The 72,089-nt window shown below is 32.7% G+C and overlaps 1 protein-coding gene and 1 long non-coding RNA gene across 2 annotated transcripts; both read right to left on the bottom strand.

The window, feature by feature from the left end:
- Nucleotides 1-48,548: 48,548 nt before the first annotated feature.
- On the bottom strand, nucleotides 48,549-49,001 carry LOC149539806 (uncharacterized). Its single transcript, XR_016356305.1, has 2 exons — nucleotides 48,868-49,001; nucleotides 48,549-48,747 (listed from the first exon to the last, which is right to left on the bottom strand). It is a non-coding gene; the product is annotated as an uncharacterized LOC149539806 (long non-coding RNA).
- Nucleotides 49,002-49,074: 73 nt separating this feature from the next.
- On the bottom strand, nucleotides 49,075-55,229 carry LOC149539805 (vesicle-associated protein 4-1-like). The gene is made up of 7 exons (XM_089801002.1): nucleotides 54,713-55,229; nucleotides 54,563-54,633; nucleotides 51,579-51,660; nucleotides 50,296-50,405; nucleotides 50,069-50,146; nucleotides 49,668-49,790; nucleotides 49,075-49,562 (listed from the first exon to the last, which is right to left on the bottom strand). The coding sequence occupies exons 1-7, from the start codon at nucleotides 54,996-54,998 to the stop codon at nucleotides 49,503-49,505; spliced, it is 810 nt and encodes a 269-aa protein (XP_089657128.1). The 5' UTR covers nucleotides 54,999-55,229; the 3' UTR covers nucleotides 49,075-49,502.
- Nucleotides 55,230-72,089: the final 16,860 nt, after the last annotated feature.

The raw sequence follows: 72,089 nt of genomic DNA, 5'->3' as shown, positions 1-72,089 counted from the left end.
ACTATATGTTCAAGGAACCAAAAGATGACTGCAATGAGGCTATTACAAGCGAAAAAACTTCAAGCTCGTTAAAGAGAATTGGGATTTGTGTTTGAAGACTTAAAAAATTTGAGCTTCACTTGGTTTCAAGAATACTATAATATTCTCTACTTAACAAGGCCAACCACGTGAAGGTGGAAGCTCATCTGGCCTAACCCCCCTCCCCCTAACACCAATCTAAAGTACCCATTATCATTTAATTACATACTTCATTCATTCATTCATCCATTTATGAACTATAACATTCAATCAATACAATCACATAACATTCATTAATATGATATAAAATTCATTAATACACAATACTAATCAAAAATTCATTAACACATAACAATATTCATTAACATAAACTAAAAATCGCTATTAATATGCATCATTCATACAAAATTACTTAAAACAAAGTTCTTTCATTATCCAACAAGGTTTATTAAAGAAGATTTTTAAAACATCATTTATTTTTTTGTTTTTTTGAGCTCTCTTAAGAAAAACGCTCACAGGAGCATCCATATCTGCTTCATTCTCCTCCTCTTCTGGCACGTGTAATGTCAAATTACGATAGCTCCGTCTTTTTGGAGGAGCAGGAGGTTGCTGCACTAAAGGGGGCTCTATTGCAAGAACAAGTGAATGCGATAAATTGGCATACTCTTTTTCTTTTTCTAACTGTTACAAGTTTGTAATTAAGTATGAGTACAACATAAAATGCATTTTTCTTACCTGACAATGCCACATCATCTACATTAACATTTTGATCTGCCACCGGGTCAACATGTTGAACACTTGGAACATGGTCCACTGCTTCAGCATGATGTTCAACATGTTCTAAAATATTCAAAAAAAGGATACACATCAAATTCCAATTGAAGATGTTAAATTGTATTCATAATTGCATAATTAATTTCCAATAGCAAATTAATACCTCCACCACTATAATGCACATCATGGCCTTCGTCAGGAGCAGGTTCTGCGGTAGGATATGAAGGTTGCAGTAAAATGTTATGCACATTGTTATGTAGTCAATTTACATTTAAAACTAATACCAAAAAAGAATCTTCTCAACTATTTAATTTCATTTACTTTTCATCTGACCAATTTACCTGTGAGATATCATTTGGTGCACTAGATTTTTGGGCAAGGCTTACAGATTCTTCACGTACGTGTGCAACCACAACTTTATAGCCTTCCTTCAAGGCAATTTTTCTATCTTCATTTGTGACCTTCACATTGAAATCTGTGCCTTGTGTTTTTTGCTTGATAACATCAATTTTCCATGTATGGTTTCATTAAACAAAATTGTTTGCAACATTATATTAAAAAAAAAATACAAAATTCATTGCTCTACTTACAACTCGAGACTGGAGATTCATATAGCCACCAGAGCCAAGTTTGTGTTGGCCAACCTTTTCTATTCTCACTTTTGTAGCCACGGATGTGTCCTACAATCTATGAACAATTTCAAACATCTTAGATTATATATTTACAAATATCAATAATTAGTGCATGATTACAATGTACTTAATACTATAATGACATACCTCTTTTTGCCCTGTGCTGCTTCATTATCTCTATCTTCACATAGCCTTTTCTCCTTTACATCTTCTATTATTTCATTCCACTCCATCAGTGGAATCATAAGAGGATGATATTACTTTATGTTATCCTTAAGAGCCCTTCTATATTGATCTCTCATAGTCTTTATATGCTTTGCTACTCTTTTCAGAAGTAGGCCAGTGTCAAAAATGTTTTTCTCAAATTTCTCCTCAATGGATGCAATCAACTGATTTTTTAATTCCACATCTTGCAAATTCCACCTTTTTAAAAACAAATAGATTGTTAGATTAATAACTTTAATATATTACAATAAATAGAAGAAAACAAAAATTATGTAGCAATGATATGAAGCTACATACCTTTTACGTATGGTGGGTCCAAATAGTCTCAATGTCATATGAAAAAGATGTTCAAAGAAAGCATTATTACCTACAAAAACATAAAGGATTTATCAATCCAAAATGAGTAATGTAAAAGTAAACTAAATTTACACTTTAAATAATATCAATTTTAAAGCACCTGGAAGCTTTCATTCTCTTAATTGAAACATAGTTTTCTTATTCAGCAAAAATGTCCCTCCATACGAACCAGTACTAATCACATGAACTGCTCCAGGAAATGGATCAACTTTAGTAGTACTGCTCTTCGTTGCTCTATCAACTGAAACATCATACAATTAAATGACAATTTTAGTACTGCTCTTTGTTGGTCTACCTCCCTTCCTATTTCCATGTCTCTCTATGTGTGGCTATATATATGTATGTATGTATGTATGTATGTGTGGTGTGTGTATATATGTGTTTGTGTGTATGCAAGCTTCTGTAGACATCATTTAAGCACTAATATGCTACTTCATTGTTCATCAACTTGTAGAAAGACATTAAAAAATATAACACATTACAAAATATAGCAAAACAAGATTTTACCAGTTCTACTAGGCATAAACGATGATGTTTGTATGGTCCTTGTTGCCGACAATGTAGCAGACAATAGTGGACTGCCAACTGAAGGAGGAGTTTCCACTTCATCATGAGCTGAAGAATAGAATATTGTTAGCAAAGACATTTTCAATGGATAAATATCAAATGGGATACTAGCGAGAAACATCCACAAAAAAAAGGTAAGTGTTATAATGTTGATAAAAAAAAACAAAGTGTTACTTACACAAAGGTACTGCACAACAATCCTGACCATGTTCACCATGTGACCTTGCAAATGGCACATATGTCTATACAAGAAAAATCATGATCCATAAGATACTATAAAAGATTAATATCTATTGAACTTCTATTACTGCTTACTTTCAAAGATTGGATTCTACGGTCCAATTCTATTCTCAGTGCCTCTTTCTCCTCACTTCTATCACCCTTGATGATAATTCTAACAAGCTCATCAGTGTATCTTTGTGTAATTTGTTGGGTGATGAATACAAGGTTAGTACTAAGGCCAATGTCATGTAGATATGATGCCCATATTTCAGATTGCATTTGATCAGCGATCATTGTAGCTTTTTCCTATCATTTGTGACATCAAATATTCGTATACTTTCATCAAAATAAATCCAAAGCCATAAAGAAAAGAACATAATAATAGGACATTTGTTTCTATATTAACATTAAAATTTACAATAATTAATGTTTACCTCTATTGAAGGTGTCTGAGATGGTGCATCCATATCGCCCTGTGAAAAAAATTAGTAAGTCTTAGAAATCAGCAGCAAAATTAAAGTAATAGACTTATCAAAAAAAATATTAATAATAAAGTAGATTGTATATGTAAATCATTTATCTTAAGTTAAAAATTTAGCGTAACTAATGTTTATATCTAAAAAAATATTTGACATGTTCTACTTAATGTTTATATGTGCACATATGGTTTGGAAAGAAATATTTTGTCATAAAAGACCCTATCATAGTTGGCATTGATCGTATCTAAAGATTTCATTGATCATCATGATCTTCATCCATGTCATCATCATCATCATCATCATTATCAAACTTGTCACTTTGATCGTCATCGTCACCACTACCATCTTCATCACCATCATCATCCTCTTGATCACTATCATCATCATGACCATCATCGCCATGATCATCACCATCTTCATCACCATGATCATGATCGTCATCAACATCATCATCATCATTATTACCATTATCATTAGCATGACCAAAATCATCACCATCTTCTTCTTCTTCATCACTGGGTAACTGCCGTTCCTAATAATCATTTACTTCCTCTTGTGCTTCTTCAATATCTTCTTCTTCGATCACATTATACTTTATTGGCCTTCCTCTTGGGTCATGTCTAACAACAAATGACCAACCTGGTTTGTTTGGAACACCAAAGTAAAACACTTTCTTGCATTGACTTGGAAGAACATAGGGCTCATCTCCAACTAGCTCAAATGACCTTGTATTAATCATAGTAAATCCACTGTCGTGTTCAATAATAGTCCTATTGGGATCATTTCGATTCAGTCATAACCTAAACCATTTGATGACGAATAGAACTATTTTGAATGACTCAAAGTCGCACTCAAGTATATCATCCAAAATTCCATAGTATCAATTTTTAGATTGTCAAGGATGTATGTTAGTTCTAGATGAAATATTGGTAACTGCGAAGACAACACTTATCCAAGAATCACACATTTTCTTCGTTTCATCTAACTTTTTTGTGCAAAATTTATAGCCATGGTAGTACATAGCTTTGTGGTGTTTGACCTGAAATTATTCAAACATGTCAAGAATCTTCTCATTGATCTGCGATTTGATATTAAACTTATGTCTCATGATTAGTAATCGTATGCATACCTTTGTATCTCTTAAGCCATATATTAGATCAAGTACCATTGGTGTAACATTGGGATCTCCATTACGATGAGCTTCTTTAACCAACGATGCAACACCATCCCATCTTAATGAGAGACCATTTTCTTGAGACTGTTCAATCCACACTGTCATCCAATCAAGATTGTTTGGAATGTACAAGTGTAGTGCATCCCACTCACGACCAACTATAAAAAAGACAATTAAACTAGTTAAAAATAACTTATATATATTGATGATGGATATGAACTGTTAAATTACAAAAAAAAACTTATAATTACTTGTCATCCTCATCAATCTACCTTTCCCCATTCAGTACTCCCCTTTGAATTTGTCATTACAGTTGGGATCTCAAATGCGATCTACATTGATACCTGCTGCAAACTTTGGAAGATATGCACTGATATACACCATGGTCTGGTATAGCATATATCCCTCTATCATAGAACCCTCAGGACATGCTCTTTTTTGAACCAAGCCCTTCATAAATTTCAAGTACCTCTTAACCATCCACATTGATCTAGCTTGTACAGGTCCACACAACTCAATCTTCTCAACTTGATGTATGAGGTAGTGTTCTTGAGCATTGAAAAATGTTGGAGGTAAACACTTTTGCATTTCACACATAAGCTGTGGAATTTTTTTCTTCTAATATTTTATATCTTTTTTATCAATTTTTTTAGATGATAACCACCTAAAAGAGATTCAACACACAAAAAAACATAGAGGAGATTTCAAATAAAATTATACAATAGATTTCAAATAAAAAGCTACAAATCTAAGAAAAAATACTCTTCTAACATCATGTATTTTCCAAGATCATATATAACTTGTTTAATACTGTTGTCAAATTGTTGTGGAAGGGATAGAGGTAGGACAAACTGCAATCATTAAAAAATGATCATTTCAATATATTATTAAATAATGCAACTAGTACTACATTCAATCTTACAAATATACTATAAATAGAAAACATGACTTACCTTGAGGAAGGTATGCCAATCATGTGTCTTCAACCCTGGCCCAAAATCACCTTTCTTTGATAGAAGAGTGCTTATATTTGTAGCAAATCTTGTTGGAAATTTTGTTTTTTTTATGACTTCTTTTAATGCATCACTTTGTTGCTCCATTAATAACCAAGGAAGGGCACTTGTATTTATGCGGTCTTCATTCCTATTTGATTTAATGAAAAATTTTAGTGCATGATTAGATTCATGAATGTCAATAAAAATTTTTGCAATTTGTTCTCTATCACGCCTTCCATCCAACATTTTCCATAGTGTCTCTGTTACATTCTTTCCAATATGCATAGCATCAAACAAATGCGCAATTGGGAGATCCTTGTAGTATGGTAACCTACTAAATTGAGTAGGATAACTTTTCATTCCTCTAGGAAGTTGGTCATTGATGCCTTGATGACCTTCATGAGCATCAGTTACAACATTAGTAAATATAAGACAATATCGAAATACAAATTGTAAACTTTGGATGACCAATTGGACATTACCTCGATGATTTAGTCGATCGTATTCCAACTTCCATAAATGAGGTGTCATTCTTCATGGCCTTGATGATGTCTCTTCTTTACCATTGAAAAGATGTTTTTTGACAATTTGATACTTATGATTATGGTGGAGAAAGTGTCTAAACTCATCAAACACCTGCTTTCCTAAACTTCTCGAATGATGACATTTCATCTTCGGACCACAAACTGGACATGCAAATTTTCTTTTTTTCTAAAGACCTAAAAGATCATGTATAATTGGATCATGTACAATGATCATGCACAACTTAAGCATTTGATAGTAATGTGTAACCACTATAACATACCAAAAATATGTAATTTTAACAATATAACATACTGCAAAAATGAGTTAGCCCAGGGGCATCATGTATTGTCCATACAAGCATTGCATGAAATTGGAATTGTCGATGTCCTATCAGTCTAGAGATGTCATACATGGTGATACCATTCCATAACTTCAACAACTCATCAATTAGGGGCTCAATATATACGTTCATTTCTTTAACTCGATATTTACCTAGAAATTGAATGAACATAAACATTACGTAACTATTATAACCATTTTCATGCACTATTTATAAATTAATTTAGATAACTATAAAATAAAAAAATACTTGGCACAATCATTGATAACATTATGTGCTCCCTCTTTATGGACATCCAAGGAGGAATTTTATTGTTGATAACAAAAATAGGCCATACTGAGTAAACAAATCTCATATCTCCATATGGATTGACACCATCTGTTGCCAATGAAAGTTTCAGATTACGAGGTTCTTCTTTAAAGTGTGACCATGTTTCTTCTATCTCTTTAAATGCAGAACCATGGGCGGGAATTCACATAATGTCATCTTGACTTTTATTGCGTGCATGGTAATCCATAAATTGTGTCAAGCTAGTGCACCTGAATAACCGTTCAAGATGTGGAATAATGGGAATGTACCGAAGAACCTTGTGAGGCACTTTTTTTGTTATTTGATCTGACCGATATCCACTAACATGACAATCAGGGCATTCTGTTGCAAATTCATGTTGTTTATGATATAGAATGTGATCATTGGGACATGCATGTATTGTCTGATACTTCATTCCAATCTGATCCATAATGTTAGATAATTCTCAGTACGAACGAGGCAAAATGTTTGATGGTGGTAACAAAAACTCACTAATCAACCTACAACAACAAATATGCATTGTTAATATAATGAATAGTAATTTTATGCTAACATTGAAGATGACAAAAATGGCATACCTTAGCATACATGACATTGCTACATTGGATATACTATTCATAACCTTTAAGTTCACCAACAACACTATAGCCGACAGTAGAGTTGTTTGGGAGCCTTCGTATAAGGGCTCGTGTGCCTTATCAAGTAAAGGTATATCAAGACCATCTTCATCATTATTATCAGATTTGTTAGTACCATCATTGTGAGCCTCTTCATCACTTGCCTCAATACTATCTTCTTTAATCATGTCCTCTGGCACATTATCATCTTCTTCCATGGTAGTGTTATCCTCAACTTGGATATTCACACCTCCATGTTCCTCCAGTAGGAAATCCACATTTAGCGATGGACAAAAATCATGGCCCCCTTCAACATGACCATATTGCATACAATGACTCTGGGCTGTTGTGATTAGAATTCTTCGATTCTTTAAGCCCTTACACTTTTTGTAAGGACAATAACATTTATCAGGTTTTCTTTGGAACTGAGCCCACAATGCAGCCATTGTCTCATTATTTTGTTCTAGGTTAATATTGTCAGGCATGGTCTTTCTTCACAAGAAAATATACCTACAAATAAATTGGACATGTTGTGATTAATGTTTATATCTGCACATATGGTTTTTGTTAATTAATGTTTTCAAATATAACTAAAATGATTACAAACATATCAAAAAGGACTTTCACAGGGTCTTATTACATCAATTGTTCTAACATGGTCATGTTGGTTATCTTGAGACCTTAATGTCTTCTCATGCCTTCAACCTTGACCTTGATGCTCTTGCATCATTCTCCCAAGGATCAAGGAAAGTTGGATCATCATGGAATTGAGTAGGCAAACCTTCTAGGAAGTTGCAATACTTCAACCTTGTAAGTGTCATGACAATGCAATGGGTACTAAACAAACAATTTAAGTTGATGAGAAATAGTTGTTATGAATTCAAATTGTAAGCATCACTTCAATGCATTGGGTATTAAACAAACAATTCAAGCTGATGAGTATGGGTTTTTATGAACCACAACTCATGAAATATGCATTAAGTCCATACCTGTTGTTTACAATGAGTATGGGTTTTTTTTTCTAAGAACATACCTATTGTTTACAGTCAGTAAGTTTCGATATCCTCTAAGAAATTTATTATGTCAAATCAATGTACCCAACATCTAGCAGATAAATGTGCAATACAATTTCTGTGCTATTCACATTAAATTGTACAAAAATGATCCCTCAATTGAGGATAAAGTATCTTTTAATGAGTACATCAGATATGTTGGTCTAATTTTTTGCGAATCAAATTTTCTTAGGATCATAAAAAAAAATCAGATGAGAATTTTCTGATAAGTCATAGGGCTTTAGGTTTTGGCATAGTATATTTCGATACCTTTGAAAAATCTATGAAAAGCCTTAGGTTTGTCCTTTTAAGTTTTTCTTGGCGCAAATTTTTTTTAAAAAAAAGAAAAAAAAAACAAGGAGCGAATATTCTTTTCCCGCCTACTTGATCACCCTTGTTAAGCCTTTTGAAAAAGGGGTTTTAATCTTGTTGTCTGATCTAATTTGAATCTACGGTTGTCACATGTTCACTATGGCAAGATGCTCATATGTTACGCATAGCGAGGTAGCGACCATTGAAGAATTATGTGTGATACTGAAAAGTGGAGTCTAGTGCCACGAAATGTGTTGGTAGGAAGATCTATTGACCATGTACTATGTCCCAGACCAGTTAGTTTCAAGAAGAAAGGCACGTGGAAATATTGGCAAGTGGTGTCACCAGAGTTTAATTTTATCCGGCAATTCGCCAAGTCGCTAACTGAAAAAACTTGCGACTTGCCAGTGGCAATATAGTGAATGCCCGAATTTTTCAAAGACGGCATCTTTCTAAGATCAGAAGTAATTTTGAGGATCTCGAGGAAGATATGCCGCATGTTTCACTTTTGTCCCTCTGCAGGTTATTGTCTTTTGTAGTTTCTTTTTTCAGGCATTTTTTTAAAGTGCTTACCGGAACTCGCCATATTGCTAGCCAAATTTGTGGTTTTTATGTCAGTAGCGATGTAGCGATTGCTTGAAAAATGGTAATGTAACTAAAAAATCCTCAAAGGTGGGCTCTAAATGAGTGACGTAATAAGGCTGAGCTGTGCAGATCAAATTACATGGTGGCATCCTGTTGAAATATCTTTGAGCAAAAAAACTTTGATTCATCGGAGCTTGCCATGTTGCTAGCCGAATTTTTTTTTTTTGCCAGTAGCGACCTAGCGACCCACCTGAAAGTCATAAACACGGTGAGGCCCAAGACATGTGATGTCATCAAGAGATTTAAAAATATATATGTGTTAGCGTGTTGAGCCAGCTCGGCGACAACAGTATCATGGACCCCTTCCCATGTATAAAGTACAAAGATTTTTGATCATGAGATCGAGCCAAGATCAAAGGCCATCGTTAGCTCACTATGAAGAAGTTCTTGGAAGTTATGTATAGTGAGTTGGCGAGTGGTGGCCCTCCACTGTTGTAGTAAATTGCTGACCACAAGATCAAATCTAGATCGACGACGCTCATGAACTCACTATGAGGAGATGTGCAATAAATAAGTATAGCAAGTTAACGAGCAAGGGACCCACCATTGTGTTCTTAAAGGTTGTTTCAATTATCTACCACATGATTAAAGTAAGATTAGTGGTTATCGCTAGCTCACTGTGGAAAGGTGTTCGAGAGTTATGTATAACAAGTTAGCGAGTTGATGACACATGTCTGTGGTCATCTGTGGGCCCAGTTTGAACTGCCAACCTTGAAGGAAAGGTACAGATGGAGGTATTTCATTGGTTTGACTTTCAATGTGTTAAGAAGAAAGCTGATTCAGCCTAGTTGTCATTCCCAGGTCGTAGGATTTTTCATGGATCAACGATGCAAGTTTAAAAAAGGAAATGTGACGCCACTCTTTTTTCTGTCCTACACATTTATGATAAATGAAAGCTTCACGTGTGGAAAAAATGGAGTATAATACAGGAGATTTTCATTAATTCCAGTCCCATGCGAACAAAGATTACAGATTTTTTGAGCAGAAGAGCCTATTGATTTCGTCGTGTTAAGCTTGGTAAGAACGTGAAAACTATTCCTCAGTTGTTCAAGATCAATTACAGAGGTTCAGAGAAGAACAAGTTCAGCAAGTCAAGTAAGTACTCATACTATAACCTCTGTGGCATACCAATTCTCTCAATACTATCAAAATGCCTCCTAAGAAGTCATTTTTTGGGAAAATTAACTATATGGATAGGAATGTCCATGATGATTTATTAGAATTACTTCCAGAGTCTACTGTAGAGCCTACACAAGTTAAAAATTTGATTTCCTTAAACCCTAGGCTTAAAATTGTGGATGGCCTATATGACAAGGGGAATTGGGTAAGGGATGCAACAACTACTCAAATTGGTCTTATCCTGTTTAAAAAGTGGTTTTCAGAAAGGAAGTTGTTTGCCCCGCATGCTAATGTCTAGAATTTTGATTTGGGAAAGTTAGTAGTCCCAAGTGTTTTCATGGATTATGATTTTCTTGAAGCCATTGCTAAGAATTATGACCAAGCCATTAGGGTTGTAAGAAGAAAGGATGGCGTGCCTCTGGTCTCGATTACTCCTAAAGAAATTAGAGAGGTTTTTCACCTGGAACCATTATCAGATTACCATTTGCAAATCAATCTGCTAGAATTAGAGAATGAATATAAAGCAAAGAAGGTTGTAATCAGGGGAGGTGCATTGAGGGCACATATTGGTATAATAGGAACTTTTCCAGTAATTATTGCGGCCTCTAGAGAGCCTTTTAAGAAGAGTCTTTTTACTTCCCAGGCTGTAGAGATATACAAGATCTTATGCCAAGTTTTTGGTAAAGATGAGCAAGAACTTATGCCCATTGGTTTCATGTACATGATGGTTCAAATTGATTCCTTCGGTGTAGATGTCATTTTTTATTTCGTTTCCTTTTTGGCTGAAGAAATTCACATTGGTTTAGTTGGGATTGCGAAGGGCAAGGTGGAAAAAACTTTTGGTCACTACTCTCTATTAATGCATATGTTTTTGTTCAAAGGAGTGACATATTTTGGTAATGAGATGGAACTACATAGAGAGGAGAATGGGGAAATACTGCCAGTCCAGTTGTGGAGCGTAGATATGACCTAGGATGCAAGCAATGCTAGTTTTGTCAAATTTGATAGATATTTTGCTTCTAAGCTGAGGTGCCTTATATTGAGTAACAATCCCAGAATCCCTAAAGCACTAATGAGTCTCATTAGGCCTATGGATAACACCCATGACTTGAAAGTTTCACATAATTAGGGAGATATCATCCCTTACTCTGTTTCTACTACTTTTAGAATATATGGTTTTAAAGGGAGTCCTCATGTTTTGCCTTACCAAGTACCTTTGAAGGTAGGAGTGGCTGAAGTTTTGTGGCAGTTAGGGGGAGTTGAAGAAATGTTTTTGTTGAAAAGGCAATTAGGGTCAATTTTCCCTACCTGTACAGTGGCCCATTAGTTTGTGATTACAAAAGGGGGATGGATCTTTTTGCATAAAATTTTGGAGCAGTATATGATGGTTGTCTCTCATCCCCATTTTTGTGATTCTAAGGGATTTTTCAATCAGATGTTGAGGCATATAATCAAGTTGGGACCGGTCAAGCACGATTCTTATTATCCAGAGGACATTATAAGGAATGAATTCACATTGTTGGAGCAAGAAACTAAAATGAAAAAGTGGAGAGCTTATTCTCGGTTCTTAGAATTCATTCATTATTTTGATAATAAATATGATCCTTTAGATAATGCTATTATAGAGGCTGACAAAATAAGTGAACTCATGAATACCTTCCCTGAAATAATGAAAGTCATGAATGAAAAGAATTTTTTTTTGTTGATTCCTATCCTGATAAGGCCAGAGAGGTCATAAGGAGGTTGGCTTTCACCCCAAATGTGGGAGCTGGTAAAATAATTGTACAAAAGAGGCCTGGGTATACTATAATTTAGAATAAAAGGGTTCCTATAGATAAGGGAAAACAAATAAAAGGATCCACTAGTATAGCCCAAGAGGAGAGACCTGATGAGCCTAGTCCTAAGAGGCAGAAGGTAATAACAAAAGAAAGGCCTCAAGTTGAGGAACATTCGACCACTCAGTCCCCTCTAAGGATTGGAGAAGAACATCTCACTGGTGAACAGATCGAACAGATGGGATCACAGGGAGGTATTTTTATTACTCAAGAAGAATTAGATGAGGGTAACCCTCCAGTACCTTCCCTCCCAAGTTTGGATCTAACTATAGCATATTATAGTGGCAGGGAATTAGACCTTGTGTTAGAGCAAGCAAGTCATAAATTTTTGACTGATGACAGTTTTGTTAAATCTAGGGCTTTTCAGCAGTTTGCATGGAGGGAAAACATGAACATTTTTTAGGAGAAATGTAAAAAGATGAAAATAGAGCATCCAGAAATGGAAGAAACTTCCATTCAAAACCAAACTAAAGAAGAAATGGTAAAAGAATTGCAGAATATAAGCCCTTAGGAAGGGAGAAAAATGGTCAAGGCATCTAACATTTTATTGTTGCCGAATTGGGATATTGCTGATGCTTTAGTTTTTAGTTCTATTTCAAATAAATTGACTTTGCAAGACCAGAATAAAGAGAAATTTCAAGGCACTTCATTCATTGAAGATCAAGTTGCATTGGTTAGTTTCTCACTGAGAAGAGGATCCAGAGCCACATCATCACAGTCAGATGACTCTGGCTTGATGGGAAGCTTAATTGTGAGAAGAGTTGTTGATACCTCACATGCGCAGGCAACATCTTGGAATGTGGAATCTTCCAAGTTTCTTTTGGATACTGCAAAGAAGGAGGAACAGGCCATGTCTGAGTTACAGGGTAAATATGAAACACTTCTTTAGGCCTATAATAGGGAGGTAAAAAGGAGAATTGAACTTGAAAACAAGGTAATGGGGAAGTCCACAAGACCAAGAATAACATACCCCCGTCCTCCAGGGGAACCTTTTAAATCCACCCCCCTTGCAGAACTACCAGACACACCTCAAAGGCCAGAATATTATACAGCTAAGGATTTTGAAGAAGAAAAAAATAAGCTATGGGCTTTAGATGTTGAGTTAAATACGCAATATGAGGATAAGCTTAGAAAGGCCCTAATGTATTTGGTAGATAAGATTGAATGGCCATTATTTTTTGATTAGTTGGCAAGAGTAATAAGTATATGGGAGCAACTGAAAACCCATGATGAAATCCTCAAGCCTATTGTTAACAAGTGGGGAAAAAGGGAAAAAGAAATCACCCTTTTATGTTATTCAGTTATAAGGTCTTCAAATGACCATATTGAAAAATTATATGATATTGCTAATGACTTGACAGATTTTGATAACAGGAGAGTTGCTTTGCAACTAAAAATTGTTTCTTATTTGAATAATTACAAGAATAAAAAATTTGATCTGTTTCCTTGTGCTTTGGATAGAAAGAACCAATTGAAAAATAAAAATGAATGGAGTAAAGAACTGGATGACCTTTTCTGCATAAGGATAAATAAATTTGTTAATGAAAAGGGGCATGCCTGGTGGGCCACTACGACAGAGGAATTGGTTAAAGTCTAGTTATTTTTTTGTTCTTTGAGGAATTGATGATATCCTGCAGTTCAGCTAGCCGGATGACATACAGTTTAACACATGGATGGTAGATATTTGTTCAGACCAGCAGTTGGAGGAACGTAGTTCAGATAATGATAGGGAACAAGAAGATGAGGTGCAGTTCATTGACACATCAGTACCAAAATTGAAGGAAGAAGAAAGTGAAAAGGAAATAGTGCTTGCTCAAGGTGAAACCAGTGAAAACCCACAGGAACAAACTAATATGAAGGCATCACAAGATCACCCCTAATTGGCTAGCCTGGTAGCCACATATTCTAAGGATCCAGAACAATGAGAGACAAATCAGAAGTTGATAAGTACAGCAGTAATAGGAACGGGCCTACCTAAAAGAATATTTGATACACCTGGCATTCTATTGTGACCTTTTTTTTTTGTGTAATTTTTTGTTCCTTGGACACTTCTCAATCACATTTTCCCTTTTCTTGTTGCAATTCATATCTATATAAATGAGTTTTCAAGGCATTGTTATGGTCCGAGACTTATGTAATTTTTTGTTTTCTTTCAAGAAGAGTACATATATAGTCAGTCCAATATTATGCAAGGGTTTTGAGTTTGCTTCCATTGTACTTTCTAATAAGCAAATTGAAATGATAGAAATGGAAATCTATTTTGGGCATTCAATTGGTTTTCTATTGCTTATTGTATTAGTCATATGAAAAGGATAATACAACAGGGTATTTACACTATATCTATGTGCTAAAAGGAAGTATTATGTGTATGATCAAGAGTTGTATACTATTGTTAAAGCTTTGAAGAAGTGGATACATTATTTGATTCCTAAGGACTTTATGCGGTATATTGATCATAAAGCTTTATAGTATTTGGGAAGTCAATATAAGTTGAATCGAAGACATCTGAAGTGGGTTGAATACTTGCAGATTTTTACATTTGTGATCAAGCATAGGAGTGGAGTTACTAATCAAGTTGCTAATGCATTGAGCATAAGATGTTCTTTGATGATCGAGATGAAGGTTGAAGTTATTGGTTCTGATGAAATGAAGGAATTTTTTGATACTACCCCTATTTTTCTAAGGTGTGGAGAGAGTGCGGAGCACCAAATCTAGCAGATCAAATAAGTAAGTATGATGAGTATTTCATTCAAGAAAGTATATTTTTCAAAGATAATTAGTTGTGTATACCAAGAAGTCCTATGAGAGTTAATTTGATTAATAAAAAACATTGTGGTGGTTTGGATGGACATTTTGGAATTGATAAGACATTGAGTTTTCTTTTTCTTAAGGATAAGTTATATCAACAAAATATGTATAATGATGTTTAGAATTTTGTAAGGATTTGTGGAATTTTTCAAATTGCAAAAGGAGTAAGTTAGAATACTATTTTTTATATACCTATTTTTCTTCTTGAGAAAGCTTGGAGTGACATTAGTATGAATTTTGTTCTTATATTACCTAAGATAGCAAGAGGGTATGATTCCATATTTGTTGTTTTGGATATATTTTCTAAGATGAAAAATTTCATACCATGTAAGAAGACATGAGATGTTGTGCATATTGTTGAGATTTTCTTCAAAGATATTGTTAGATTGCATGGATTCCCAAAAAGTGTTATTTCTAACAGAGACTGTAAGTTTGTTGGTTACTTTTGGAGGACTTTGTGGAAGAAGATGGGTACTGAGTTGAGAATTAGTTCTACATTCCATCTACATATAGATGGAAAGACAAAGGTTGTAAATAGAAGCTTGGGAAATTTTTTGCGATGTTTATTTGGAGATAAGCCAAGCGATTGGGATATTGTATTGGCACAAGATGAGTTTGCATATAATAATTTTGTGAATAGGAGTACAGAAAAAACATGTTTTGAGATTGTTATTAGAATGTAACCTAGAGGTATATCAGATTTGAGTGATGTTGCTAATGAATAGAAGAGAAAAGGGGAAGAATTTTATGATTTTATGAAGTCTTTTCATGAAGAAGTGAAGTTGAACTTGGGAAAAAGTAATCAAAAGTATATAGTGAATGTTGATAAGTCTAAGAGACATTATGTTTTTGAAGTTGGTGATGAGGTGATGATTCATTTTGTTAAGGTTGTAGCTTTTGTCAGATTGATTTGATGGTAAAACATCTTTAAGATAAATATCCTATATATTTTATATGTAATGTAATATATTTTTTATATAATATACGCTATATATTATTATATAATAATATAATTACATATTACATATATGCTTAAAGATGAGTTATACATATAGTTATTTATTTTATTAATATAATAATGATTAACTATAGAGACATGTCTCCTCCTCTCATATTTATATGAGATCCAAATCTGCATTTTGAAATCATTAATAACATTGGCAATGCTATTACATTTATAGAAAATATCAAAGCCTAACTATAAATGCAAGAAAATAAAAGAATACCTTGAATATTCTAAGCATCCTTTCTAGACTTCCCATCCAACTCACAAGTGTGTGAACTCAAGGATGCTTAGGAGTGCTTCACTACAAACTACCTTAAAGGATGTTCAGTGCAATATTTTATATGAAGAAAAAACCCATTTTTTTCAATACAGAGCTCTAGTAAATGGATGGACAATGAACCACTTTCGTGTTCCTCTAAGAAGAGGGTTCCTTTAATATATTTTTTAATGAATGATATTGGATCTCTACAATTGAGGTCCACAAAGGTCTATCTCCAACATTTACAAAGATTATTGTGGCAACGTTGGTGTGTTACAACTTGACATTATGCATCATAATGTGGGTTAGAAACAAATGAATACTCATACCAAATGAATCCCAATGGAAGATTGACACCAAATGGATTGCAATGAAAGACTCTCACCTAATGATCATGATGGGGTATGAAATGAATAAGGGATTAACATATATATATATATATAATGGTTCTCTGCTAATCACACACACTAATAGCAGATGTAGATTAACAATATGTAGAGTGGAAAGCAATAATAATCACTTTAAAAACTCCACAAATTTTCTCTATTCTATATAAACCAAGATGATGCCTCTACATAAAGATTATCATGCTCTCTGATTGAATACGATGCAGAAAATCTTTATTTCATGCACTCCTATCACTCATTTAGATGATGTATTAGTTCCTCCTATATTATGAGAGACACATAAGGATGAATCACTTTACTCTTTGGCTAGTTATAAAATAAGTGACATGTCATCATTAATCTTTTTAGTAAAGACAAGGGGAAGCCTTCTAACTATAATAATTGATATTGATGGTGAAAATCAAGGCACATTAAGGCACTTGGATTGGACCCATTTAAGGGTTTGGTGTTATATTCACATCATGTACATCATTCAAGTTTGCATGTTTGACTGGTCCTTATCACCTAAAATATAAGCATTCAGGCATATAAATTAAAAAAAGGTAGACCATTCTAAAAGTGACCTAAGTGTATATATGTTAGTAGAAAAGTACACTAGGTGTTTAACCAGGTGGTGTGGTCATACATGAGAAGGAAATAAGTTAGACACATTAAAGGTAGGTAGGTATAAATGCATAATTTATTGCTAATGATCATTCTCATTCCTTATTTCTATTTAAATTTTTGCTAATGTCATGTGTGGGAGTATATATATTAACATATATATCTTGTGTTTAATATATTCTATATATTAATGAAAATGGAATATATGCATATATATTCAAAGTATATATTCTTATTTATGTTTTTGGAAAGATCTTTATTATGCTAGAAATAGATAATACTAAGAGGGGGGGTGGTGAATCAATATTCTACAAACTTTTGCGCACAATGGGATATTGTTAATTACTTTCTAACTTGCATATGGAAGTAAACCATAATTGTTGAATAGTAAATATAAACATGCACATAGAGAACTCATAACACCATTATTTGTTAACTAGGGAAACCTTGGCCAAGGGAAAACCCTGGTGGGGACGGTATCCACTAGATGATTCACTAAACAATAGGATCCTATTAAGGGTATTGACCCTATTAGGAGCCTATGAAGTACATATATTATTTCAAGTCCTTGATAGAGGACTAGGCCTTGTTAGAAGCCTCAACCCTATTAGGAGTTGCTACAACCTTGTTAGGAGTTGGTATAACTATTACACGCAAGAATATCTCACTGCCCTAACACGCAATTATACAATTCAATTCCTTCACAAAATAGGTATACATACAATACTTTCTTGGCTACTATAACTCAAAATTGATCTGATCTTACATCAGATTTCACATCACATAAAACTTGCAGATATTTCTCATAATAGTTTGCATGTCACATCTAATCACACAAGTTCGTCCTTCTCTACGCAAGATAAGATCTTTACTTATACCTTTCACATTAACAAAACTCTGCATTGACAACCTTCATGTCTTCACATGCTTGACATAATATAAAATAACTTATGGAATAATATCCACATAGTCAGCTCAACATAACTTGGTATTTATTTTGTAACCAATATAATTCCTTAAGTCATACAACTTTATTTACTGCTATGCTATGTTTTGCACTATTAAATACCCACACTTTTAATCTTACTATAACTTGTGTCGTACTATTCATACACATCTATGCAATGGAACACATCATCATGATAGTTTCATGAAGCTTTCCTCAACTACACATAAGATAACTCTCAATGCATCATCCATACTCTTAAGATCTATTCTCTAAATTGTTGCAAACTATTTAATACTTAAACAATATCTATCTTTAAATGCATAAATGAAATGTTGAATGTATGTTTCCATAAATGAAAACCATCAAGACATATAGCTGACCATATTTCCAATAATCTCCTCCTTTGGCATCGATGGAAACATTTGGGAAAAATTTTCTAAGTCCCAAAATGATATCATACATAACAAAAACAAATAAAAGTAACTATACAAAAATTGCCTTTAGAACATAACAATTTTAGCTCTCTCTCTCTCTCTCTCTCTCTCTCTCTCTCTCTCTCTCTCTCTCTCTCTCTCTCTCTCTCTCTCTCTCTCTCTCCTATAATACAAAACATTGGTTAGATAGTCCCATGGCTACTTATTTGGCTTTCTCTTCCTATTCAGTTTATAAATCTAGCAATCATATCCATTCTATGTCTATGGATAAATGTTAGAAAACCTCAGTGCCTTTGGATTAAAGGTATATCTTATCATTAAATTCATTGAAAATATATAAATGATGGAGCTATACCTCTTAACTTAGAGGATAGTTATCAATCAATGATAGCTGATCCAACTATTAGTGTATTTTGTCTTTCATAGTTGGGCATGTTAAGTTCTCTTTTATTTTTCTATCCAAAGGACAAATCTGTTTACTAACATCATGCAAGCATGAAGCTCAAAGAATGATAAATGTAAGTGGATGCTATGAAAAGGTGTAATCTAAGTCATGCCAAGCACTCCTAAGGTTACAAGTCTCCATATGTTCAAGGTTTCAAGTGTTTTGGACCAAAGTTTACAATGTCTTGACAATGTTGAAATTTTTTGACAAGTGTTTGAATAGTATCCAAGGTGTAAATTTGCAAGTTTTTCTTTATCTTTATTAATATTTTACATACACACAAGGCACAATAAGACAAGAATAGTTTTACATCACAACCTAGGATTTAAAACTGTATATTCCATTGAATTTCCACTTGAACCAAAGTTCATCCATGCTTATCTAGAGTGGAAAACTTAGAATCTTGGCACCATAGGCTCTCCCTTATAGTGAACTCACTTCTTGGGGCTACCAAGATTTGGTTCCCAAGGGGCATTACTTCCCTAGGGACTATTGTCTTTACTATGGATGTGAGAATATGGGATGTCTTCATGGGCATTAGTGACCCCTTGAGCTAGTGGGTAGAAAGGATTTTGGTCTCTAAAACAAGGTATTTAGTGTGGTCATTTCATTTGGAAAGTGAATGATAAACTTCCACAGAAGGTCTCCGAGCCCTAAGAACTAGGGTTTGATACACCACATAGATACTAGAGGAGAGCTATCACACAACAATACCATTGACATGACATTAATTGTATCAAGTCTATTATAGTGGTTGGAATGTTGAAACCTAGTTTTGGCCCATCACCAGTTCAAGGTCACTCCCTGGGGCTCACCAAGTATGAGTCTTGTGTCCAAGATAGGCCTCTCTATAGAAATTGCACAAATTTCTCTTGCACCCAAGATCTATCAATAAGGAGGGGAGATGATATGTTCATGAAACTTTCTAAACAATGCATAAACACCAAGTAGTATAGAAAGTTAATTTTGGTGAACCAAATAAAGTGTTATCTAATCTACAAAAACCATGCATAGAGTTTGAACAAGCACACAAGTCTTCAACAACATCCTGCAACCAAGCATTAGTAGTTTTTCAATGAATGTGTTCTCCCAATGATTGCCACATATTGTAAATAGACCATCAGTAACAAAAAGTCATCTACTCTATGTCCTAACATGAAATTGAAACCCTAGATGTGAATTTTGATCAAAATAGGTGCTTTTTGTGAACCAAATGAGCTCTGATAGAGAAGATTACACCCCAAAAGACCAAAATGACTCAAGATGCCCCCAATTGTTCTTAGGCAATGAATATTACATCCATGGTGTAGTTGGGGTCCTAAAGGGTGTAGTTGGTAGTTTTTAGGTGCAGTTGGGAGAGTGGAAGTAGGCTATAGGGAAATGGTGTCAAATAAATACCTAGAAACTTAAATCTTGAAGCCTACCTAATTCATCAATTTTTGTCTCTAGTTTATAGGTTTGTTTACTTTGAAGTCATTTAAATAAGGTTTATTTGGCTAAATGCAGTCTGGATGGGTTGTATGCTAGTTTTATTGTTGCTTTTAGTTTATGAGTTCATAAAAGGGATATTGCATAAGAATGGAGATGGGTGATTGCAGTTGATTAATTCTTATACTAGTTATTTGAATTAGATCTCCCACCAATAGTCAATTTTTTTCCCAATGGATAAGGCACTGGTCCTATAAATAAGAAGTAAACAAGGATGAATTCTACTGTTGCATATCAAGTCATCTTATAAAATCAAAATTATTTCAATCCTGTTCAAGAATTATAAATGTTGGTCTCAACTCATTTATATCTAATTCCTGAGTCTTAGGTAGCTATTATTTCCATGAATATTTGTAAATTTAAGGAGAATTATGACTAGATCTGCTGATAAGGGATGTGTATAAGTTTGAGAGCATTGAAGAATTGAAGTGAGTTGTGTATGTATGTGAAGGTAACAGATGAGAATCAGAATGAAACTAAGATAATTTCATACACATTTGCATTAGAATTATCCCTAGGTATACTCGCCTTGGTTTAGCAAAGCCAGAAGAGTAGGAAACCATCATTTGGTTTTGTTGAAGTTGGGTTATAGTGATTCATTCATATAGTTGATATTGGGAATTGACTAATCCCTAGATTGTGTGAGTCATTTCACTATGATATTAAGCATTTTGTTGCTTGATAGTTTCAGCAGTTTGAAACGCCAACAAGATACACACTACTCCTAATCATTCAAAGCACAAGCATGAGGGAAAAAATGAATAATTATTTATAGCAGGACTATCTATGAGAGAATATAACATAGCTTCAAGAGTATGAGTTGTGTCCTTAGCCAGAGATGATAAAGCAAATTGCTTCTTTTCTTCTTCTCTTTTCTCCCACACAAGCATACCCATCTGCACGTCATCTGCTAGAATCACTACATTACATTTTCTATTTTAGACAAACAATTCCTTAAAATGGTACTTCTAGATTGCACCAGGAAAGCTTGTATAACTTATAACAATGCATCTCGTATAGTTTCCTCATAGTATTTACATTGCTGGGGCTCCAAACTCTACAATGAAGTTCTTTTGAAAACTTGCAAGCTAAGCTTCCTTTCTTCTTTAAATAAAGTAGTAAAAAAGACTCCTAACTCAACAAGGTCATGTTGTGGATGCAAGCCATACAGAAAGATGAAAATAAACTACTGGAATGAAGAGGAAAGGAATGCAGATATAGATGTTCTACAATATATCAATCTTCCCAAAGATTGAGTTCTTGTTTAATGTCTTGCAAAGCAATCTACAGTAAAATGGCTACAAACCTGTGTGAATGGGTTTGGATCAAATTCTATCAGAGGTAATGCTGCTAATTTGAGTGAAAAAGAAAATGGGAGTAGCTATGGCATATTACATTCTTTGTTTCAGATCCAGAGTTTTCCAACACCAAGACATCTCGAGATTCCCTGCATGCAAAAGAAATACAAAAAATGAATAGTGCATTATATCATAAATATAAATTTTCCATAGCTTTATCCTTGGACTTAAATATATGCTAACCCTAAACCTAAACATCATCTATAAAACAACTTTGTGACCTAAAAGAAGTAACAGTGGCTCTGTTTTTTAAATTGCGATGAGTAGAAGAGAAAGATAAAAAGTAAAAGCATTGAATAGCTTTGGAATCCACCTCTACAAATTTTTGATAGATAAAAAACTTGGAATTATATCTAATGACCAGATTCTAACCTCCTTTCTCCTCTCTTGTTGACCCTGCACCAAACTCTCGCCCATTGCAGTCACGGTGAGCCCCAAAACAAAATTAACACTGCATGACCTTTTTTCTTATGTTCTAAAGGTCAAAATTTAAACAATTTTACCATAGTCAAAAATTGGTCAAAATTTTGACCATATCGGGCCCATTTTTTCAAAAAAATGAATTTAACAACCCAAATAGGCCTTTGGTCAAAAATGGGGGCCTAATGTACTAGTGCTTGTTCACCCTTCAAGCATTCATACCCTTAAGCCTTCTTGCTTAACATGCCATTGTTGACTCTTCTTTTAGGTTACTAGATGAAACAAAATCCTTGACTCCTTGTCTTCCTTAGGTTCTTGCACATGAAAAACTTGCTTCATGACCAACCATTCCTATAAATAGGGAATTAAGATCTTTTTCTGCTTATTCTCCATTGTCCAATTTAGGGTTTGGATGGAATAGGTAGGATACAATGTATCGACCCCATATCTCATATCTCTTATAGAAACTTCTCCTAGAATCCTCTTTTAATTCACCTAAAAATGGTTTACCTTGAATTTTGTGCCACCATCTCATCAAGCTTATTATCCACTTGGTTTACATAATCCAAGAAAACAAACTCGTCAACTCAGATCCATCAAATTCATGATCTTTTAAATAATGCAACAACTCAACATTATCAAGCTTCTTATGCTCAGTATATAATGCATTTCTTGATATCCATTGTGAAATTACTCAGCACGAACTAAATTTTACTAGTGCTCAACATCAACTAAACTTTACTCGGCATCCACTGTTATGCTCAGTATACACTAGAATGAACTTTTACTTAGCTCCAACTAATTTTATGCTCAGCTTGTACTAACTTTTCTCGACACCTACTATCCACTCAGTCAAGCTTGGCAGACAAACTTTGTGTAACTTGTTCTTCTAAACTTTCTTAGTGTAACTAGCCTTTGTAACCTTAAGTAGATTATCAATACATCGTGTTGTCACTATCCTAACTGATTCTTGTGCTTCATTACATAATCATAGCTCAACCTTTCCTCTAGGTGCTATTGTTACATCTTTTGATCAAATCCTCTTTATCAATAAAATAAGTGATAGTACTTAAATCTTATAAGCAGTTGTCTTACCAACAAATAACAAGTTTGATGTCAGTGAAAAAATAATGATTGAAACACATAGTCTTCTTCAACAATCTCCCTCTTTCAATCTAGTTTCAACAATCTCCCTCAACAATAATCTTTTCAATTTGATTCAATATGATCTGAAAAATCTCCTTCTTTGGCATTGATAGAAAACCAAACTGATCAACCAAATCAACCAAATGGTAAACACCTTGTTCAACCAAACTAACTAGGTTAAAACAGTAAGACAATATCAAAAAGAGAACTTGTATTGAAATATCTCCCTCTATCAGCAACTTCCATCTTCTGAATATGTTACAAAATGCTTTCTTAAACTCCCTCTTACTATATCTCCCTCTTAGGATCATTAAAATCTCCCTCCTTGACAAAAATCTCTTGATATAATTTCTCCCTCTTGATCAATCAATCTCTCTTAATCAATAAAACTCTCCCTCTTTGACAACAATGCCAAAGACTTGTCATCTTTAACATGAAAAATATAAACTTTCTCAATTTCTTTAAGTTCTCCCTTTGTCACCTTGCCTATGACTGATTTGAAGTTTCGGCTCTTTGATTACTTTATGCAGCTCCTAAAGTAAGATCCTCTACATTGATGTGTAACATATGAACATCAACTTGTTTGATGTAGGGCACTCCTCTTGTTACTTAGATAGACTTATATAGGGGTATCACCCTTAGTTTACCTCTTAAATATCATAAGCATCCTTAGGTAATGCTTTTGTGAAGATATCAACAATTTGTTCCTTTGTGTTGACATATTCCATATTCACCTCTTTATCTTGTACTAACTCTCTAAAGTAATGATATTTGATTGCAATGTGCTTAGTCTTTGTGTGCATCACATGATTCTTTGATATATTGATAGCATTTTATTATCAGAATAAAGTATCACTAGTTTTGTGATCTCTTCCTTCATTCCTTTGAGTAGATGTTAGATCCATACAATGCATAATTTATAGTAGTAGCAACATATTTAGCTTTAGCAGTAGATTGTGAGGTATAATTTTGTTTCTTGCTAGTCCATGTAACTAGTCTATTGCCTAAAAAAAATTCTCCTCCATTGGTGCTCTTTCTGTCACCAATGTTTCCAACTCAATCAACATCAATGTAGGCTCTCAATTCAAATTTCTCATTCTTCTTGTAGTATAGACAAACTTTTCTCTTCCTTTCAGATATTTCATTATTCTCCTTACAACCATCAAATGATTCTCCCTAGGATTAGCAGAGAATCTTGTAACTATCCCTACAAATAATGCAATATCAAGTTTGATATGTACTACATATTGCAATTTTTCAATCATAGACTTGTACAATGTTTGATTCACCTTAGCTGAATCATCATTCTTTGACAACTTGTGTCCTATTACCATGGGTGTACTTACTATTTTGGAATCCTCCAATCCAAAAGTTTTCAATATTTCCTTGATATACTTTGACTGAGTGATGTATATACCATATTTCATCTAATATACTTGCAAACCCACAAAAAATTTGATCTCTCCAAACATAGACATCTCAAATTCTTGCTTCATTTGATTTGCAAAAATCCATACATAAAGCATCTTGACCTCCAAATATGATATCATCAACAAATATTTCAGCTAATAAAATACATTTTCCTTTTTGTGTCTTCATGTACAGATTGTTGTTATCATTAGTCCTTTCAAATTCATTCTTCACAAAATAATTGTAAAGTCTCTCATACCATGCTCTTGGTGCTTGTTTCAAACTGCATAGAGCTTTGTGTAGTCTACATACCATGTTCTTATTGTTAATATCAACAAAACCTTCTGGTTGTTCTACGTAAACTTCTTCCTGTAATATGCTATTAAAAAATGCAAATTTAACATCCATTTGATAAACTTTGAAACCTTTGTATGCAGAATAAGCAAGTAGAGTTCTTACTCCTTCCAATCTAGCAATAAGGACGAATGTCTCTCCATAGTCAATTCATTATTCTTGTGCATATCCCTTGGAAACTAGTTTTTCTTTGTTCCTTGTGACTTCACCATTTTCATCTAGCTTGTTTTTGAATACCCACTTAGTGCCAATCACATTTTTGTCTTCTAGTCTAAGAACTAGACTCCATGTTTTGTTCTTCTCTATTTGTTCAATCTCTTCTTCCATGGCTTTACTCTAGTCAACATCTTCTAATGCATCTCTTACTGATTTAGGTTTCTTCATGCTCAAAAAACATGTATCACTTCTCAATCTATTTCTTTTCATTGGTCTAGCATCTTTATCTCCAATAATTGGAGTAGCAGGATGATTTCTTTTGACATACTTAGACAATCTTGGTTCAGCTCTTGTTTCTCCATTTTGTCTTTCAACATTAGAGTCACTGTGTACATCTCTATCAGGTAGCTCAACATCTCTTTCATGTACACTAATCTCAAAATCAAATTGTGCATTGACTTCATTTTGTAACTTGGCATCTAAATGTAGCACAATTCTTGAATGCAACTTGACATTCATGGGGTATGATTCGACAGTCACTAGAACTTGCCGTTAGTTTTTAGTTTGATTTACAACATCTTCTTCAGCAGACATGCCTTCATAAAAGTATACAAATGATTTGTATTATTCGAGTTCTTTCATAGGTTTAGCCTCATATACCTCTATATATTCATCAAAGTTCACATTTGTGCTTTCCACAATTTTGTTAGTGTTAGTATTCAAACACTTATAAGCTTTACTTCTTGTGGAATATCCTAGGAAATACCTTTTTCAATTTTTGCATCAAGTTTACCATTCCTCAAATCTTTAAGAATGTAACATTTACTTCCAAATAGCTTAAAGTATTTTACATTGGGTGAGTATCCATACCATAGTTCAGAAGATGTTGAATGAGTACTTTTCTTGATTTGCACATGGTTCAAGTTATAGACAATTGTACTTACAACTTCTCTCTATTATTTCAAAGCAACATTCTTCTCCATCATGAGTGTTCTAGCACAGCCCATTATAGATCTATTTCTCCTTTTAGCAATCTCATTTTGACGAGGGGTTCTAGGGGCAGATGTCTATCTTTTGATTCCTCTGTCATTGCAAAACATCTCAAAATCATTTGATGTGAATTCTCCTCCTCTATAAAATCACAAACACTTTGGAATTTTACCTGTTTCCTTTTCAACTCTTGCTAAGTACCACTTAAACATTTGGAAAGCATCAAATTTTTGTTTCAAAAACATAACTATCATCATCTTAGAATAGTCATCAACAAGCAACATAATGTACTTATCTCCTTTGTATCTTTGCACATCAATTGGTCCACACAAGTTAGTATGAACAATCTCTAGTATTCCTTTAGAGGTATAATTTTTACTCTTAAAACTTGACTTTGTCATTTTGCCTAACTAACATTGTTTGCACATTACATTATCAGGCTTCTTCAACTTAGGTAAACCTCTAACTTTCTTCATGTTACTGATATTAACCAAGTTATCAAAATTAACATGACATAACCTCTTATGCCATAGTCATGCATCATCAAATTTTACAAAAAGACAAGTAGAATCCTCTATATCAAGATATAATAGATTACTTCTAGTTTGATCACCCTTTCAAATCAATTTCCCATTTGTGTCATATATCTTAGCAATCTTGTTTTCAAACTCAACCTTATATCCCAAATTATTCAGTTGTGACACACTCAACAAATTATAGTTAAGTCCTTCAACATTGTAAGCATTGTCACATAAAATCTTATCTGCGAGTTTGATGAAACTTTTTCCTTTTATCAAACATGGTGCATCATTACCAAATCTTACACTATTTCTACCATAACAATTCAGGTTAATGAAATTAATTTTTTCTCTAGTCATGTGATGTGAACACCCACTGTCAATGATCCATCTATCATTCTTGTTCATACAAGTCACAAATCCAACTGCCTCATCTTCATCAAATTCATCCTTCATTGCAACATACACCACTTCATCATCATGTTCATCATATTCTTCTTTTGTTTCCTCTTCAACAATGTAGCAAGACTTCTTGCCTTTGTCTTTGCAATCCTTGTTGTCTTCATCTCTTCTACTCTTGTACTTGTCACCACCTCTATAGTTCTTCTTCTCTAGGCATCTAGCAGCAATATGACCAACCTCATTGCAATTGCAAAAAATGATGAGAAACTTACTTTTGAACTTGCCTTTACCTTTGTGGAATCTTCTTGCTAGTAGTAATTCAAGTTGTTCAACATCCTCCTCATCTATATTACTGTCACTGGACACATACTTCTTCTTTTTATTTTTCTTCTTTTCATGAGGTTCCTTCAATGATACCTTAGCTCTCAAAGTAGATTCAATATGTTTAGGTTTGTAATTATCAAAGTTAGATAGCTCAAAAGCAGTGAGTCTACCTACCAAACCTTCAAGTGATATTTTATTCCCTGGAATACATCTCAATTCTTGAATTTCAGAAACTCTAATAGCATATATAGGCAACAATGTCCTTAAAACTTTTCTTAGTTTAGTATCATCATCTATATTACTAGTAGCTCCTCTTATTGCATTAACAACTTATTTTATTCTTTCAACATATTGAGCAATATCCTTACCTTCTTCCATTCTCATATCATCAAACTTACCTTAGAGACTTTCAGCTTTGGCTCTTAGAACATTTGCATCTCCTCCATAGATAGTGGTTAGGGCATCCCACACTTTCTTTGCACTATCAAGACCTTTGATATAATCAAATTTGGCATAACTTAGGGTAGAGGCAATCTCTCGCATTTCCTAGTTGTGTTCTTTCTTCTTCTTCATATCTTCAGTAGTTGGGGCTCCAGCAGGATCAACATGCTCAACATAAATGGTAGATTGTGCATGATCTCTAAGTCCTCTAAGGTGTAGCTTCATCAAACTTTTCCATGCAAGAAAGTTATCTCTATTTAGCTTTGGTACTTCTCTTTTTGACATCTTCATCTTTGTGCTTCTAGTGTCTTTAAACTAGTCCTCTTAAGTAGATGGCTCTCATACCAATTGTTGGAATACTTTAGAATAATTGAGAGGGAGGGATGAATTATTTATCCAAGGTCCAGATGTATAAATAAAAATTTTCGCAACTTAGTGAACCCATAAGACATTATTCATCATGCATGCATCTATAAGATTATGCAATCACTTAAAACTTGTAGGTTACTGTCAAATCAACTTGCAGAAATGTAAACATGAAACTTAATAGATTCATCAATGCACTTGACACAATGATTTACGTAGAAACTCAATTTGGGAAAAACCACCAATAACATGCTACTATTTTCACTCTTCTGAAGTGATTCCCTATGAAAATCCAACCCTGTTAAAGGTTACAATACACATTGTTAAATGTGACCTTGTTAAAGGATTTCAATCACCCTATTAGGAGTGAGCCTTGCTAGAGGACTTTATACCATTCACTTGGAATATCACTTGGTAAAAAGATTTACAAATGACTGTTAGGTCAACCTTAATCCAAAGGATTTACCCTAGACTGATACAATTGTTAGAGAGTAACAATAAGGCTTTGATCTTATATAACTTGCAAATTCATTTGCAGATTACAAATCACTATTCACTCCTCAATTCTGCTTGGCCTTCATACTTTGCAACTCTGATAGCTTGTTCACCCTTCAAGAATTCATACCCTTAAGTCTTCTTGCTTAACATTCCATTGCAAACTCTTCTTTTAGGTCACTAGATGAAGCAAAACCTTTGACTCCTTGTCTTCCTTAGGTTCTCACACATGACAAACTTGCTTCATGACCAAACATTCCTATAAATAAGAAATTAAGATCTTTTGTCACTCATTCTCCATCCTCTAATTTAGGGTTTGGATGGATAAGGTAGGATCCAATGTATCTACCCCATATCTCATATCTCTTCTAAAAACTTCTCTTAGAATCCTCTTTTAATTCCCCTAAAAATGGTTTATCTTGAATTTTGTGCCACTAGCTCATCAACCTTATCTTCCACCTAGTTTACATAATCCAAGAAAACAATCTTGTCAGCTCGTATCCATCAAATTCATGATCTTTTAAATAAAGCAACAGCTCAACATATACTACATTGCTCGACATCCACTGTGAAATTAATCGATATGAACTAAAGTTTACTGGTGCTTGACATCAACTAAACTTTACTTGGCATCCACTATTCAGCTCGACATACACTAGAATAAACTTTTACTTGGCTCTAATTAAATTTTTACTTGGCTTGCACTGACATTGCTCGACACCTACTATCCACTTGGTCAAGCTTGGTAGACAAAATATGTGCAACTTGTTCTTCTAAAATTTCTTAGTGTAACCAGCCTTTGTAACCTTAAGTATGATTATCAATACATCATGTTATCACTATCTTAACCGATTCTTATACTTCATTACATAATCATAACTCAACCTTTCCTCTAGATGCTATTGTTACATCTTTTGATCAAATCCTCTTCATCAATCAAATAAGTGATAGTACTTAAATCTTATGAGTAGTTGTCTTACTAGCAAATAGCAAGTTTGACGTTAGTGAAAAAATAATGATTGAAACACATAGTCTTCGTCAACAATCTCCCTCTTTCAATCTAGTTTCAACAATCTCCCTCAACAATGATCTTTTAAATCTGATTCAATCCAATCTCAAAAGATTTTTGGTGTGCAATTTTGGTATAAAAAATCTAGGCTCAATTTTGAAGGCCTTGGAGGCCCTAAATGAGATCTAAAATGGGATCACCTAGAGTTTAAGAAAGTTGAGCCATATTAATCAAAAGTTGAGGATTTTGAAAAGGGGTTATAATAGCCAATTGGAGAAATAGTTCAGAAGTTATGGTTTTCCAAAGTTGAGCCAACCAAAATTTACAAAATAAGTGTCAAAGGTGTATCGAGCTGATTCTATATGTAATTTTAAGGTTAGTCGGTCCCAAGGGTTAGGGTTTGATGTTTAGAAACTTCCTATGCGGTGTAAAATTGCCTATATAAGGAATGCTTACACATTGTCAAGGATAACTTTGGATGATAGTTCTCAACTCTGTGTTGTAATCTATTGTAAGGAAGGCACCCATGTGGGTTTACATATTGTATTTCAAAATTCTATAATTCTACATTTGCACCAATAATAAGAAGCTCATATTTTATTCTCCCAAATTGATTTTTTTTCTTTTTTTTTCTTATGTGTTTTTGGTATTAAGGGGAACACTCTCCATCAGTCATCAAAGTTTTGATTAGCATTAAGAATGTTTGAAAACAAATAAAGAAAATGATACAATTAACTACTCAATTTGTGACAAGCACAACACAATGAAAGGTTCATCAAAAAGCTTCATAAAAATCCCAACCAAATGTGTTACTGTTTATGCATCTTGTTCTACTTTGTGATAGACATTGTGGAGAGATGATTTTGTATTATTCATTTTCATTCCTTAACTACCTCTATCATAAACATCTTTAGAAATCTAATCACACTTAAATCAACTACTGTATCGAGAAAAGGCCTTGTTGTTTTTATCACCGCTACATTTTCATGACCTATGTATCTTACCTTATACCATGCATATGACCACTTAGTGAATATCCCACAAACTTTCTTATTATCTCCTTCATCAAACTCATTATTTCCATGGTTCTAGTTGTGATTGTGTATGCTCTTTGCAAGATACATTTCCTTATCCACACTCTTGATGGACATTGCTACCTTCCTCAAAGATTATATGAGAGGTACAAAACCATAAAATAAATTGTATCATCTTAAAATGGAAAACACTAAAATTTGAGAACTTTTAGCCCTCCTTAGTGTGGTTTTGGTCTTTTTCTCTTCTTCCAATCTTGCTCAAAATTTGAGGTCATCTCTCATTTCTATGCACAACCTTTATAGGTGTTATTTTATCACCTTTTTGGACATACCTTCTTATGCTTTCACTATTTCATGTTTATTTTTGTACTTTCCTTGAGACCTTTAGGTCACCTTTCCTCAAGACACTCTTAGTTATAGGTTAACCTAGTTGATATATACTAGTATAGGTTATCCAAGTTGACCTATAACTAGAGGGATTTTGGTCTGGGGACTCGTGTTGTCTCGAGTGTTTAAATTGTTTTATTTTATTCCTAATACAACTTGCTTTTTTTTTAAATCTTAACAATTAGTATATAAGGGGGCTTGGGCATTTCATTTCATCAATCATAACACATGAAGCAATCAAGATCAATCTTACTCTCTCAGAGATATCAAGCAAGTATTTTCAAGGCATACATCAAGAACTCTTCAAGCATTCATCAAGATCTAGAATTTCCTTCTTGCATCAAACTTCTTCCCTCAAGGTGGTAGCGGAGTTTGGCTTCCAAGGATGACATCTTCTATTCATTCATTTTATTTCTTTAGATCTTCATTAAGGAATATCAAAAAATATTCCCATTAATGAGGTTTTGACTTACTTAGTTTCCTTGTGGTTTCTTTGCATTGAGTCAAGGCTATTACATAACATATATGATTACATATTTAATTCAGTTGCATCTACAAAGGTAATTATATTCCTCATTGTTAGATTTAGTTCTACTACTTGATAGCATTTCCCTTATCATTTACATTTCAATTTCCAATCTAGAGCTAGACCAAGGTAAACCCTTTGCCTAGAAACAAAATTATTTTTTCTTAGGTACAAGAACATGTTATTAGAATTGTGAATTTGGATTCAAAAACTTACTATGGGAGCTAGCTAAAGGAAGATGGTCAATTGTAGTTTTCTCTTTTGAGATCATGGTCGTTGATTCGATCATATACATGTATAGGTTGACTAAGTCAACCTATACCTAGGGATCTATTCTTTCTAGGGTTTTTTAGGTTTTCTATTCTAGTTTCAAATCCATAGTCAATTTTTATGTGTTTGTTTGTAATTATCAATTTTTTAGGAAAAAAAGTGTCTTATGCTATCTCTTTCAAAGATGAGTCATCTTCTTTCTTTTCCTCTTATTTCCTAGATTTGATTTCCTATTTCATTTGGATTGTAGATATGTTTAGATATGGTAATCCTAAGAAAATTGATTAATCAATTCACTTTAATCACATTTCAAATCTTAAAAGTTAATAAACATTGCATGAAAGAGGACTTGCTTGCATTCTTCCTTAGTATAATTTGCATTTAGTATTGTCACCCTTTCATCTTATTTGGCTTGTACTAATATAACTTGAATTATATTGAGAGTTATGTTTGGAAGCCCCTCTTTCTCTTGTATTTAAATGTTTGGGGTGGAAGTTTCACTTGACATACTAATCTTATTGGGTGCTTCCATTTCCCCCTTTAATAGCAAAAAAAAACTATCTCTTCATTTATTATAGAAGTTGACTTTTCTAAGTAAAATCCTCTATATTTTTTTTTAAAATGATCAAATAAAATCATTACATAGAGATTTTATGCATATTTAACTCCTTCTTTTATTTAGAATGTGGTTTGTTTTAATGATGATATACCTTGGTGACTGGGAACTACAACTCACCTTGTTGCATATATGTACTACATGAAAAATTAATGATGATCCATAAGGACCTTTTCAACACTTTCAAATAGGCCCTTTCTTTTTTTGTAAATGTTTTTCCTCATAATGCACAATCATAGTTTGTAAACAAAATTCCTAATACACTTTCAATCACTATCATGTAACCCCAACTATTCAAATCCTCCATGAATGATTCCATTAATCTCTAGCCATAATTTTATCTCCATTTTGGTATTGGATGTGGAAGAGACCAATTCCTCTCATCTTGGAAAAATTGCATTAAAATTACTATTGATATTAGCCTCCATGAAAGGACAAAGCACAATGAAAATATACCCACAATGGTAAAAAACCTAAATATCTCAACTGATCTCATAGAAATCAAGCTCTTTGCAAAAAAGAATTCCTCCAAACATAATGTAAGTGACTTTGGGATACAAATTATTTGAAACTATTTTAAGACTATCAAGGTATTGAAAATCTTCTTGCATATTACGTATCAATAAGAAAATCTTATTGAATATCAAAATTTTGTCTAAAATATTGTAATCATGACAAAAGACTTAAAATGCAAAAAATGCAACAATAAGTCCTCGACTCTTACCTAAAGAGGTTATCTGAACCTTCAACCAAAAAAAAATCTTTCTTCATTTTTTATTTATTTTTATTGGTAAAAGGTTGAAGCCCTTGATTAAATAAATAAAGATTGCAACTAATCTTTCTCAAATGGAGCAATAATTTCCTTTATGTTTTGTAACATTTACATATTTGGATTCATCAGATAGCTTTTCATTTGAGATCATTGCTATGAACTTTCCAACTTTTGGGTACAAGTTAGAATCTACCACTCCTTACTCATTGATCATCTTACATGCCAAGCCCTGCAAAACTAAATAACTTGGCCTAGATCCTTGTTAGAGAAAAAGATGAATCTAAATCCAATTGTTAGTATTTATAAAATATCATTTATTATTCAAAGAAATTATTTGAATACATCTTATTTGTTAAAAATGTTCCTTCTTATATCTTCCTTATTACTTTATCTCATATCTTCCATGTGCTTAGCTGTAGATTGCATAATGTGCTTTGATATTTGTTTTTTAGTTTTTCAACAAAAAAAATTTGTTCTATACAATTATAAGAGTCTATTATCATTCTTTTTAGATTCATTATTCTATTTTCAAGGTTTTTTGAGAATTAAATTAAGTTTTTTATGTTCTAAATTAGTCAATATCTTGTTACAATTTCCATTTTGAAGTTAGTCACTAGTTTATATATTTAATCAAGAAAACGTATACATGGAGTCAAACGCATTAAAAACCATTATGGGAATCTATTCTGATTATTCTCATAATTGTCACATATTCAAATGATTAAAATAAGACTAAAAAATTCTCTATATTGATTTTTCTAATCTCCTAGATATGTTGTGTTATAGTTGTTATTTTAGTTAGTGATTGCCAATCTCTCTATACCATTTGGATGTATTCATTATGGATTAGTTAATCCTAGAATTCATAGTTCATTACTCTGGAATCTCATAAATAGTTTCCTTGATTGTTCATTATTTCACATTTAATTGAGAATCCCTTTTTAATGCTTAGTAGTTGCAGATTAATATTTTCACTGAGTTATGTTGTGCTTTGTTATTAGGTTCACACCTACTGTTTATTTAGAAAGCATCCTAGATTTAGGGTTAAAAACTTTTGTTTTTTCCTTACTCTTTTATAATTATATCTTTCTTGCAAGAAATTATTGTGGATGTCTTAAGTATATTAATAGCTTTTGTAAAGAGTCCTTGTTTTAAATAACCCTATTATGGATAATTGAAAAATTGTTCTGTAACCTCAATGTTGATTACAAAGAACTAGTAAATACATACCAGAATTATAAATAATGCATCTTTCCTTGTGCAAAATGTCTAAATTAATATGTTCTAGCAGAAAACCAAGGAAGATCGACTACAATTAGTGCACCAATAAAACAACAACAACCCAAATAAAAAAGTATCTATATATTCATTAGTTAAAAGTAAATATGGACTTAAACATACTAAACAAAGACATTGGAACAAAAATAGGAGCATGAGAAAGGGACTAAAAAAAATGGGAATGATGACAAGAAGAGGAAACGAGCAAAAAGGGACAAAAAGATGAAAGTAAATACCAAAATAAACCCCAAAAACTTAAAACACTAAGAAGTTAGAATATATAGAGAAAGAGCACACATGAAGATATGAAAAAATGAGAAAGCCAAAGCAAAAATTTTAGAGGAGATAAATCCTATTCACATAAATCCTTTAGCTTCTAGATACCACTCGAGACCTTTCCAATCCTTGCAAATATGGGTGTTAGTAATAGGAAAAAGAAACATCTAATTTCTTATAATCTCCTCCTTTCTCTCAAAAAACCTCATGAAATTCTTAATTTACAAAACAAGAATGACTTGGACTGGGAAATTGTGAGCACCATATTCACTTCTTTTTAGAATGCAAAGATTGTCATTGAGATTTTCAAGGACTAGGTCCAACTCCTTAATAATGGATTTTTTGAACACTTTCCTAAAAAAGTCCCTAATGGATGTTGTGTCCTCATCTACATGCATAATTATGGCCACAAACATCACCACACTATTTGTATTATGCTTTTGCCTATCCATAGTAGCAAATAATTATTCCCCAACCACCTTTTTGATAGCCCTAAAAACCAAATCGTTCTTAGTTTTCACCATTTTACTAATCCTCAACTCACTAGCCTCTTCCCGGAAAGACATCTCATGCTTCCCAGACCTCATATGAATTGGGGTGTCCTTGAAACCTAAAGCCTAAACCAGACCAAGAACCTAAGACAGAGAAATAAAAGGCCGAAACTCAAATACAAACTATAGAGAATATTGTAAGTTTTAACTTGGCTTAAGTGTGTAATGATGACACGACATTTAATATAAAAGAATAGCAATTCCCAAAGCTAAATAATAATTTTTTTTGTATTCATAAATTTTCCTGATAAAAGAGGAAAGTTTTCATAAGTAACTCTGTATCATCTAAATTTTAAGACAACTTTAGCTTTATTATAAAACTCTCGAAGTTGGTTATTTGTCAATTTTTTGGATTTTGCATGAGATTATGGATCTGCCTAATAGTGCGATGCTAGGATAAATTATTAATGACTATCTCCATTTTTTTTGTACTTCTTATCATGGTTTATGAATCATTATTAGATTTTGTTTAGATCCCATTTGAAGTATAGAAAAAATTAAAGGGTTATTATTAATGACATGTTCAAGAATTTAGATTTTAAGTACTAACCTCATACATATTCTTTATTGATGAGAAAATTAACTACATTCATATTATTCTTATAAGGATCCTAGAGATGTCATCATATGTCATGCTATCTTACACTTCAACTTGGTTTGGATTTGCTTCCCATTCCCAGAAATCCATTTGATCTTCTGCTAAGAAAACATCTTTCTAGTTTAGGCTTGGATGAGGTTGAACATGGAGAGAATGGAGCAAGAAATCCAAATTTCTTCAAATGGTTGGAGTCCATTGTAGGAAACCATCAATGTCTTCTACAACCAAGATGGGAGATGTAGGGACAACTTTGTTGCCTATCATTCTCTGATAATAAAACCTTGGTTTGGGGATCCTTAATCCTCCCTAATATTTTTGATGATAATAGTGAGATTTTGAATATAAGCTTCCTTAAGAATTCTTCTACATAGTAATTCAATAACCACTTTATATGGATCCACTTGTAATGTTGAAGCAATAAACATAGTCTGGATATCTAAATTTACTCTATATCTATCCCTATTATTTATAAATTCTTGGCCTAGAACCTTATGAACTTCTCTAATTACTTAAAAATGAGTGGTCAACATAATACTTCTAATCTAAGTTGGACCTTTAATTTTAATAGGGGTAGACATTGCTTCAGCCTTACTTTGATACAGAGTAGAAGGAAGTGATGGAGCAAATATTTAATAGGTTTGAAATATCTAACCAGAATGGGAATTGAAAAGGAAAAAGATTGAAGGTCATGATTGAAAAGAGGCTAAATGTATCTAATTACTATTTTAGTATAAAATAGTCTAATTTAATTTATTTAGTTGATCTAATTTAACTAACTCTTTTTTAATGAGAACATTTCACCATCAGCCCTTGTATTTGCTAGGGCATCAATGACTTTGTTGCCTTCCCTGTATATATGTTGACTTTGAACCGATTCTAATTGGTCTAATAATTCTATTACAATTCTAATCTAGAATTGAGTTGCCAATTCAGAGTTTCGCTTTTCCTTATTCCATTAAGAATTATTTGTGAGTCTCCCTCAATAACCAAATGCTTAATTCCAAGTTCCAAACTTAGACCTAATCCTATAATTAATACCTCCACTTTTGCTAAATTATTAGTAACCTTTCCTATATATTTGGCACATTTAGCTATCCATTCATAGTTTTTGTTATGTATTATGCAACCAATACCTACATTCCCAAGATTGCCTCTTGAAGCTCCATCAAAATTTAGTTTAGACCATCTCTTGGGGGGGAAGGGGGTTCCGTATATAATTTTCTCTAGCTGTAACGAACCACTAGGGAACCCAAGATAAATTAACCTAAAAGATGGTAAATTTGCTAAACAATTTGTTTTTTCAAGAGTAAAACATATAAGAGAACAATGTGGAAGCAATAACATCAAATACACACCATATATAACATAAGAAAAGCAATAAAAATTACATTCCTCAAGGGGTCCATAATAATTAATCACATGTGAAAGTTTAATTAAGTTTTTTATTTAATCAATAATCAAAACCATGTCATTGTATTAACTACATAAGTAATACCTCATAAAGAAATAAACAAGTACACAATGGTGCATACTCATCCATAACACATGTCGCAAGGTGTGAAATTTTAAAAGAATATACATCATGATAAGTTACATGATCCCATAGGATCTCCATGACTAAAATATGAAATATGAAATATGATCATCAACCTAATCATCAAGTAGAAAGAATGGAACACCTATGTCAAGGGTATGTCCAACATCAGTGTCCAACTACCAGATCTCAACGTTAGAAAATCACTACCTCTCAACCTCATGGAACCTAAGTGGCCCCACTTCCACCATGTTGAGGATATAACTTCAAGTCCCAAACAAATAGCAATCCAAAAATCACAACAAGAGTCTAAGTCTCAAGGTCCTGAAAGAAAACTATCTCAAAGTACAAAATACACATGGAAACATCTAATCCCAGAGGCATCAAGACATGTAGGAAACCTAATGTGTTTATGGGTAAGTGTCATCACATAAGTCAACTCTAAGGTTACCTTGGTAGTCTCTCAGGACCCCGACCCCCTAGTGACTCTACGTGGCATCAATATCCTTTATACATACAAGGTATATAGATGAAGCAAGGTCACAACCATGCACCCTCTCTACTCCCATCCTAGTCTATGCTAGCACTCAAGGCATGGGCATGGTATCCAATTGATGTCTTGTTAATTCATTTTAGAACCCATTAATGTTCATGTTATCACTTATTAACACTACTTACAAAGAGTTACCCAGGCAACCTCTTAAGGGCTCTTACCCCCTTTGCAAGCCACTTCCCAACAAATGCATAGATAACATACCCTAAGATCGTATAAATGCTTATTATGAAATCACCATAACATCTCAAGTCCATATAGATAATTGGAAAATACTCAAATAGATCACATACCAAATACCCTCGACAGGGGGTAACAAAATCATAGCACGTGAGCTTATAAGAGAATCAGTCAACACCATAGGAACACATGATCATAACACATTGAGTTGGAAATAGAGAGATTATGACTTAACAATATCATAAAATGATATTACCAAAAAAAATACTTCCCAAGCCTCTAGTGACATTTCTATTTGGCCAAACTACTAGGTTTCCCCAAAATCCATCACAAGATATAACACAAAACCTCAACAGGTATTTAAAACAAGTGAAATTAATTAGCCATTTTAGTTTTTGATGTAATTTCATAGGAGTCGGTTTGGAAGAAAATTCAAGTTTTCATTTCATAATTGTATCACAGTTGAATAAAGGTCTCCAAGTTTAGATTGATCAAAGTATAAGTTTCATGTTTATAACTTAATGTGTCTATGTTCTCTAATAACAATGTATTTTTTAGGGTGCAATGATAATCCACAACAAAATAGATTATTTAAAACTTTACATATGATTTTCACTTAACAATATTTTTTTTTAAAGGTCCAATTATGAAAGTTTGAATAGTAATTACATTTTTTTTTGGATCGGTAAGAGGTTGAAGCCAAGATTAATTATTATGTTCATTATGAATAGTAAGGGGGGGTGGGAGGGTCATGGCCCCTACCTCCACAAAAAAAATTAACTACTTTTTTTAAATTATTATTTTTTAAAACAAGTTTATCATGAAATTAAATATTTATCACAATAAATTCTGTATACTATGGTACACATTTACTTTTATATATATATATATATATATATATATATTATTATTATTAGCCCGATAGGGAGATTAGTTTCTAACAATCAAATTTTCATGTACATATCTGGTTTCCATTATCAAACCCTAGTTTTTTTTTCCTCCAAGTTTCTAGTTTTTCTGCATATGTTGTTTCATTCTAGCACAATTGAAATTTCAACAAGGGTTTTTAGATTCCTCTACGAATTTAATGGAGATAAAATAATGTAAAAACTTCACAAATCTGACACAACCAATTTCTCATTTTGCAGGCATGAAGAAGACAAATGATTCTTAGAGGAATTTTCAAAAGAATTGTTCAGATTTCTACCTTAGTTTGACACTAACAAAAATTCGATGAAACCTTGTGCCCACAAATTTCCTGTCTCCAAAAGCCCACAAGAAAATCCTCTTGCCAATGCTCTAGTTGCTCCTGCAAAACCTATACAGAGAAATGAGCTCTAATTTTAAATTAAAGGCCTCTAACCCTAGTTAGGGTTTCTATGTTTTCTAATTGACCTCTCACTTTATTAATTTTCTTTTATTTAATATTAAATACTTATTTCATGCACACTTAGTGCCTTTTTAATAAAATAATACTTTATTTTATAATTCTACTTTACTTAATTTAGCAAGGAGACTTAGAAAGTATATTTATTATTTAATCAAATAATAATATTTAAAATCCATTGTGTAAAAGCAAGTTCTAATTTTATTATTGTTACAATATATTTACACCAAGTTTTTTTAATTTAAAAAATCTAATTATTGAATTCCAAAATTGGACTTTCAAATAGATCTTTAGATTCCACTCTTCTATTTAATTAATTTTCTAATTAATTAAATATAATATAGCGATATTTTCCTTTCTAAAGTTTTCCCATTAAATTATTTATTTAATTAACTCTCTTGGTTGATTAATGATACTAAATATCATCTTCAAACATCTAGCATCATCACCTAAATATCCATTTTAGTATATTTTTCTATAATTTTAAAAATCTTGATATAAAACAAAACATTTTTTATCCCTCGAAGTGTTCTTCTAACCACCATTGTTTTATTAGTGTCATAAACTTCTCATCTTCGAACCACATTTTTTCACATTTGAAAGGATTCCTAGAAGACTTATGAAGTTTTGATATTTTTAATATGACTGGAAAGTGATCCAATCCAACATATGGTAGGATAGATGATCAAACTGGGTGATCACAATCTCTGAGATCTCCTTTGTATAAGAACCTATCAAGTCATCCTATTATTTGACATAATTCTTTTCTCCTGTTATGCCATGTGTAAAGACCATTTGTTGGTGCATAATCATATCTTTGGATATCCAATATCTAAAGTTTGTCATTTCTTGGGAAATGTACTGAGAGCCTCCCTGTGTTTCTTCTAAACTTAAAATAGCATTGAAATACCCTCCAATTATGAATGTTTTTGAAGGGTTACTATTTATAAAAATGCTAATATCATGCCATAGCTCTCTTTTACTAGCATTTAGAGTTGGTCTATATGCATTGATTAATACAAAATGTAGATTTTCTTTATAACTTTTGACTCTACCACTCATCCAATTATTGCTTGTTGTCCATCTATTATATGCAATTTTCGTTTGATCCCATATGATGCCAATGCCCCTTGAAGCTCCTTTAGATTCTATTAAATCAACTTTCCATATCCCAAGTTTCCTATTTAATTTTTCCCCTTCTAACTTATTCTATATTATTTCTTGTAATAATATTAAGTTTGATCCAAATAAGGTTAGATTCCACTTTAATAAGCATTTTTTGTTAGGGGTGTTTAGTCACCTAACATTCCAAGTTGTTAACTTCATTATTCTGTGGGAAGACCCTTCCCCTTCCGAACTTTTAGAATATCATGGATCTTTTTCCGATTTCCTGTTTTACCTATTTCTATTCTTAGTTCTGCAAGAGTTTTCTTATCTCTCTTCTTCTTTTGTTAACCACATCAAGGAGCCTTTTTTCCTTCCAGGTTACATGCTAAACCAAGTGAACCAATATATTCTCCAACATTGCTTGTACTGTGTTCTAATTGATCATCTGATATTTCTTCCTCTTCTTTTATTATTTCTTTAAATATTTTACAATCCAAATTGTTTTCCTTTGTTGAATTAAGTTCTTTGTTTTTTCGTAATACATGTTTCATTTTTTGTACTAATAAATTCAAATTTTCTTCTACTTCGAATTCCTCCCAAAATTTTGAAGATTTTCCTTTGATGTTGATTCTATCAAAAGAGTTATCCTTTGAATTCGGCTCTGTTATATTTGTAGCTATATAAGACATAACTTCCAATAAGATACCATTCCCTTCTTGCTCTTCTATATCTCTTTGCTTATCATCTATATTGAAAGGTTCAAAAGGATCTTTCCATTTTTGGGAGTTTCTCAAAACTTATATGTTCTCTTTTTAGGTCTTTTCCTATACATTTTGTTTCCTATATCTGTCAACTGCTCTGTATGTCTAGATTTATTGGGGCAAATGTCTAAAAATTCTCCCATGGTCAAAGTTGCATCATAATTATTTTGATTGAACAGTTGGTTCAAATTTTTGTGATTTGTTTTTTTTCCTTCATGTGTTTGTTGATCACATTATGTTGAAACCTCTCTTTTATTTGCTTGTTCAAAGATGGCTAAAGACGGTATACCTTTTTCTAATACTCCTTCTTGCAAATCCTTTTTGTTTTCTGAAGATACAACTATCTTGCTCTCTTACTCTCGACTATGTATGTAAGTAGAATTATTGTGTTGCATGTGTGCTTCTTCCCAAAGAGTGATTTGATCACTGATATCATTTTGGATTAATAAAAGATCAAAGGTAAGCCTTTTGTATTGAATCAAATTCTTTTTGATATCTTCTATAAACAGATCTTGTTTAATGCATTTCTCACTTTGTTGTAATGTATCCATGTTTTCTTCAAAGTTTATATAATTGAATTTCTCATTCTTAATACCATTGTTTCCTATTTATGATTTGACTATTGGGATTTAATGTTTAAGATTATCTTTTGATGTGACATTGTCCATAAATTCCCCTTCTTCAATCTCCTGATCAAATTCCTCTGTCCCGTTCTCAATACTTCTACTACTCATCTTTTCCTTTGAATGATCCATTTATTCCAGGGGGTTAGGATAATTTTTATTTATGATATAATGATTGGAAAGGTTTCTCTTAGACATGAATATTTAGTCAAATATTTTGGGTTTTTGTTGTTGAAGTTGTCTATTTTGATGATGTTTGATGTGTCCTTCATAGCTTGAGATTTTTAGATTATAGATCGAGTGATTAGTATTAAGTTTAATATGTTTAATGCTGGAATTTTTGAAGTTTAAATTGATAAGCATTTTGATGTTAACATGTCTGCTATAATTATTTTCTACCCCTATCAAATCTCCTATTGAAGATCCAATACATTTTAAAATGTCTATAGTATTAATTTATGGGAGGTTTGGATCTACGTCTACCCATGTAGGGGTTGAATATTTATGTGCTATAGATTCACTAAAATTTGGTTCCCATTTCAAGAATTTAATAGAGTGCCCTTTGAAAAAAATAGATTGAGGCTAAAAGAAAATCCTTCTTAATAAATTCATTTTTGCAATGTATATAAAATATTATATCAGAGATAAAAGATATACTTACCCGTGGACCACAAAATTCTTCCTAATAGCTAATCATTTTATGATTTTTGGAAACAAGTTCGTTCCAATATGCATAAAGACCCAAATTTTCACAATCTAACCAACAATCTTCACAAGCTTGATTATTTATAATGATAACTTCTTGAGGGGATGAAACTACTTGTTCCACTCTTCTGCTGGAATGATTAGGTGGAATATAAGGACTCGAATATAAGGATCTGGGAAAAAAGAAATAGAAGACTAGGGAAGCCGAGTCCTGCAATGAGGTGGAATATAAGGATTGGAATTACTCTAATTTTGGAGATGTATATGTGGGGCTATTCACTAGGGAGACATGAAATGACCTAAGTTAGCTAGAGATTTAGGGTTTTTACCTCCAACCCAACCATTTTTTTATACAAACATTTGAAATATTGTCATATTGACTAAGTTAGCTAGAGATTTAGGAGTCAATTCTTTCTTCCATATGCCCTAATCTAACCATTTTGACCTCCTATAGTGTATTTTATTTTTGTAAATACCCTTTCCTATTGCTTTAGTATAATGGATGTATCTATTTCTATGTTGGATTGCTTCATAGCTTTTTGTCCATTATTCGAGACCTGACCATTTTCATTTGTATTTTGTAAAGTGGCAAACAGATTTAAGGTTTCCGAAGTCTCTTTTTTCGCATATTTTGTCTTCAAAAAGTAGGGTTTCTATATTGTCTTTACATCCTTCTGTTTATTTTGAAATGAGAATCTCGGTATTGACGATTTATTCATATGCAGGGCAACATTCGTAAACAATGCAAAGCTTTCCATAGTCCTTTTTAATTCCATAAATCTTTCTTCATTGTTATAAATGTATTTAATATTAAAATTATAATTAATTACAAATTTAAAAAGACATGCCACTTTTTTTTAAGTTTATGTATAGATCATTATTTTATTGAAGTAATCTAATAAAAAAAAAGATAGTTAAAGTCATTTGAACACAAAGGACTCACAACTATAAACAATAATTTTAAACATTTCACTAAAAAGATATTAGAACAAGTCACATTATAAATTATTTCAATACAACAACAATTTAGAATTAGAATAACATGTCCCCAACAAGGATGCATGAACAAATACACCAAAAGATGAATTCAAGATCTACATAAATCTTCTTATTAAAGATGAATCAAATATATCAAAATTTGAAAGTGCAAATTCATCATAATCATTGTAGTTATATAAAGACTCCATATTAGAATATTAACTCCCTCATATTTTCATAGATTTTTTAAAAATTTTATGAAGTCCACAAAATTGACATATGGATTTACATATGTCAAACTCTATATCTACATTGACAAAGCACTAAAAAAATACAATAAGATTTGTATTTGCCAAATTCTCTACATATCTTGATGGAACCTTTATTGTGGTATGCTTGCAATCCCATTTACAAAACCATTATGGTTATACCTTATTAACCATTCGCTAGAAAACCTCTTAAGTTCATCAAGTGATAGGAAATAAATATTTTCTACAAAAAATCAATTTGTGATATTGCTATCAAGATTCAACATGTATATTTTTAGAGTAACTCATTGACCCATGTTTCATGAGTAGTGTTTCAAAAGAACTCATATCTCATGAGAATGAATGGAACACTTACCACTCATTTCATCTAGGTGATGTTCATAGAGGTGAATCATTAGAACTTTTCATTGCATATAGGTGATGCTCACATAGGTGAACCGCTAGCACTTCCAAGGTCACTCATTCTAGTACTAGTCCAATTCGAACTAACTTTACATTCTAGTACTAGTCCAATTCAAACGTGCTTCCTCTGTGATTAAACCACCATATTTGCAACCCTATTTACAACACTTTCAACAAATATTATAACTTATAAGCTTTTTACTATTTAAGAAGCATTTTAAATGTGAAGATAGAGCTTTTTACTATATAAGAAACATTTTAAATGTGAAGATAGAGCTTTTTACCGTGTAAGAAGCATTTTAAATGTGAATATAGAGAGTACCCATTCACTACAAAATAATCTTTACACATTCTTTTATACATGAATAAAGAATTAACATTTATAATAATAAATATTTAAACTTTTTAATTTGTAGATCCCACTTAATCAACTTCTATATATAGGACCCACTATCGGGTTTCTTCTTTACCTGCAAGATACAACAGCCTACGGGTCGGAGATATGGGAATGTCTGCATCACTGTACTGCAAGTCCTACGGCCTATGCATCTCCCTCGAAGCTGGCAGGTATTGCTCAATTAGCCCATACGCGCTCTAAGGCATTTTTAAAACTCATTAAACCTGGCCCTATACGGACCATTTCATCATAGGATTCATGAGACGCTGTTGAGGTTTCTTCTTATTTGCTGTGCCAATCACGTCATCCTCATGAACAGGACACCCTAGAAAATTAAAACAGAGAATGCACTGTAAATGGCGGGCCCTAAATAGGTCCAAAGGACTTTCAAGAAGTGTTGCATTTAAAAAACCTAGGCCACGGCTGTGTCAGAAACCGACCAGAGGGGCAAAAGAAAGGAAGAAAGAAATGCCCCCAGAGAAAAAGAGGGAGTTTCTTACTGCAACTTTCACATGGCGCCTATCATTACTTGAAGGGTTTTGTTTTTTCTTCAATGGACTACCATGTGATCCTCCTATACTCTTGATTGAAACAGATGGACAATCAAGGCCCCCCTTTTCTACTCTTTACCAGCAGTCGCCCTTCCTACCGCTGGATAAAAGTTTGACCTTAAATGCTTAGAAACCCTCGCTTCGGATGAGCTTGGTCTGATCACATTTAACATTTTGTACTGAAATTTCTGTTAACTTTTTAACTTCCTGAAAAATGAAAGCAGGCACTAGGCGGGAAATGAATTTTCCAATGACCTTTCAATCAATTAACAATTCATTTGGTCACACCCTTTCTCGAAGTGCCATGTTTTCAAGCCTTCATTTATTTAAATAGCGCACTAAAATTTTCATATCGCTTTCACAAAGCTACTAAGAATTTTCTAACCAAGATTGGTGGCCCTTTCAACTTGTAATCGATGTCATTCATTCCAAATTATTTATAAAACTTGGTTCAGGCATTTAAGTTTTGGTTGGACGATTGAAAATGGTATTTCGATACATTATTCTGCAGATGTGTTATAAAAGATACAATATTTGTAGCCTTTTATGAGAACTTGACCTTGTAGATTTCAAGTTAAAAGATACTTCATTATTTGTAGTCTTGTATGAGAACTTGATCTTATAGATTCGAAGTTATAACTCATTTTGTTTGGTGTATTCTTTATTATGATCTTTTATTTGATTTGCATTCAATGTTTCTAGGAGTTTTTAATTTCTATTGTTCATTATGTAGGCAGCTAGACTCTCGAGCATCTTTTATTTTTTGTACTAGTCTAAAAAGTTTATACTTGGATTCATGATTACTTTAGACCTTCTAAATCAATTCATTTTTTATGACATATGGTTTTGTTAGAGAATTTCTTTTCTTTTCAAGTCTATCCAAATTTGTCATGCTTTCAAGATAGAGATTCTTTTCAACAAGATTATTTTTGAACATTTTAAAGTTATATCTGTGTGTTTGTGTTCATTTTTAAAGGATGTTTTATTATTTCTCTTCACCCCAAAACGATGATTTGTTGCAATAGACTTATACAAATTCAAACATGAGCTAACAAAGGTGTAATTGAGACATCTCATTTACAAACCATTTACAAAAAAAATGAACGATGAAGACAACAATCCCTATACTATTGTCAAGATTGTTAGAATCTGATAAGATTAATAACCCAGAAAACTAGTGCAAAGAGTAAATATCTAAACTATGAATGCAAATGATACAAAATCAAAATAGCATCATAGAGTTAGTCTCCAAAGAGTAATGCAAATGTTGGAAGCAAAATAGCATTAAGAGGATGCAAAAACAAGAGATACAAATACAAGCCAAGTAGCATGCTTATATAGGCTAGGAAGAGGGAGGAGGTGGCAACACCAACCAATGAGGAGCAACCATTTATCGGACTAAAGATAGCAAAGTATCTTCCCAAGATAGCTAATGGATGCTCTCATGTAGGAAGGTGACACCTCACAACCATTCACCTAATAAAACATGTTTTATTAACCTAAGCGAGATTATTAAAAGTGTAGGAAAAACTTAGCAAAATAGGAGGAAAAAAAAAAAACTACACCAACAAAGATTTCACTTCCCTCTTAACACCTTGAGGACATTGATGAAGTTAAAACCAAACTACCGAAAGAGACTGTTCTTCCTATACTAATGGCTATGAGCTCTTAGGAAATAAAGATAATGTTGTCTTTGGTTGGTCCAAACCCTTAGGGCCACCTTTTGCCTCTTTCCATGAGTATGGTGTTCTTGATTGGTGCTAGCCATTTTTCTAATGCATCCTCAACAACCTTCATAGGATACTCTAATGAAGAGGGCACACTCATTGGTTGGGAGAAGGTTGACAATAATCTTGCTTATGATGATATTTAGAGAAAAATTTGTGATAAGGGACCCCCTCTTGTTGGAATTGTTTTAGTTATGTAATTATGCACTATGATCAAACTTGTCAATTGACTTTTTATTTTTCATTTGAAAGCATTTTTTCTATTCACCTTTTTAATATTTACTTTATTTTTTAGATTAATTAAAAATCAAAATAACAATAGTTGTTTGAATTTGGAAGTCAAACTTATTGAAAATCTTTCTCTAATTAGTCCATATGTATGTTATACAATGGATAAGTCAAACGAAAAATTATTGGGTCAACAGAAAAATCAAACAAATCTATTTGATGTTCAATTTTTTTTACAAGTTTGACAGGTTATAAAAAATAATTATTTATTTTAATGACAGATATAACCCTAATTACCTTATTTTAATGAATAATAATAGTTCATTGTTGTCCTAATTAATTAATTAACTTCTTAATAAAATTAATTGTTTAAATTTAGAAGTCAAACTTCTTATTGAAAGTGTATGCTACACAATCAATAAATGAAATGAAAATTATTAGGTCAACATAATCAAACACATCTATTTAATATTCAAATATATTTAGAGGCTTGACAATGAAGAGACATACCTAATTACCTTAATCTTTTAAGGACGTTTAATAAGAATTCTCAGAAGAATACATCCAGTCTAATCCAACAACGACTTGGTTGGTGGTTCACTCCGAGTGAGTGTATAAAGCAATTTACAGTGTCTAAAAGAATAAAATGGATTAATTTTTATAAAGTGGTGATTTTTTTGTGTAGACGAAAGTTGGTTGATCTCAACAAAGGTCCTAAAACACTGTAAAACAATATTGAATTGCAATTAACAAACAAAGCATTTGATTTGCAAGATATAACCCTTGTTTTTAAAGAGTACATGCAGAAAACTGGAAACCGCCATCTTGGCAATTGAAAGTATTAAATCAGGAGTCCAATAAATTAGGCATTTGTAAGGAATGCTTAATAAATCATGCAGGGTTTGCTGCGCTACAATAAGTTTCCTTCGTTTGTCCGAAAATTTTTCATTTCCCAAGAAAATAGAAGCATACGTTTTAGGGAGTGGAGCTACAGAGTATGAATTACGTCATAACAAATTAAATTGAGGGGCAAGCCATAAAATTTGCATTTCCTACAAAGAACAAGTAGTCATTCTCAGGGAAAACTATAAAGAGGGGTGTATGGTTACATGAAGTATGTTAAACAAAGAGCAGTTGCTTCAAAATGTACAACATTTAAAGATATAAATCACCTTAGGATACCAAGATCTGTATTATCCAGTTACACAGACAAACTCTTGAGTAACTTCATGGTGTATTTGTTCCACCTTTAATTCAACTCCAGGTTCCAGAAGGGTTCCATCTTGTCTTCTTGTGATGGTATGATGTATCTATCGATTACCAATCTCGTTGTATGGCATAAAAGAAGTCATATAACCAGATGTAAACTTTCTATTAAATGGCTACAAACAAATACAAATGAATTAAAATTGATTTCCAAAAAATATACAACTACCATCCCGGCAATCCTCTCATGTTGGTCAAAAGAACAGAAAATTATTAAGAGATGCCAAATGAAATGTCGAACTTCAACCTCTGAAACATATCATCGAAAACTTATTCAACTCTGTTAAACACAAATAAATCTCTATGCCTGCTAAACTCGCCAACCACTACAAAAATCATTAGCAATGTATGTCCAAATATATGCCTCACTATTAATACCTTTTATTACTATAAACCTTGAGTGGGATCGTGGACACGTATCTAAATCCAAATTTCTAGAGGACAGTCGATTTACATGGGATATATGAGCAGGACAACACTCTGCAACAGTAGTTACAGTTGACTCACTTCTATCTCTCATAGCCCTCTAAAAGCTCCTGTTTCATACAGAATCTGCTAGTTCCACTTGTTGCCTGGCTAAATATTTCTCCCTGCGCTCCTTCTACAGCACAGCAAAATTGTAAATCATGACCATTTGTTAACTTTTGAAATACCAAGCAAAACTAATTGTAAGACTAGGTCATATGAAGAAGCAAACTAGGCTCACCCATTCATCAAGAACTCCTTCTGCAGGAGCTGCAGGCTTCGGAGTGTTGTCATCCTGAGGCTTCTTTCGTGCTTGGTTGAGAGCTTCAGCTTCTACAAGCCGTTTCTTCAACTTTTCCAGCTCCTTCTCAAATCAATTAGATAAATTAGTTTAGATATGTCATTAGATACGTTGGGCCTTAAGTAGCTACTGATAAAATCACATTAGAAGATAAATTGAAATCTTTTCCCCTTGTAGCAAGGACCTCTGATTTGTACAAGAAACTCAAGTGCGTGCATCGTATACTTCTTGAAAATATTCAGTCGCCAAAGGAATTGAAATAGCGGCAAAAAGTGTAAAAGGGCAGCACGAGATAGATTATAAATATGTAAAATTAAAAACACTATCAAATTCCATCTTACCAGACAAGGGCGTTGTGGATCCAGAAACACTACTTGCAAAACTCTTTCAACTGTCACCAGTTCCTTATGCTCCTCAAACTTAATCATTTTGTACGATAGATAGGATCGATTGTTTTTTAGGTAAGACAAAAAAAACAATTGCATATTAATTTTGAAAAGAAAAGATGAATAATCCATAACGTAGCATCGAAAGATTAATGCTCAATCAACAAAAGTTTAATGTCTACCAATTCTGGAGTGTACTCGATCCCCTCCTTAACTTTCAAACTAACTATCTTAAATTTGTCCTTGGTCTTCTTTTCTTGAGGATGCTCTGGCTGCTCGACAAATTTCATTACTGTGTGACATCTTCATGTTAGCATGCACAATTTAAATGTCAATAACACTCAGATGATATCTCTGTATATATTTCATGACAACGTGCAATATGTAAACTTCTCTTCTCAGTCTAAAACCACCTTGAAATTTTAGCATACTTGGTAATCCTCTATCCATCATATCTTATAATAGCTGGCTATTGTCTGACAGCAAAGAGGAACATGCAAGAGAAATGGATTTCACAGGTGACTAAAGGGGAAGTTGATGGAATCCATAAAATCAAGAGCCAAGAAGTGATTGTTTCCTCGTAATTATTTACGAAACTAAGTTTAAAGGTTTTGGCAAGTCTAAGAGGCAATTCAACAATTTGCATATGAGGTCAACAGAGCAAGGCCTTAGGACTTATTTAAATTTTTTTGGGTTATCTACCATTTCTTTCCAAGCAAATCTACCTCATTTGAAGCTTTTCTACTTCCACTAATACTTCTATTGTAAAGAAATAACAAACAAATTTTAATCTAAAAATTGGCAAATAACTACTGTGAAATAATCTAATACAATGACACTTGGTAAATAAATAAATGGCAAGTTTCTACAACAAGAAGGGTGTATTCCTGCACGTTTAAATTCAATTCAACATGGGCCAGGCAGAATATGATAACTTGCAAACCTACATAGTCATTCGTAGTGAAAATTTTAATAGAGAAATGTAGGTGTCAAAGGCACTTCCTTCTATGGGTTCAAAAGAGATTCTTCGGCATCTCATATATGATCACTAGCATTACTAAAATTCCTATGATATCAGACTTAATCTATACGATTTTAAGTACATATATCTCATTGAAGATTAGCATGATTCAAATGGTAAAAAGGATTCAGTTCACTCAACTATTATCTCTTGTATGTAGATTTTCATCAATATGATTTTCATAAATTTAATAGACTCCTTTTGGTGTAACTTCTTTAAAAGCAGTCATCTAATGTTTTCGGTATATGTTGTTTAGTTCCTCGAAAGATTAATCTTATTATTACTACTATAGAATGAAATTTAAAGTGCTTAATCTTACAGTTGCTACTATAAAAAGAATTGTATATGCTTAGTCTTACTATAGCTACTAGAGCAAGGAATTTTAAAAGCTTAATCTTGCTGTTGTTACTAAATCATATGTAGCGAGGCAAGAAAAGTTCGTACCCGTTGCTAAAATTGACTCTTTTGGAGCTAGAATGCCATTTGGAGGTCTCATAAAACAACTTTTGGGAGCATTTGTCTGGAACTGCACAAACAATTCTAGAAACAGGTCACAAAAGCTGCTCGAAATCATAAAAGATAAAACTTATATATTTCAAAAATTTCCAATCATTGACTACAGATAAAACGGGAAACATGACAGGTCTTTCTTCTTATATTGTTGAGTACCATTTATTTTTTCTCGAACATTACAACTTTTGTTATGTGTGCCACCATTCCTAAATTTCATATACATCACATAACTCCGTGACAACTGCCTTCATAAATGCGGAACTATTAATCACTAAAATGGTAAACCACAAGCGGAAAACGATATTGTGATGACCTTCCATAAGAATTCATTCACGAGTGCTATTGTTATGACCACCTATAAGAACTCAGTGATGCACGTGATCAAAAGAGACGGTAACAACTAAGCCAAACAACATCTGCTGTCAAGAACTACTATGTCTGTCTGCTGTGTGAAGATAAGGATTGACAATGCAAAAACCTTACGAAAAATTTATGCCATTTTCTCGAAGTCTACAATTTGGTTTTTGGGCCCGTATTTGTTGGGTCAACAGATTGCAATTGGCCTCATTACTGCTAACTCCTGTTTGCAATCTGCCTATTGGTTTGGAGTCATAAGCATATGATTTTCTGTGTGTATGTCTTTAGCATAGTCGGTCTCAGAGCAGCCACAAATTGAGAATTAAGGACTTGACTCCTTGCAGGCTATTGCTCCAGTCCTGCTAGATTGATGGAAAGAGGACTATCACAAGCTGATATATGAAGGTATCTGAGGCCTGCTCTAATATATGAATACACAGTAAAATTAGTTTAATTGCGTTGAATAATGCAAACCTGCACTTGTAGATGTGGATTCCTTCGGATATGCTCCCATAATTGGTAATTTCTTCCTAGTAGGCTCGAGTATTGTGTGTGCAGGTGATGAATCTAGATCAATTGATTTCATAAACATTACTTTCGACCAATGCAACCTAAGAAGCACAATAAACATCAGAAACTGCTCCAGTAAAAGTCACCGAACTCATCAATATCATATGCTAACAATTGACCATACTAGTTCGCCTGTAAGCCAGTTTTTTAATTTACTATAATTAAAATCAGTTTTTCCTTTCTTATGTACCTACCATGGTGCATCTCAGTGGATGTACCATATTATATCATATCGAACAATCCTAGGACCAAGCTTACTGAAATCGATAAGGGACAACTACGCCAGACGGTCAAAAACAGTTTTTAAATCAGATGTTGTAATCATGGAAGACTCTGTTTTTTGTTGTTTGCAGACTCAGGAATTTATGCAAAACATACTACTCTAAAATAAATACACTGGAGCTGCTAGATTAGTAGCGAAAATGTTTTGTGCACCTTTGTAGCATCGATGGGAACGGACTAAGACAACCAACCGGTAAATTACATATATCTTTCAAACAAATGGACCTAGCTATATCAGTACATAATCAACAACACTAATGATCTAGAAACACAGTAACTACTGAAAATTACATATTTTGTGTATCATTGTAGGATCGATGGGAACAGAACTAACAGAAACCAAGCAGTGAATTATATCAGTCTTTCAAACAAAAACCAAGCAGTGGATTATATCAGTCTTTCAAACAAATGGGCGTACGTATACCAGTACATAATTTACATCACTTATGACTTAGAAACACATCAACTACCGAAAATTACAATTTTGTATACCATTGTAGCATAGATGGGAACAGAAGTAGCACAAACTACATCAATCTTTCAGAAATCCTAGCGCTAACTTTGAATCAAACAAATGTGTTAGCAAATACAACTATTACACATGCTTCAAAAGTTGGATTATATTGGACTCCCCCAAATCAAGGCAGATCAAAATCTTTTGACTAACAGATCAACATATCGCCTGTATCATTACAGACTTCATTAGGGTCAGCCTAATAAATGACATCACAAACAACTAGGCCACCACTTCACACAAAGACCAATTCTTTTTTTCATAATGATAATTGCAGCGACGATAAGGCTGTAAAATCATACAACAAACAGTATTAACTAAACCATGAGCCGATTCAATAAAACAAGAACGACACTAATTGTCAACTGAGAAGCCACGATATACAAGCAGACAAAATTGAACTTTTGCATGCACACACACAAACTATCAATACTTGATTATGCTTATCCATTAATCAATAAAGCACCTAGAATTACGATCTCGCAATTAACTTATCATAAACAACCCCCCAGTGAAAAAAAGAAACGGAACACGTTTCAGAGTTACAAACCATGCATTTTTGGCAAGATGGACACTTCAATTTAGAAAACAAAATACAGTAAAAGACTTTTTCAGTGATTTTACATCAGAAAAACGTATCCCCCACCATCCGCACACAATCTACCTGAGTCAGGCGTTTAGCCCGCTCAAACTTCTATTGTTCCGCAAAAAAGATGAAAAAAGAATAATTTGATGATTCATTTTCTCAGTCGGACTGATTCTAGTGCTTTATCTCTATGCCCATCACATGTCAAATGAACTATTCAAGCTCATCAGAAATGAGCTTTAGCGATCCACCATTGGTGGAAGGCTGGTCATGGAAATTGATTCCACTTTAACTTGCAGATGAGTCCAAACGACAATATTGCATCATCATATGCAAATGCAGAGAAAAGCAACTTATTTATCTGAGTGCAAATCATCTACTTACCGAGCACTCATTAAAACAACACTTCGACATTCATAGAATTGCACAAAATATCACATTTTGTTCGTCAAAAAAACCTAACAGTCGCAATAAATACAACACGAGAGAAGAGAGAGAGGAGTTCTGTTAAATCCTAATTTCGTGGGTGACATTCAGAAGCCTATGGAAACACATTTTGAAACATGTTGAACTAGTTAATAATATCGTTCTAGTCTAATATCTTACCTTGAAAGCAACATATGATCTACTAACATTCTTGATCCTCACAGCACTGGAAACTTGCTTCCCTGGTTCATCTGCAGGACACCCACAAGCTTAAAAATGTCTCCAACAGCAAATTGAATCAAACCCACTTGATCGATACGAGAGACTTACAACTGAAGTAAAGTTTCCCGTCAGGATCGAACCGCAGACGCCTCCTTGTTAGAAGAGAGGCCTTAGCAATGGTTGCAAAAGACTGTTGTTTTGTATTAGGTAGCCGGTCATCATAATACTGTTGGGGGTTATTGGGGATTCGATCCGCCGAAGCCCAGTTGCCATTATGATTATTACTGTTAGTGTTGATGTTATTACACCAGGGCATAGGGCAGAAGTTCCAGGCCTTGGAGCCCCCATGATGATGCTGCTGGTGTTGCCTTGGGACGTGGTCATATGTGGCCATGTGACCGGCGTTGCAATCCCTTCAGAGGTCTTGATTGCTTATCTTGTGAATGTGGGTAGGCGGTTTCAATAACAGAACTGAACATAAAGGTTGCTTTCTACATGTTTCGGGGAAAATGTAAATGTAAAAGCTGGTGGCGCCATGGATTCATCATCGTTGCAATACAGTGAGTATATTCCCTTTTGACTGCCATCTAACTCAACTTTTTCTAATTGCTTTTCGCTTTTGTTTCAAAGCAACCATTCCATTGAGCTTCTAGTTTTGTCTCTCTTTTGGCCCGGCCGGGGCCTAGTTGCCAATAGGCTATAGGGTGTGGTGGATTTCACTGTTTCAACTTTGGGACATGCTTGGCTTGTTTTGTAGCTGGATTCCACTTCAGTTTGATGGAAGCCTATGTGACATAAATAGCTTTCAAGGCATTTATTATTATTGTACAATATCAAAACCAAATTCCGTCTCTATTGGGAAATCTCGAACAATAAGATACAAATGAGCTAGGTTGAGTTGGGTCGTGTTGACTTCGTGAGAGAAGTGATTCTTTAGAAGATTAGTAAGAAAATTTCACTTGGAAAATAGAGAAACATTTTGTATAAAAATTTAAGGATAAAGTTCTAATTGGAGCAAGCTTTAGAGTTATAAAATAACTTGTGAATAATAAATGTAAATTTAGGGATTAAAATATACGAAACAAGAGTTGTGTTAGCAGTTAGAGTCCTTGTTTATGGTGGGAGCAAGAAGGAAAAATAAATATTTTCATAATCTTTAATTATTGTTTTAGGATGTTTTAGGACTATATGCATCTCTCTTTTGTTGATGTTTTATACAAATAGTTCATTGTTCTTATTATCCTTTTTGCTAAACATTTTGAGCTCTAAGATCTTTTCTTTGACTTCTTATAAAAAATGTAGGAAAATTGGTTGGGGAGTATCCCTATTGTTACTACCCAAATGACAATAGATAATTCTATATGTTTATTCTAAGTAGTACATACGTAAAATACATTAATAACATTATAATATCTCCACATTTTCTGATTGCCATTCAAACTACTAAACTTATCCATACTATCACAAAATAGATCTTTCATGGAAATGAAAATTACTTTATTTGCATTAATATGTTTGTAATAAACACTTAATATGAATAGTTAGATGATAAACATTAGATAGTTGCTTAGCAAAGCATTTTGTTCAAGTCATTTGTTAACACAATAGCTTTAGCTAGGTATCTTAGTATGTAACCTATTTGCTTGAAAATTTTGCCAAGTGATGCAAGTCCTTGGTGAATTTGATGGAAGAGATATTCTTTGGATAAGGTTGCTTCATTTTCCTCTTTTGTTTCTGTCAAGAAGATTTTATTCTCCTTCAGATATGTTTTCCATAACTTAAAATGTTGAATCTCTATTTTGAAAATAGTTCCATCTTTGTAAGTATTTTTCCTAAAATTGCTTACAATTTCAAATGGCTTTGTAAAGACTAATATTTTTTTTGTTTTGTTATTAACCTAAGAGTAATGTGTGTGTGTGTGTGTGTGTGTGTGTGTGTGTGTGTGTGTGCGCGCGTGCGCGCATAATAACTTTGACCTTATTTCCTCTACAAATAGCCTTAATATACTTTAATTCAAAATGAAGATTCATATTTATTATTTTATTTGTCATCTTGTATATTTAAAGGAATCCTTTGTATAGATATATGTCTACAATAGGCAAGGCTACAAGATACTTGGTTCATTGTGCAAGAAAAGTTCCTATATAATATATGTTCAAATTATAATAATACTCTCAAGCTTTGATATCACGGTAAAGATGTAACCGGAATTGTATAATCTCTAGCAATTGTGTTGACAAATTTAAATTGAAAGGAAAGACTAGGATTTCACAGGAAGTATTTCAATACTGTGGGATAATACATTTGATGTTGTTATATTTAAAGGCATATATTAGTGATATATAAATAATAAAAATGTCTTTCAATAAAAAAGAAAAATAATAATATTTAAAGAGGAAAAATATATTGTTGATTGTAGCAAAAAAGTTCATTTCATGTGATTCCAATTTTGAATGACAATGGAGAGAAATCTTGCAATCAACAAGCAAATTGTCAAATTCAAAGGGCTCTCGGTCTATCTCCACATTTTGCAAATGTAAGAAAACCATAAAATAACTGTAGTCTTGTGGTCATTAATTTCATGTGTTTTATCATCTGCGCTCCCCTTGTATATACCATGTCTTAAACCACATTTGAACATGTATGCTTGCGCCAATGTCCAAATTACAAAAAAATTCAATGAGCATTCAAAATTTAAAATAGTCATAGCACAACAATAAAGAGATTTCAACATGAGCATAGTGTATACAAAGAAAGATTCAAATTAAACATAAAAATGCAATAAAATGTATGCCTGCACCAATGTCCAAATTACAAAAATTTCAATGAGCATTCAAATTCAATAAATAGTCATAGCACAACAATAAAGAGATCTCACATGAGCATAGTGTAGACAAAGAAAGGTCCAGAAAAAACATAAGCATGAAATAAAATAGATGTATGAGAACTTTTAGGGAATAATATGTGGAAGACACTAAGAATAATTTCCAATTTTGAGTTCATGAATGAAAACATTGGCATGCCATCTATACACAAATAGGCCATCCTAAAGTAGAGATTTTAACATCTATTCAAAACCAAATGAAAAAAATAAAAGAGATTGTGAAATAGTGACATTTAGACTTATGAAAAATTTCACAAATTGTCATTCAAGTTTATTTTATCCTCTCACAATAATACCCTTTTAAATAGTGTAACCAATCTATACACTGTCAGGCCATACCTAAGTTGAAAATTCACCATATAATTAAAAATTAAAAAATTGATGAAAGAAAAATTACTAAGCTGTAGCATTTGGACGTCATATTAAAATTCTCAATTTGTCTTTTAAGTTTCTTTCTTCCTCTCACAATAATACCTTCCAAACATTGGAAAAAAGTTATTGCTTGCAATATACTATAAATGAAATAAATTGATTGAAACAAAATATTCTTTTTTGTCTTGTTAACAAGTATAAATGAGTCATGGGCAATTAGAAATCATGTGGAAGGTTGTACCTTCAACCGTTAAGTAGTATAAGAAAGCAAATAGTAGCACTGATTCCAATGTTAGGTTTTCAATTTCCAGAGTATTCATTCTGAAGTTAGATTGTAATCAAGGGTAAACAATTAAGCAACGATTCCAAAATAATTAAAATGCAACTACAAAACTATAATGTATTTACTAAAAGCTATATCATGTTGCTCTAGCTCTATTTTAATAGTAATTGCATGTAGCTAGTGATAGCTTAATTGATTGGTGCTCTTTCTGAACATGCTTGTGTAGTATGGGGACCATCCCATGGATTATTATGTTTGAGGTAATATGTCTTCTCCAACTTACACTTGAGAAATATTATAGAAAAAGAAAAAATTTAGGTATATTTTTTCAATTTAGAAAAACTATGTTTACATAGTATAAAAAATAAAAAATAAAATTTAAGAATGCAGACATGGTCTAGTAGTGAAGTTATCACAAATTGTACTTCTCAAGAAGTTGCACTTATAGTAGATTGGGCCTTCTATAATGTTCTGATACTTTGACCTTATACCAATGCTATACCTTCTAGATTTTCCTTAAATACTAGACATCTCATCAATAAAAGATTATATGCACCTTGTTTTGGTTTATTGTCTTGTAATCAACTAAAAAGCACCCATTTTTTAATACTCTTAATCTTGTTTGACTTGGATTATTTTTCTCCTTACAGAGCTTGTAGAAGCTCAATGGTATTCAAACTATCTTGAAGGAATATATTATTCAAACTATCTTGAAGGAATATACGATTTTTAAAAAATATTCTAGTAAGAAATGTAAAGACAAGGGCTAAAAGAAAACAATACAACATAACCCTACTACAACTAAGTTAAAATAGGAAAACCCCAAGTAAGAAAAGATATCAGGATAAAATGTTAAAAATAGAAAATTTTAAATAAATCATTGACTTTTATAAAGCAATCATTTATTCAAATCGAGTTTAGCTTAAAAATAAATAAAAGGAGCGAGCAACATGTAATTTCACCATGAAACATTCAAAATAATGTCATCATCTAAATTTGTAAAGCTAAATTAACTTTAAGGATTAACTACTATTAATATTTTTTAATCATAAACACATCAATTTTTCAAAGAATTTATATTAATATTAAAAAATGAATGGTATAGCTATTGCATTATTAAACCCTAAGCTATCCCTCTATACATTTGCAAACTGCTAAACTTCAGTTCCAAACTAAAGACCAAAAAATAGACAAAGCCCTCAAATATTCTACAATTCATGGCCATTATAGTGGCTAATCTAGTACAGTTAGTCAAATGAGACAAAAAATGTACAACTCATTATACATTGCTAATTGTATGAGAAAAAGAAAAAAATAGGATGTTCAAAAGGTAGCAAAGAGCATTCCTAAGTATGGAGTGGAAGGGGAAGCTCCTTCGCCACCATAGTTGATGTCCCAATATTATCATGAGTCGATCCAAGAGTGTCTTTTGTCGCATAATTGTGTTCTTCAATATCCACACCAAAACACTTTACCTTCAAAATGTCAAGCCCTTCTTCCCTATATAAGCTTTAATTGAATCCTCTTTCTCGCCCCCATTAAACTTTAAGTCTAGAAATTTTTGGATGAAGCTCAAATATCTATGAATCCGACACTTCCAAGACTTCAAAACAATTATATCCACCCAAAAGAGAATTGGCATTCTATGAACATTGTGAAGTGCAAAGTAATCCTCTAAACAAGGAATAGTTACATTCTCGTCAATAATGACTATTGCAACATTGATTTGCCCCCAAACAAAAGCATTGAAAAACTTCCGGTAGAGGAGTAGAATCATCTCCTTTTCTTCCTTGGTAGCATGAATGCACTGCAACCATTTCAACAAATGTTTAAACCAAAAGGTTAAGTTTGAAAACAAGGGTTCTTAAAAGACTCTATAAAAAGAAAATTGTTTCCTAGATTTTGCAAGCAGAAGTTTGAAAAAAAAATTGACAATAAAAAGACGCCCAAATAAGTATTCAATAGAAAATTTGTAAAGTTATCCCTAGAATTATATGGAGAGCTTCAAATTAAATATCATATTTATAGTAATAGGGTTTAAAAAAAATTTAATGTCAAACATAAAATTATAGTTTAAAAACTGTTGTATAAAAAATGCAAGAAATCTAGTAGTAGAGCAGAAAAATCGAATGGAAAGGAATTCCCCTATATTTTGACAATAGCTCTAATTACTTGTAACAATTTAGCACTTTGGCATCTTCCAAGGAATAAAATAGGAAAAGACAAACAATTTCTACATGTAGTTGATCAAAAGACTTGATGATACATTAATATATTCCCTATATATATACTTTGTGCATTCAACTCTTAACAAAATTTTGTTGAACAATTGCTTTGTATCATAGAAAACTAAGTACATTCTACTAGTTGAGAATGATAGAGTACACTTTAATAACTCCTATTAGAAATACTGGAAGTTTTGGAAGTTGCTGACATTAAATAGGACACTAAATACCTGCTATAGAAGAAATTGATGCCAAAGACCTCCAAAAAGTAGACTTTAGCTAAAGCTTAGGTAAATATCAAATCTTCACTATTGCACAAATTCCTTTTGATTTTTGGGTACAAGGTAAACCATCATACATCAAAACTTGGGTTTCACACAAATTTGACAGACCAGTCTAAAAACTACAAAACAATTCTTTTGAACTTCGAAAGCCTAAAAAATATTCTATTGGCTACCCAAAAGAATTTAAAAGAAATTATTTTGAAAAGGAATCATATAGCTAAGTCTAATCACAAATTTTGATCATTTGTAATATAATTTAGAGAAATCTTTGTCTTTTATAAAAGGGCTCAACTACTATTATGTTTGATTTGAAATACCATGCTGATTTTTTGAAGAAGAATACTCCCACATGCCTTCGCACTGTTTCATATCGAGCTTGCATTTCCAGGCTTAAACTACATGAGTTGTAGATTTTGTGATATCCTCTTGGTATTCAACCCTTTGATAGTGTGATTAGTTTTAGGCTAGTTTGCATACCTTCCTTGAAGATGATAAAAAAGGGTTATAATTTAAATTCACCTGCTTCATTGTGAGACCATTGAGGCTTTGTTCAATAGCTGAAACTTTAATTAAGCTCTCTTAGGGCCATATTTCTTTGGAACTAGTTCACTTTTGGGGCGAATTTCAGAATTCATTTACAATGGTTTTGAGAATTTGTAGCAATATAAAATGAAATGAACACTAAATAAGGATTTCTACCAAGTTATGCACCCTTGCCTTCTCTTCCATCACCATACTATTTACTACATTTTCCCTTTGGTATTGCTCAATGCCCTAAAATAACCCCACATCAGAACCCTAAAATTTCATTAAATTAAAATAGATAAAAATGAAAGCCAAAAAGAGTCTACATAATTACTTAGAAGCATTTTGATGATATAACTGGTTCAAAAATTCTTTGTATTATGCTAAACTTTTTGGGCTCTGTAGATGGAAAGTTAGCCAACACACATGACTGGACATTTTTTCCTTTGCTTCTTATAACCTGTACAGGGCTTATTAGTCTTTGTGACTATAAATTCTCCTTAGACAATTATAAACCCCCTTCAACAAGAAGAAAAGCAATCAAATATTATGCAGAAGCCAAGCATGTATCCTAATATTTTTCATTAGGTTTCCTAAACATTCTTAGATATGCTCTTGGCACTATATTACATACATATCATGGCCAAAGGTTTTGGAGAATTTGATATTTTAATTAGCCTAGATTTAGATATTATTCGTCACACCACAAGCAAGGTAGGTAAAAAAAGCATGCAAAATGACATGTGGCAGGATAGGGAAAAAAACATGCAAAAGACATGTGTGCTCTCTTTTACTTCTATTTTTCTCGAGGAGAAAATAAAAATATTAACAGGAAAAATAAGTAGTGCCAGTAGGAAAATAGAAATAAAAAATCAAGATTTACTTTAATGAAATAATTAACATAAGATCGTAGGATAAAATTATGTGTGCTATTTCCAAAGAATAAACTAATCATTTAATAGTGAAATGAAAACTATAGTCTCCTACTAAGGGCATGAACTAATAATAATAAAAGAAGTAATTAAGATGTTTAAAAAATAATAATTGTTGTATTGTTTAAATTGATTGTTTTGATTAGTTAAGATATTTGATAGAGAATGTAAATAAACAATTGGTATTAGATTAATGGGTAAAGTCACAAAGGAATCATAGAAATTTTGATGGTTAGAATCAAGTCATGTATAAATTCTTGTCTTAGAATTATGGTCATAGAAAATTTTTGTCTCTAGGTTTTGTAGAACATGTTTATTGTGTTTATGTTAGTTTGTGGTGATTGGTAGGGAAGTATTGTACATACTCCATAATTCCTCAACGGGGTTCAAGGGTGTAGCCACTATGAAATTTTGTTTTGGGGCTATTTTATCGACATTTTTGGGCTGACATGTTATAACTAATTTTAACCCTAAAGTGAAAAAAATACTTGTATAAAATGGCTTAGGGTAAGAAGTTTTTTCATAAGGTGTGATGTGATAATAGCTTCTTCCAACAATATTGAGATGTAAGAGATTATAGATTGTAATCAGGTTGTAATCATTAGATAATAAAATATTGGACTTGTTGTTGGTGGATGTAGCCCAGGGATTGGGTGAACCATGTTAAATCTTTGTGTCTTGTGTTCTCTTCTATGTGCATTATTACTTTATGATATTAGTTATATTTGCATGTAATTGTTATTTCTGTCTCTTTAAATCCTAACAAGTGGTATCAAAACCTAGTTGTTTTAGTTATCCTTTGCAAGAAAGCCTCACAATTGAGTGGGAGTCTCATAGTTGAGTGGGAGCGATGGAAGATGAGGGTAAGCTAAAGGTTGAGAATTTTAATGGGCATTACTTTAAGTTATGAAAAATGCAAATGGAGGACTATCTTTATCAAAAGGATTTATGGGGGCCATTGTAAGGAAAATCCAAAAAAAAGACAACAATGATAGATCAGGATTGGAAAATTTTAGATCGAAAGACACTTGGAAGTATTTGTTTATGTTTGACACAATTAGTGGCATTTAATATTACAAAAGCACAGAAGATGGAAGAGTTGATGGAAACCCTAGCAAGGTTTTATGAAAAGCTTTCCACTTCAAACAAGGTATTTCTCATGAAGCATTCATTTAATATGAAGACGATAGAAGGTGGGTTTGTTGCAGATCATTTAAATGTGTTTAATATAGTTAATAGTCAGTTATCTTCCGTGAATGTTAATTTTGATGAAGAAATTAGGGCTCTCTTGATTTTGTGTTATTTGCCAGAAAGATGGATTAAGTTGGTCATGAATGTGAATAATTTTGTTTCTGGGTCTAATACCCTAAAGTTTGATGATGTTGGTGTTATTCTAAGTGAAGAAAGTTGTAGGAAAAGCTCAGGTGGATCTACATTAGGAATTATTTTGAATGCACAAAGAAAAGGCAAAATGACTAAGAGAGGAAACAATTCTGGAAATCGTGGAAAATCAAGAGGAAAATCAAAGGAGAAGATGTCTCAATCAAGAGGACAAAAATATTGTTAGTACTGTGGAAAATAAGGGCACACGAAGAAAGATTTCTAGACTCAAAAGAAAAATGAAGGGGAAAAACAAGAAGGGAACAAGGAGGCAAATGGTGAGGGAGAGCGATGGTAGATGAGGGTAAGCTAAAGGTTGAGAAGTTTAATGGGCAACACTTTCACTTATAGAAAATGAAAATAGAGGACTATCTTTATCAGAATTATTTATGGCATCATTCGGACAATAATGACAATAATGACCAATCACAACTGAGAAATTTTGGATCGAAAGACATTTGGAAGTATTTATTTATGCTTGGTGCAATCGGTGGCATTTAATATTACAAAAGAAAAGATGACAAAATAGTTGATGGAAACCTTAGCAAGCTTGTATGAGAAAGTCCTCCGCTTCAAACAAGTTATTTCTCATGAAGTGTTTATTTAATATGAAGATGGCAAAAGGTGGATCTATTGCAAATCACTTAAACGAGTTTAATATGCTTACTAGTCAATTATCTTCTATGAATGCTAATTTTGATTAGTTATTTTCTATGAATGCTAATTTTGATTAGTTATTTTCTATGAATGCTAATTTTGATGAAGAAATTAGGGCTCACTTGATTTTGTGTTCTTTGCTGGAAAGATAGAATGACTTGGTCATGACTGTGAGTAATTTTTTTTGGGTCTAATACCCTAAAGTTTGATGTTGTGATTGGTGTTATTCTAACTGAAAAAACTCGTAGGAAAAACTTAGGTGAATCTACATCAAGAAGTGCTTTGAACACACAATGTAGAGACAAAATGACCGAGAGAGGAAATAATTCTAGAAATCATGGGAAATAAAAAGGAAAATAAAAGGGGAAGAGGTTTCAATCAAGAGGAGAAAAAGATTGCTGGTACTATGGAAAACCAGGACACAAGAGGAAAGATTGCTAGACTCGGAAGAATAATGAAGGTGAAAAACAAGAAGGGAACAAGGAAGCAAATGTGGTTAGTAATAAATCTAAAGAGGATGTTTTGCTTATTTCTTTAGAAAGTGTTGATGATTCAGGGGCTTCATTTCATGCTACTCCCCATAGAGGTTATTTCCCAGATTAGGTCCAAGGCTATTTTGGGCTTGTTTATTTAGGAGATAGTGAACCCTGTCAGATTGAAGGAAAGGGAAAATTAAATTTTAAGTTGCAGAATGGGAATCATTGGCTACTATAAGAGGTAAGACACATTCCAAGGCATAGTAGAAATTTAATATCAGTAGGGCAACTTGGTGATGAGGGTTGTGCAGTTACTTTTAATGAAAAAAATTGGAAGGTTTCAAAAGGTTCCATTGTAGTAGCAAAAGGTGTAAAAGTAGACACCTTATATCTTTGTACAGGTCATATCGTTCCTTCTACTTAAATTGTTTCAGAGAAAAATTAATTTTTAGGAACAATTGTTGCAGTTGATCAGGGAGAATAAATTGTTGTTGTAGATTCTAATACAATGCTATGGAACAATAGACCTGGGAATATAAGTGAGAAAGGTATGAAATTACTTCATTTGAAGAAAGTTTTACTAGGTTTGAAATGTGTCAATATGGATTTTCGTGAAAGTTGTGCATATAGAAAACAAAAGAGAGTGAGTTTTGTGAAGAGTGAGAAGGAAAAAGAAAAGAGAAATTAGAGTTTGTGTGTAAAGATGTATGGGAACCAACTCAAGTATCTTCCCTTGGTGGCTCTCATTCTTATGTTACATTCATTGATGATGCAACTAGAAAAGTATGAATTTATTTTCTTAGACATAAATCTGATGTATTTCGAACTTTTAAGACATAGAAATGCTTGGTTGAAAATGAGACTGGTAAAAGATTAAAATGTGTCAGAACTGATATTGGTGGTGATTATTGTAGTTATGAATTTGAATTTATTGCTCCACTAATGGTATTCACAAACATAAAACTGTTCCAAGGACTCCATAGGAAAATGGAGTGGTTGAACACATGAACATGACAATAATGGAGTGTGCAAGGAGCATGAGGTTGCATGCAAGGCTGCCCTTAAACATGTGGGCACAAGCTATCAATACTGTTGTATATTTGATTAATAAAAGTCCCTCTACTCCTTTGGGTTGTGGTATTCTAGAGGAAGCATGGACTGATAAGAAGGTGAGTTATTATTTTCTCAAAACCTTTGTTTGTGAAGCTTTTGCACATACAGATTCTAAAAATAGAATCAAGTTGGAAGCTAAGTCAAAGAAATGTATATTTGTTGGATATGGCATTTATGAATTTGGTTATAGGCTTTGAGATTTTTAAAATTATAAAATTGTAAGAAGGAAAGATGTAATATTCAATGAGAAAGTGTTGTACAAATATCTATTGCGGCAGGATGAGAAAAAAGAAATTAATTATGTAGTGCTAATGATACTCAAAAGGATGATGTTCCAGTAGTCACTCATGCTCCACAACAATCGCAACAACAAATACCACACATCCTAGTGAATTTTAGATGGCAAATAGGGCTAAGTAAACCTCCAGATAGATTTTCTCCCTCTTTGTATTCTATTTTATTAACTAATGCTGGTGAACCTAAATGTTACGATGAAGCTGTGCAAGTGGATACAAATATTCAATGGGAGTCAGCAATGACAGAAGAAATAGACTCCTTGCTAGAAAATAAGACTTGGGATTTATGTAAGTTGCCTGAAGGTAAAAGGGCTTTACAAAATAAATGGGTTTACAGGTTGAAAGAAGAGGATGAAGGTAAGAAAATACTTAAAGTTGGGTTAGTTGTAAAAGGATTTGCATAGAAAAAGGGCATTGATTTTGATGATCTATTTTCTCTTGTTAAAATGATTTTTATTCACATTGTTTTAAGTATTGTGGCCATTGAAGATTTGCATATGGAGCAACTTGATGTTAAAAAAACCTTTATTCATGGTGATTTGGATGAAGATATATATATGGAACAACCACATGAATTTAAGGTCAAAAGTAAGGAGAATTTAGTGTGTAGGTTGAAGAAAAGTTTATATGGCTTGAAGCAAGCACCTTGGCAATGGTATCTTAAATTTTATAGTATTATGCTTGACCATGGTTACACTCGATGTCGTTCAGACCATTTTGTTTATTTCAAGAGGTTGGATGATAATGACTACATTATTTTATGTTTATATGTTGATGATATGGTCATAGTTGGGTCTCACATGGATCGCATTAAGGGGTCAAAAATAGTTAGCACATTCATTTTCTATGAAGGATTTGGGGGTAGTAAAACATATCCTTGGTATGAAGATTTGTAGAGATAGGAAAAACAAAATTTGACTTTATCTTAGGCTAATTATATTGAGAAGGTGTTGCAAAATTTCTCTATGGAGAATGTTAAAGCTTTCAGCACACCTTTACCTATTCATTTAAAATTGACTAAGAATATGTGCCCACAGACATAGGAAGAGGAGGACAAAATGTCCAAGGTACCCTATGCTTCAGCCATAGGAAGTTTGATGTATGCCATGGTATGTACTAGACTAGATATTGAACATACAGTGGGAGTTGTTAGTAGGTATATGAGTCATCTAGGGATTGAGCATGGGAATGTCATCAAATAGATTCTCATACATTTAAGAGGAACATCTAGTTAGTTTTTACATTTTGGGGGCTCTACTACTGATTTACATGGCTATGTTGACTCAGATTTGGTAGTCTATTGATGCTAGGTGGAGTACTACATGTTATGTATTTACTATTGGTGGGGCAACAATGAGATGAGTTTCTCAGTTACAGAAGGTCAATTCTTTATCCACTACAAAGGCAAAGTATGTTGCTGCTATAGAGAAATTTAAGGAGATGATATGGCTTCAGTTCTTCTTGGAAGAATCGGGGCACCCATAGAGGGATAATTATTTCTTTATAGATAGTGAGAGTGCCACTCATCTTGCTAAGAATTCTTCCCTTCATTCGAAGACAAAACACATTCAATTGTGGTACCCTTTCATTCAACATGTTTTGGATGATGGACAATTAAAGCTGGACAAGATCCATACATATGATAATCTCGCAGATATGTTTAGAAAGGTAGCGACAAGGGAGAAACTAAACTCCTCTTTAGCTTCAATTGGTCTTCTAGACTAAACATAATTAAGGAACAACCAGGCACAAGGTAGTTTGATCTAGTGGGAGCCTCATGGAGTAGCGGTCTTGCTATAGGATTAGTCTAGCTCCAAGTGGGAGATTGTTGTCTAGGGTGGAGCTTGATCAATCCCCAAGTGGGATATTGTTAGTTTGTGGTAACTGATCAAGGAAGTACTGTACATACTCCATAATTCCTCAATGGTGTTAGTTTGGGGCTATTTTATTGACATTTTTGAGCTGACATGTTGTAACTAAGTGGCAAAAATACTTGTATAAATTGGCTTAGGGTTAGGGGTTTTTTCAATGATGCGATAATAGCTTCTTGCGGTGATATTGAGCTATAAGGGATTACAAATTGTATTCAGGTTGTAATCACTGGATAGTAAAATATTGGACTCATTATTGGTGGATGTAGCCTAGGGATTGGGTGAACCACGTTAACTCTTTGTGTCTTGTGATCTCTTTTGTGTGCATTATTATTTTTTGATATTGGTTATATTTGCATGTAATTGTTAGTTCTATCTCTTTTGTAAGGAAACTCAGGTGCGGAAATAGCTTCCGACGCTAATCTCTTAAGAGAAGTATGGTGCAAATCCTATTAAAATCTTTTACACTTACAGATTCAATATCATGTAAATAACAATATTGTAGCCAACCAAGCATAAAGAAAATAGATAGAGAAGGAAACACATAACACAAAGATTTTTTGATGGGGAAAAACCTTTCGGTAAAACAACCCCACCCCTCCAGAACCTGCACAATGTATTATCTTCAACACAAGGTTACACTACACTTGCAATTCAAGTTCAACAACAACAACAGAAGACTCCAGTAGCAACTCACAATACCAACAATACGCTTTCTCGCATACACCTCTTCACAACCCTAAAATTGCTTTATTAGTTGCCACATGTCTTCACCTATCATTGAATCTTCCTAATATAGCTCTTTCATGTCATAGGAATCCGTCATAACTGTTTTAGCTATGATCTCCTTATACACAATTCAAGATGCCGACACATCAACATTATTTGCAAGAAATACATTTTACAAAACAAATAATAAGAATAGGAATTATCCAAGGTTGAGACACCTTATTCCTAACAGTTTATACTTATATCTAATAAATGAATGATATTAATTAACACTTTTAGTGGTCTACTATAGCTAGAGGGAGATTTTTTTCACCTCCTTGATTTGATGACATCAAATAAGTGTTAGATAGAAGATGTGAAAATTTGATGCAATAGAAACTAATGTGACACTAAGATTGTACACAAACTCAATATTTCATTCCAAAAAAATTACATTTGATCAATCTATGTATTCTAACTACTCGTTTGACAAAAAAATTCATAACATTTGTTGCATTACCATTCTTCTTACTTTTGGCATTGCCTTGCATCACCTAAAATGTAGCAAGAAATTAGTGTTTCTTATCCATTATAAATAATTTATAATAGACATTTGATACATTTTAAGTGTTGGATAGCCATTTCCTTGAGACAATTGGTGAGAAATAATGGTGAAATTATAAACTTAGGGCCCGTTTGTTTGTCGGCATAGGAATAGAAAATTAGAATAGGAATGAAAATGTGGAATGGGAATGGAAAAGAACAATCCCATTCTTGTTTGGTTGACCTAGTATTTGATTGGGAATACGTTACTCCCTTGTTTGTTTGTACAAAAATGGAATAAGAATAAGGTGAAGTTTTGTATTTTAAAAAATATTTCCCTTAATTTTTTTGTTTGAATTTTTTGTATTTTGGATTATTTTTTCACTAATGATAAAAAAGTTAATTTATTTTCATATTTATTGTACTCATTGAAGTTAATGAGAAATATAATTTGTTTCATTTTTTGAAACATATAGATATAATATAAATAAATGTTATTAAAAAAAATTAAAAAATTTTAATAGAAATTTTATTAAAAAAATTAAAATAAAAATTAACAATTTTTTTTTAAAAATAAAATAAATTAGATTAGGAATAGGAATGGCCCATTCCAATAACAACTATTTTTTGGAATGGGCATATGCTCATTCTAGGGGTGAAATTGGAATATGTTTGCTTATTCCCTATTTCGATTTGGGGTACCAAATAGGAAATACATCTCCTATTCCAATTTTCCTATTCCTATTCTAGCAAACAAATGGGCCCTTAAAATATTCATTATGATCAAATTGATTGGAAGTACATATTATTAATTAACCATTAAAATTGAAAGAGAATGCCAATATACATGTATTATGATAATAGGAGTCAACAAATATATATGGTCATAGATGTACATAAAGAATCCCTTTCAGAATAAAACTCTCCAATGAATGAGACATTAAAGACATATTAAGTAATAAGAAGTATGTTAATACATCCCATGGTAATTTTGTTAAACACGAGTTTATCTTAAAGTTAAAATTTTATGTTTCTTCTTGCTTGGGTTATTTGCTAAATAAATCTTTATCAAGGGTTTGAAATCGGTTTGTGAAATAGTAGTTATAATGTAGTTTGAGAAGTTATATGATTAGGTTCGTGGAAGTTAGTTTTAGTTCCTTTATAAGGAGCATTATATATGTATCATTCTGCAAATGTTATTTATTTACAAAGAAAGAGATGGTGTAGTTTACTTGGTTTTGAAAGAAAGACATCATTCAATTTATTACTATAGAGACTATGAACTTTTTTTGAGAAGCCAAGTATATTTTTTGAAATAATAAGATTGTGTAGTTTTCTCAAATCCATCATTGAGTGTAAAAACTTTGTATTCTTAATGATGCATTGTATTAAACTATGAGATTCATTATATGTACAAAATATATGATTTAGAGTCTCAAGAGATGAGAGACCAAGATATGTTGTGAAAAGAAATAGAGATAAAAGAGTTGTGTTTGATGATTGTATTGTGAGAGGGACAATACTACTAGTGAGGCACATTGTCAATCAGACACATTGCCAATGAGGCAATTTGGTTTACTAGTGAGGTAATTGAAAAGGACTATCAATTAGATAACACAGTTAGTGAGACATACATATAGTAAGTGAGCATTGTAAAAGGAACACTTTATATAAGCTAGTGAGGCAATTCAAGTGGTTTTATTCGTAGAGGATTTCCACTCAAGATAAATCATTGTGTCATATTCTTTGTGTATGTTCTATTTACTCTATTGTTCATTCTATTTGGCTTCACGTAGTTTTTAGTTTATTAAAGTTGAAAATTTTAAGAAAGTGTAAATTTGGCTTACCATTGATTCATACCCCCCATGGTAGTGTACTCTAACATAGACCATTTAATGTTCCAAATTATCTCCATTGAATGTTAACTAGAATGGATACAAAGTATAGGAAAATAGTACACATACTTCTCTTTGTCATGATTGTTTAGTTATATTATTGGTAAAACATTGTCTTTCAATCTAGTATCCAAATGCTTTATGGTGTGAATTTTGAGACTACAATAATCTGCTCAATAAAATCATTTGAAATATATCATATGAAGGAATAGTTAATGAGGGGAATGCACAAGTCAATGAGAAATTAGAAGAGTAAGGGTTAAACCCTCTAGCATCTCCCACTATAGAAGATAGTGTACATGAATACATTGATTTAGAGGAGATAATTTACTCAGAACTAGTGCAAAAGTGTTTGTAACTTCACAAAAATAGAAGTATGAGTCGCCAAGGAACTAGAAATATCATATACAAGTAAATGCAAGGATGCAATGCCTTCTTTGTCCTCTAGTCAAAAGGATAAAAGACAAGCATAAGAATCTTATAAGAAGAAAAAGAGAAAATGCAACTTGATTTTAACATGAAACATGAGGAGAAAGAGAAGAAATAAAGAAATTAAAGGTCTCCTAAGAGCACATGTAATATTTGGTGAATCAATTGTGTTTTCATAGACTCCCAACAAGGATTTATTCCCTTTATTTCCAAAAAAATTCACCATTTCCACATTAGTTAGTTATTAAGTGATCTTCTACTCCTCTTGGTTGAGATGAGGTCATTTCTTATCTATTTTGATGAAGTATCAAATACCATGCAAGATCAATTATTGGAGTTCTACATACATACTTTATAAGTACCATAAAACTTAGATACATTTGGTCTATGTTGGAGATATATAGATAAGGGCTTTAATGTATTATCTAAGAAATTAAAAGGAGAAATGAGAGTTAGCTCACACATACAGGGATAGAGAAAAGATTTTCCCATTGTATATAAGGAAAAAAAGAAAAGAAAATCCATCATAGATAATTGTTGAGTGGGTTGAAATGATGGAAAAATGTACAGTTGCTAAGACAATTCACCAATATAAACTGCAAGACTACGTTA

Source organism: Cupressus sempervirens, chromosome 9 (assembly GCF_028749045.1).
Source record: "Cupressus sempervirens isolate cs-2001-9-10 chromosome 9, ASM2874904v1, whole genome shotgun sequence".
NCBI classification, from domain to species: Eukaryota; Viridiplantae; Streptophyta; class Pinopsida; order Cupressales; family Cupressaceae; genus Cupressus; species Cupressus sempervirens.
The sequence above is the reverse complement of the archived record's forward strand: the minus strand, read 5'-3'. Positions and strand labels throughout refer to the sequence as shown.

Bases quoted from the DNA above. Each gene is read 5' to 3' on its own strand.
- LOC149539805 (XM_089801002.1), bottom strand. From the start codon at position 54,998: ATGGCCACATATGACCACGTCCCAAGGCAACACCAGCAGCATCATCAT. The intron at 54,634-54,712 runs GTAAGTCTCTCG...GGTGTCCTGCAG, and splicing joins CGGGAAACTTTACTTCAGTT to ATGAACCAGGGAAGCAAGTT. The intron at 49,563-49,667 runs GTGAGCCTAGTT...GCTGTGCTGTAG, and splicing joins AAGGAGTTCTTGATGAATGG to AAGGAGCGCAGGGAGAAATA.